Genomic DNA, 71,738 nt, shown 5'->3' with positions numbered 1-71,738 from the left:
TTCAGAATGGCACCCACAACCAGCGCAGTCCCCTTTAAAATTACCAGCGGAACCTTCCACTGGCCATTTTAAAGGGATCTGCGCTGGTCGCAGGTGTCATTCTGAAGGTCCCTGCAGCCTCTGGAAAGTCTCTGCATAGTGGATAACAAAAACAAAGGTGCAGATAATGAGAGAAGGTAGCAATTCTGTCCCTCTCAGATAAGTGAATTCACAGTTGGCCAATTTGCATATATAGAGAACTGACTGTACATTTTCCCAGTGCAGCCTTTTTCTCTCTGTGCTCTGTGGCTTTGGTTGGTGACAGTAAACTATTCAAATGCTAACATCTGAGGTGGCATGCCAAATGCTGCCGCCCTTACCTAATGATTTTCCAGCCTTTGCTCCTCCCACTCTCCAATGTTCTAGACCAGGGGTCTCCAAACCCTGGCCCAGGGACCAGATGCGGCCCGCGGCGAGCCTCTGTCCAGCCCATGGCCAATCTCTTGTCCCCTGAAAGCCTCTGGCCCACTTGACCAAACATGATTGGGGCTGTGCTCTGGTTGCCCATCTGAAGGGTGTTCCAAGGGCCAGAGTGGTTGAATGAATGGTTTACCAGTCAGCAGGGGAAGAAGATGCTTACCCATTCATTCATTTATTCACTCATCTAAGTTCCATCTCTAATTTATTTATATAAATTTTATATTTAAATTTTTTTTTTCTGGCCCTCTACACTGTGCCAGATATTTGTTGCGGCCCTCTGGCCAAAAAGTTTGGAGACCCCTGTTCTAGATCAGCAATCTCCCATCCCCACAGTTTCTCTTTCTCTCTGTTCTCTCTTCCTTTTCTTATCCAAGGTGTGGAAGGAAAAGGAGAAGTGAAGGCACATAGGTAGATAGAGAAGGGCACCACCCACCAAACTGCTGCATGAGACAACCACTTCAGCTGATCTCATGGATGGGCCGGAGCTATTTTGTCATTTATCCTGACAATGTAGGAGAGAGAGAGAGAGAGAGAGGATTGTGCAAGAGTGACCCTTCTCTTGCTGAACTGCTTTCCCAGCACATGCTTCATATGTATTTTCAGTGTTCTTCCTTAACCCTTCAGTCAGTAACACCAGTGACAAATTATCTTCTTAACCCCCTTAAATTCTTCACCATACCAAACAGAAACCACACCGGAAACAGTCAGATACGGGTTTATCTCGAAGCAGACAATTTTTGAGCCTCATCAACTTGTTCTTTCTGGCTGTTCGCATCTGAATAGAGAAAGAATTTGAAAAGAAACCTTTTCTGGCCTTGCACTGAGGTATGTTTCATGTGCAGCCTGACATACAGGTATTTAGCAAGGGAAGCATTTCCCTGAGCAAGGATGTGATGGGAGAAGGTCTACCTGCTAAATGTCAGTGTTTCAGAGTTCTTAATGGCACAGACCAGTAACATGGACAGCAACCCTAATATTGCCCTTAAATGAAATATTTTAAAATACCAAGTTGTCCTAGTTGTTACTAGCAATGCAATCCTAGGCATGTCTTGCTCAGAAGTAAACCCCATTGTATTTGCAGTATGTTTTAATGGACTCTTCTTTATGATGATTTCACAATTATTGCACTCTATATTGCATTCTTATCTTGCATTTTGCTTTTTTCTACTATATTGTATGCTGCCTTGAGCACACCCATTATTCAGAGGGAAAGGCAAGATATGAATAATTTAAACAAATACATGTTACAGCACAACCCTATGTTTGTGCATAGGAAGTTCCATTGCATTCTGTAAGGCTTACTCCTAGGAAAGTGTGTTTAAGATTGCAGTCCAAGATACCATGAAACAGCCTCCTTGAGAAACCAACTATAATATTGAAATGGTTGATGCTATAAATACAAAATCCACCCAAGGCCAAACAACATACTTTCTTTTTCTAAAACCCAGGAACTCTTGTACCCACTATTAGGCAATGCATGTAGGCAAATACAGTGAGATTAATATGAAGGATGCTTCCTGGTCTTACCGGTTGAAGTCCTGGCCACATCACACAGAATGAGAGCGCAAAAAATAGTCAGACCCCACCCAAAGAGCATGGTTGCTTGCTACCTTATTCAAAGCAGCAGAATGGGAGAGGTTGCTCCACTTGCTTCTGACACCCAACAGAGGAAGTGGGGCTTCTACCTCTTGCTCAGGAAGTCTCATTGGTCAGTAAGAGCACTAAAAAAAACCCAGTGATATATCATTTCTCCTGATCTGCTTATCTCTCCTTGCAAAATCTATACTCAGAAAACTCTGAACAAGGCTGGATGGGTGCACAGTATCACATAGGAAGCACCAAGAAACCAAAGTGTCTTTCTCATTGTGTACCCTTCACAAATATAAGTTGAGGCTCTTAAAGTGCTCTGTATCAAGACCAAATGAAAACTTTCTACAGTGGCTACATTTCTAGTTGAGATATTGACTTTTGGACTGCAGCTTTCCTCTCCTTAAGAGTATGCAGCATTCAAAATGCATTTGATTTTCTGATTGCTTGTTTGTTTAAAATATGTATTGTATCCTGCCTGTCCCCCTGCTTAATGCAGCTCGCCACACGTTAAACACAATAAAAATAAAATAAATAATTAACAAAAAAAACTCCAGCATATGAAATGAAACAATATACAGTGCCAGGAAAAAAAAATCCAAACAGCATAACTTGGATGAGATGGAACAGATCAGCACAAATGTAAAGCTAAGCTACATGGAACAGAAACATTTTCAACTGCCATCAAAACAGTGGTAGTGATGGAGCCAGAGTTACATCCAGGGAAAGGGAATTCCATCACCTAGTTGTCTCTTGTGTCACTCCTGCTTGTGTCACTGCCTGCTGCTTTTTATTGGAGGGGGGGGGCAGCACTTTTCATTGGAAGCAAATATGCACTGCATGTGCTTTGGTCCTAAGGCAGGAAGCTTGCTTAATCTGAACAACAGTTAATGTCAGTGGAGATCTAAGCCATTGCTAAAGCCAGCAAGGAATGAGAGAGAGTATGGCTGTGCTTGCATCAGTGTTCATGGTGACTCCTGCACCTGTCTTTGTGACTCTCTTCAAGAGTCACATGGAAAAGCGACAGCAATATGAACTGTGACTGCTGCATTAGAGAAGTATTCCTTGATCCCATTGACAGTGTGAGGCTTTGGTGTCATCAGTGAGGGGTAAAGGCATAATGTCTTTAGGAGAAAAATGGCAAAGGGCCTCAAAATATAGCCCCCCATACAGTGCTGCAAACCTACAGTCTGGTCCTGTACCCAAGTACCAGCAATCTGATATCCCAGTGTTCGGGATCTAATTTTGTCATAGGAGACAGTACTACCTCTTTGTGAGTAAATGGCAAGAATAGTTCCACTGTGTCTGCAATACCCTTATGTGCTCATGCCCTATTTTCTTGAAGGGTAAGAAGTTCCAGGCGTGCAGTGCTACCCAGATTCTGGAGGAGAGGGCACTGGATGCTTCCAGTGCCGTTGTGATGATACAAGGTAATAAAGGAATGCTTACCTGAAATGTATGTTTCTGATCAGTCTGTATGTGTAAGTTAGAGTAAAGAAGAAATGTCCAAGCAAGTTAGAGTAAAGGGAAAAAAACTGGTTTCGGTTTAAAGTCAAGCGGTTGGCTGAACTTAGCTGCATGCCGCAGATGGTCTTGGCACAGTAGATAAGAATGCATTTGAATGAACAGTTCTTTGTTCTCCGAAGGAAGGGAAAAAAATTGGTTTGTGTTTTGAAAATTTGGTTTGAAGGCTTTTTGAGAGCTACAGGTTGCACACACATGCTAGAAACAGTATTATGGCAATATTTATACCAAATCTCATATAGAAGAACACTAGTCAGCTTAGTTTTCTTATTCTTCTTATTCTTCATTTTAAAACCAGTTTTGGTGCCTCAACAAGTGTAACTAACATTAGCCTAAGTGAGTTATAGTGGTCTAACTGTATTGTAAGGGTCTATGAAGACATAATAACAAATTATAGTCATTTCCGGTTAACATTGCAAAGGTCAGGTTCCCAGAGAAAATGCATGATAGCAATTTTTTTTAGCTGTGCCCGCAAAACCCCATGGTAAGTAAGCTGCATTTCAAAGGCCATAAGTAAATCATGAGGATGGTTATGAGGTGAGGTCACTTTTGAGCAAAATTGAAGTGCAGTACCATTTACTGACTGTATGATGGATGTGTAATCTGAACAACTGGTGATTTGTAACCCACCAATGAATTGTCTCCAATGCGAAATGTATGTGTTTCAAGGAGGGAACCCACTTTGTAACAAAAGTGAGCGAAGGCAGATGCTCTGGGCTTCTCTGTTTCCCACTTCTGATGCTCACACATAGACTTCTCTCACTCTCACTTCTGACTCTCAACCTTTGTAACCTTTGGATTTACAATAAACGCTTGGATTTGATCACTACTGCCTACGGAGTTTTCTTTTGACCTGGGATTACCTTGCAACATCTGGGATTACCTTGCAACAGTGACATTTGCTTTATTTACGAACAGATGGCGGTAGATGCCATAGCATTCCTTACAAGCAATAGCAAATTGCAACAGTTTCCCAGAGAGCTGACCTTTCCATCCCAAGGTGCTTTTGGTCCTTGGTTTGCTCCCATTCAGCTCTCTATTCTTGTCTGGCTTGTTTCTCCCTCACATCAAATCTAGTTCTTACCCAGAAGCCATTAGCAACATTTTTTATTTGCCCTTTTCACTGAGCACCAGGGTCAGCCTATCAGTGAGCCCAACTGAATCATTCGCTTCAAGTGGAGAGTTGGGGAACCAGGAAACTGACGAGTGCCCGACACCCTAGGTCTTCTGGTTGCCCCCCTCCAGTTCACTATCCCCTGAGTTGCTTCCATTGGCTCTCCTATCCTTTCCCCACTCACTGAGAACGAACAGGAAGAGGACTAGGGAAGCCACAGCCTACCTCTTTCTCCAGCATTGCTGGAAGGGGAAGAAAAAAGAAAAACCTGCCTCTTTTCCTTCTTAGCCAGGCGGGAAAGGAAAGGCAGAGTATGGCAATCCAGAGCCTGTCCCCACCCCGTTACCTTCTGCTCTGGCACCACCTCCTCACTCTTATCTTGTACAGTTCTGTTTAACAGCCCAATCCTGAGCTGCCTGGCGCCCAGAGGAGCAGCAGCACCAAAATGGCCACCGCTGCATCCTGTGGACTTCAGGCAGCTGCTGGCTTCTCCAGAGACATTTGTCCCCTTCCCCAGAGGAAAGGCCCAAGCAGCCCTGCAATGGGGCTACTCAAGTCTGTGCTGGCTATTTATAAGTCTGTGCTGTGCTGACTGCCCTGCCCCAGAATGTCTCCCCCTACCCCCACTCACCTCTCTGCCACCCGGAGCTCGTCCCTTGCTCCAGACGACATGCAGTGGGCCTCCAGCTAGTGCCGGTTTAGTGCAGACTGGTGTTGAGCCATTGCCAGCGTTGACCCGGCACTGATTGCTGCAGGTGTGCCTTATGGCATGTTTGCGACACTCAATGCCAGCAGAGGGCCAGTATGGAGAGTTTAGGATCAGGCCCTAAATTAAACAGGATGAACAGAGCATGGTGCAATCACCCAGCATATTCTTGTCCATTTTAAACAGCGTTGTGTGGGGGCAAGCTCTGGATTACCATACTCCACCTTTCCTTTCCCACCAGGCAAGAGGACAAAGAGGAGGCAGCAGCGGGGCATGAATGTGCAAGACTTTAAAAAAAATGCATCTGGCAGGCAGTAAGGGTGCCATCCCCCTCCCAAAGTCCAGCAGAATCTCTGCTCAGACCACTTCTGTTGACCACTCAAATGGTGGGAGGGAAAGAGTGCTCTCAGTCACTGGCCCAAGACTTCCTGGTACCAGAGGCAGCATGCCAAATATTGCCCCCACTTACCTGGTGACATGCCACCTTCTGCCCCTCCAACATTCTAGCCCATTGCGCTCCTCTCCTCCACACTTCTGTTTTGTCCCCATCTTCCTTTTCCTGTCCAGGGAGTGGAGGGAGAAGGATCAGTGCAGGAGAGCAGGTGGATGGAAGTGGGAGAACCTGCCAGTCTGGTGCCTGAGGCAACCACCAGTTGGCCTCAAGGGTAGGCTAACTCTGAGTGGCCTTACACTCTTACTTCAGGTCTTCCCCTCAGGACCTATGTGACTTTTACCAGCTTTCCAACAGAGACATTCAATTGTTTTAGGGAAAATTCCTATCCAGAAAGCAAAGACTCTTAAAGTCTGTTAACAGCTCTCTGGTGGGCCCCAGTGATTTCCTGAGCTGCCCTCTGCAGCTGAGGAAGTACATGTTTAATCAGCTAATATTCATAATCATACCCCCAAATTCATTAGTGATATGCGCGGAACTTGGGCTCAGTTGACTGCTGTAAATTGGCCTGAGGGGATCGTCAGTCTGATTTTGTCTGAGGAGGACCAAATGGAAAACTGCTGCAGGAGAGAAGGCTGCAGTACCAGTGGAGGAAAGGTAGAGGCTGCTGTGTGTAGAGAAACTGAGGCCTATAAAAGGGGCTGCACTAGCAAAGAGTGGGAGCACCACCAGGGAAGGTCTGCAGAGAAGGAGCTAGAAGAGCAAGTTGGGGGACCACCACGGAAGCTTGGTAGAGAAGGAGCTGCAAGGAGCGAGCTGGGAGAGACCAAGCTACAGAAAGGAGCCCCTGCGAGAGCCTCTGAGAACCAGGGAACAACCACCCAGCCTTTGTCTCAAGTCCTGCTGCCTCCTGCCTGCCTAGTGCCTGCCTCATAAGAACAGCCCCACTGGATCAGGCCATAGGCCCATCTAGTCCAGCTTCCTGTATCTCACAGCGGCCCACCAAATGCCCCAGGGAGCACACCAGATAACAAGAGACCTGCAGCCTGGTGCCCTCCCTTGCATCTGGCCTTCTGACATAGCCCATTTCTAAAATCAGGAGGTTGCGGATACACATCATGGCTTGTACCCCGTAATGGATTTTTCCTCCAGAAACTTGTCCAATCCCCTTTTAAAGGCGTCCAGGCCAGATGCCGTCACCACATCCTGTGGCAAGGAGTTCCACAGACCAACCACACGCTGAGTAAAGAAATATTTTCTCTTGTCTGTTCTAACTCTCCCAACACTCAATTTTAGTGGATGTCCCCTGGTTCTGGTGTTATGTGAGAGTGTAAAGAGCATCTCCCTATCCACTCTGTCCATCCCCTGCATAATTTTGTATGTCTCAATCATGTCCCCCCTCAGGCGTCTCTTTTCTAGGTGTTTTCTAGGTGTTTTCTTTTCTAGGCCTCAGGTCCTAGCTTAATTGGGGGAATTTGGAACAAGGTTATTTTGTTTGGTTCAGGTTCCATTCCTTCTAATAAAAGCCTTAAATTCAGTTTGGTGTCAGTGGTCTCTTTCGATCCTGCATAAAGTTAGGTCCATAACAACATCATGCAATCCTAAGCACATGAAATCTCAGGATGAATAATGGAATGAAGCCATAGATTAATTGAAAGAGGGGGAAATGAGTCAACAGTTGTGTACCCCTCTTAAAAGTGCTCCTTTTGTGTAGCGCAAGATAGCAGGATCCTGTTAGCAGGCATAAGATTGCATTGGTAACTGCCTTTTGCAAAGTTTGCTATTTATGGATGTATTGCGTGAACAAAAGGCAGAAATCCTACAATTGGCAAATCAAGCCGAGTGGATGGATTGATGTTAAAGTTGGACAATTTTGTTTTAATACTCTGGTTTTTAATGAGGAAGATATGTAATATACTAGAGCGGGAGTCTCCAAATTATGGCCGGGGGGGCCACATAAGGCCTGCCATAAGATTTTATCTGACCAACAACAACTTGTTTTATTTTTTTGTCAGCACACTTGCTAACGTTTGACATTTTTACTCATTATATATAATTTCTCAGTTTAAGCACTGCATTGTTTATTTATGATTGCCTCATTTCTCTTTTGTTCTGAAACATATCATGTTGATTTTTTAAAAGATCCAAGTAAAACTTATTCATTTATATAAATTTCATTCATTCATTTATAAAACTGATTTTTTTTGACCTGCAAGATATGTAATATATAAGATGTGGCCCCTATACTGAAAGATTTGGAGACCCCTGTAAGAGGGGTCCTGCAAGGTTACTCCTAAGAGGTTACTCCCTGCAATACTGGATCATGTACTGAACAGAAGAAACTGATGATCTGATCTGTACTGTATTGCAGTCCCATCCCACCACATTCCAATAATGGCCAGAGCCTATAGTACTCCTCTTCTGCTCAATGGCAGAAGATTGAGCACATATGAGCTCAGATGGCTCCCACCACATTAGCCATAGAACTTGCCTCTTTCAGGACTTAAACCCAGTTTGGCCCTGACAACACTTTCTGCCTCTGGGCTTTCTGATTGGTGTCCTTGCCTCATGTCCTTTTGTACTCAGTCTCAGCCTGGAACCAACTATGCTGTCTACCTCTGGTCCTTTAGACCATTGTCTACCCCAGTGGTTCTCACACATCATCAAGCAGGAAAATTTTTTAACAATCCTAGGCAGCAATCCTATCCACACTTACCCAGGAGTAAGTCCCATTTACTATTTTTGTTAAAAGAATATACATAACAGTTAAAAGTACAGATTTGAAACATTTCCCCAAATGCAGTCACATACCACGGGAGTATCAAGTCTAATGTATTAAAAATAAAATATTGAAATGTATGGAGACCCACCCGAAATTGGCCCACGACCCACCTAGTGGGTCCCAACCCACAATTTGAGAAACACTGGTCTACCCACTCCAGACAGCACTTGACCCCAGCCTGCACTGATTCTGTCCGCTTCCTCTGGTCCCTTTGGCCTTTGTCTACCTGTCCTGCAAGCAGACCCTATGGCTTGCAGCCAAGCCAAGGCCAGGCACTTCCTCAACAGCAAAAAATGCTTAAAAAGCTTCAACAAGACAAGTGTGATTTCCACTCCATCCCAAGACCCCCAGTAACAGAACAGAAAGTCCTTGTGCGAACAGGTATGCTGTCACCCAAACTCTTCCAAGCAGGTCATCATGGTGCAATTTTACTGGTTTGTTTTAGTTTTTGAAATTGTTTAATTGCATACATGCTACAGGAAAATTTCTCAAAGGTTGGGAATAGAATATACAGGTTTTCATACACAGAGTAGTAACTATGACCACTACCACCCCCAAAAATTATGGACTGAGCAATCATTTTTATGGAGCCCAACAGAGGGCACTATGACCCTTCACAAAGTATCTTTCTGTCGGATCATCCTTGAATCAAGTTTTTAGGGACAGGGAGAAGCCCTTCAGCTGAAGAGTGTAAATAGCTGTAGCTAATCCTTGAGTGCCAGCTGGCCACACCATCCAGCCTGCTGCTGATTCTCTTTGCAACCCCACCTTCCTAATAATGCCTGCATGCCACTTCTTCAAAGAATGCTTTCTTATAGCCAGTACCCAGCCCACACCCAAATGCCTCTGTAGACTGTACATAACCTGATTTCAAATTCCAGTTTGGCAGCCACATTTCCACCATAACCCACTGGTGTTTTGCACCTCCTTAATGGTCTCCTCCACAGGAAGCCTTCCTGGTGGTGTAGAGCCATGAGGAAGGAGTGAGTAGTGTCTTTTGCAAACTGCTCTAAGTGGCAAGCTGCTTTTTTTCCTCCACTTTTTAAGGAAAATAAAGGTGAAAAAACTGTTGTGGTGTACAACCACTTCAAGTGCACCATAATCTGAAAGTAATTGCCAGTGACTCCATCATGTCACTGGCAATTACTTTTGGGTCAGGCACTTCCGGGGGTGTCCTGAGTCAAAGCCCTGGTGCCACACCATTGCCATAGCCTCGAGGGTTCAGTTAGTATAGGAAGCTGTGGTTTAACAGATTTCTTCATGCAGGAGGTGAGAGGAAGAGTTGTTGAGTGAAAATCCCCTTTTTCCTTTTGTGATTTTTATATCTGGTTATGTATTATGGACTAAAACATGCAGGCCAAACCTCAAAACACAGGACACACTTCCCCCAGCACACTTTTCCAAAAACCCTGGTCAAAACCACAAGCACATGGATTACACAACCCTCAAAACCACAAAGCCATAGGGGGAGGCAAGGGCTGAAAGAAAGTGGAAGAAAGGAAGAGGGGTGGAGGACTTATTAGAAGACCCTAGAAGGAGGCCCAAAGCAGGAGCACAGGTGTGGCAGCATAGGGGAGGGCAGTTGGCCCTGACTACTGTACCCACAGAAAGAGCCAAGGGTCAGGGAGTCAGATCCAATCTCCAAGACCTGGGGTCGGCAACCTGTGTTTTCAGAGCCGCATGCGGCTCTTTCAGTCCTCTGATGTGGCTCCCCAGTGGGGGCTGGAAGTGGGGCACCCTTCCCCTTGGCCTCCGCCCAGCCAGCGATGTGCTGCGGGTGGCTGCTGGTGAATGCGGGGCGCTGCTCCTCCCTGCAAAGCTGCAGCTCCTTCCCTGCAAAGCGCCCCCCCCCCCCCCGCGCACAGCAGCTCCTTCCTCGGCAGGCAGGCAGGGGCAGCTGCGCTCTCCTGGACCTGCTCTCCCCGCCCCACTGCGAGCAGGTGGGGGGGGGGCGGGCACCTCTTCCCTGCGCTCTTCCTTCCTTCACCCTGCAGCGGGCAGGGGGCTGAACGGAAGAGGCGAGGCTGGTCGGAGAAGCGCGGGAGACACAGTGCTGCTGAGGCAATGGGCAGGAAGGAGCAAGGTGAGCTGCATTCCTGTCCACACTTCCCTGGGAGAAAGCCCCGGTCCCTCTACTGGGGCTGACTTCTGAGTAGACAGGCAGAGGAGCCTGTCCACACTTCCCTGGGAGGAAGCCCCATTCACTCTACTGGGGCTGACTTCTGAGGAGACAGGCAGAGGATGTCCCCTGGTTCTGGTGTTATGTGAGAGTGTAAAGAGCATCTCCCTATCCACTCTGTCCATCCCCTGCATAATTTTGTATGTCTCAATCATGTCCCCCCTCAGGCGCCTCTTTTCTAGGCTGAAGAGGCCCAAATGCCGTAGTCTTTCCTCATAAGGAAGGTGCCCCAGCACCTACAAGGGAGCTACAAGAAGGGGTTACATTATAAAAATGGGACCTGTAAGAGGGGAGCGCATTATAAAAGTTGCATATACAAGAGGGGAGTGCCTTATAAATTGGGACATACAAGGGGGAGTAATAACTATAAATCTCTTTATTGTATTGAAAAATACTAGTCATTAGGTTTTGTATTTCATTGTACCTCTTTTACATTAGTGTGGAAAAGACACAAAGATGACTATTTACTGTTGGTCAGGATTTTCTGCTAGGGAGGGCACCAGCCCGTCTTGCCTATAGCATCAAATTGGCTAGGGCAGGCCCTGGGAAAATAAATTAGTATTTAATTTAAATGTATTTTATTTTAGCTCTTTCGTTTTTTATATGTAATTCTAAATTTAAGATTATGGTGATCTTGTAACATTAAAATATGTTACATATTGTTTTCTCTGTAGCAGTTCATTCATTTCAAAAATGCAACACACTATAGTTTTTTTATACATAGCATAAAGGTAAAAAAAAAAAAAACTATATATGCAGTGTTATCTTCATTTTAGATGTCAAGAGGGTTTTGTGGCTCCCGAGGTTTTCTTTTCTCCAGAAAACAGGTCCAAATGGCTCTTTGAATGTTTAAGGTTGCTGACCCCTGTCCAAGACACTCTAAGACAGGGTCTAAGACACCCTAAGACCCCTCTTGTATATGCAACTTTTATAATGTGCTCCCCTCTTACAGGTCCCATTTTTATAATGTAACCCCTTCTTGTAGCTCCCTTGTAGGTGCTGGGGCACCTTCCTTATGAGGAAAGAGTACGGCGTTTGGGCCTCTTCAGCCTAGAAAAGAGACGCTTGAGGGGGGACATGATTGAGACATACAAAATTATGCAGGGGATGGACAGGGTGGATAGGGAGATGCTCTTTACACTCTCACATAACACCAGAACCAGGGGACATCCTCTACCTGTCTCCTCAGAAGTCAGTCCCAGAAGAGTGAATGGGGCTTCCTCCCAGGGAAGTGTGGACAGGCTCCTCTCCCTGTCTACTCATAAGTCAGCCCCAGTAGAGGGACCGGGGCTTCCTCCCAGGGAAGTGTGGACAGGCTCCTCTCCCTGTCTACTCATAAGTCAGCCCCAGTAGAGGGACCGGGGCTTCCTCCCAGGGAAGTGTGGACAGGCTCCTCTGCCTGTCTACTCAGAAGTCAGCCCCAGTAGAGGGACCGGGGCTTCCTCCCAGGGAAGTGTGGACAGGCTCCTCTGCCTGTCTACTCAGAAGTCAGCCCCAGTAGAGGGACTGGGGCTTCCTCCCAGGGAGGTGTGGACAGGAATGCAGCTCACCTCGCTCCTTCCTGCCCATTGCCTCAGCAGCGCTGCGTCTCCCGCGCTTCTCCGACCAGCCTCGCCTCTTCCGTTCAGCCCCCGCTGCAGGGCGAAGGAAGGAAAAGCGCAGGGAAGAGGTGCCCGGCTGCCCCCCCCCCCGCACCTGCTCGCAGCGGGGCAGGGAGAGCAGGTCCAGGAGAGCGCAGCTGCCCCTGCCTGCCTGCCTGCCTGCCAAGGAAGGAGCTGCTGTGCGCGGGGGGGGGGGGGGCGCTTTGCAGGGAAGGAGCTGCAGCTTTGCAGGGAGGAGCGGCGCCCCACATTCACCAGCAGTCACCCGCAGCACATCGCTGGCTGGGCGGAGGCCAAGGGGAAGGGTGCCCCACTTCCAGCCCCCACTGGGGAGCCACATCAGAGGACTGAAAGAGCCGCATGCGGCTCTGAAAACACAGGTTGCCGACCCCAGCTCTAAGACATCCTGGTGGGGATACATTCGCCTATCCCTGTTATGTGATTAGGTCATTAAGTGAACATTCAGCCGAATCTATTGCCTTTGAGTAAACAGACACTCTCTGCCAGTCACTTGCTGGTTGAGCAGGCTCATGAAGATAAATTGCCTCTTCTTTGCATGAAGAGCCTCTTTGTTGTGTAAACAGACACTGTGCTGGAGACTTGACTGCCTCATTAAGAGCTTCTTTGTTGTGCTTTGTCTACCATCATGTTGGGCAGGAGGCCTGGTCTAGAGGGTAGAACCTCCATTTGCCTGAAGATACCATCCGAAGGTCACCAGTTTGAGGCCACCAGCACCGTGAATGGCGAGACCTTGAAGCAGCTGACAAGCCGAGCTGAGTTATGCCGAGTTATTCCACCTGCTCTTTGGCCGCTGTCAGCCTGTGTGGGAGGAAAATGGAGGCCAGAATGTGATACCAGATCATAAAAGAGCCATCTGAAATGTTGTGGTCCTTGAAAGACAGAACCTTCTTCAACTGTAAAAATCCCTATTGGGATTTAGTATAGCGTGCCCATGTAAACTGCCTTGAATTAAAGTCTGAGGAGAAATCTGATGACCAAAAAAGGCGGTATATAAATACCTGTATTATTATTTATCATATATGCGGTCTGTTATTAAGTGAATGGTTGTTAAGCGGCACATGCCTGTAGTGAACAAGTTTTAGAGTTATCCAGAACTCTTCTTTAGGCTGGATGTTAAGGAAGGTCAGAGAGGCCAAGTTGACCATGATGGAAACATCCCAAGGCCTGCCAAGAAAGCCTTTGGGTTTTCTAATCTGTCTTCCTGTCCCCACCCATTTCCCCCTTTAAACCCAGAAATAAGGTAGTAATTCTTAATCAGAAGTTCAGAGAGAGCAAACATAATCTCTGATTCCACTTAGAGCAGGTGGACCTAATTACTCTGATAGCCAATTAAGTTGTATTTGCCAAGGTCTGTTTCTCCTCTGGAGGCTATTTATGGCTAGTAAACTCCAGAGACATGAAATACTTTGGGCATATTTTTCCAGCTAGAGTTAAACTAAGTGAGCAGTAGCCAGCAGTCTCATAGTTTTGTTAGGTACTGTAGTTTAGTTTTTTCTTGTAAATCAGATAAATGGGAAGCCCTGAATCTATGATGGTTTACTTGGCCAGGACTCCTAATTATTAAAGGTCATTAACATGAATCAAAATGTCCTTGGCTTGTAGCAATGTACCCTGGTAAGTTTTGCAGAGGTATACTTCACAAACAATTTATGGGCCAGAACCTGAAAATAGTCCCATACCTTTTAGGTTCTCCCTGGAAGTCTACCAAGTACTGTATTCCCCATCACAGTGCTGTATAATGGGGAAATCTACTTCTGGAGAGAAAGGGCAATGTATTCTGCTTTTAAAGCACAGTAGCCCTTAAGGTTCAGTTTGCAACCCATACTTCCTCAAAACAACTGGAAAAATGTTCATGTAACTTTAGAGCTGTTCACAAATTCAACTGTCCCCAGGTACGTCTAATCTGTGCCTGGGGACAGTCTGAAATCTTATTCTACAGGAGTCATGAGAACTAGTAGTCTGAATGCTTTCTTACAAAGTTTGCATCACTGTGTTGTACAGTCACACAGCTTTGTTCCATGGAGCACCTCTTGGGCTGAGTAAGTTTACCAACCCAACTCCAAAGTTACAAAAGATAATTTCTTTGTGAAACTGAAGTACTTATGTACTTAGGCTTGAAGCACAGGACTTGAAAATCAGTATCACTTCCTTATACTAACTAAGGTGTGTTGCTGCTTGTATGCAGCAATTTCTTCCAGGCCTCTCCTTCTTTGATTTTTTTTGCATTTCTACACAGTCCTTTTTCTAAGGAGCTAAGGCAGGCAGCACCAGGCAGGGTGTACTGGGCTCCTTCTAGCTTCACAACAATCCTGTGAGGTAGGCTAGGCTGAGAGTGATTAGCCCAAGGTCACACAGTAAGCTTCACAAAGAGGGAATTGAACCCAGATTTTTCCAGATTATGCTCTAACCATTATATTGGCTCATATATGACTTTGACTATGTTTATTATTTTGCTTAAGTTTATTGCTGGAATTATATTTAACTGCTGTAAAAGTGACACCACTTTGGACACCATTTGCAGAGGAATTTGCACCCCAGAAAGGATCAGCACCAACCAGCCTTAGCAGCAATAAAAATCTGATTTGGCCCCCCCATGATTCACAATTCTCCAACATTTCATAGATGACACTCTAATGAACTTGTAACACTAGTTGTTCTTGCACCAAAGATAACTGAATGGGAGCTGCACACACACATTGCACATTACTAAAAGCTCTTCTGTCTATGTCCGCTGTACTCATTTACCCTGCAATAACCAACCCTTCCACTGGCTTTTGATGTAGCAGCATATGCTCTAATGGTCTCTACTTATCTGCCCCCATTCACAGATTTAATTTCTAGAGCCCCAGGGAAGGAGACTGAAACCTGAAGAACTCTATTGTACATGTGCATGCACCTACTGACAAAAATGTTAAATGGTATCCCCGAAAGGCAAATTAAGAACCCTGATATCTTTCCCCCAAATCGGAAAATGGGGCCTGGATTTAGATCTTAAACCAAGCAGCTTTCATGCAAATAATCCTCCTTCTGCTGTAGCTTCCTGGTTTCCACACACCTGCCAGTTGTGCCTGAGGGTTGGGAGACCCTTGGGAATGGTGTGGGATGCAATGTGAGGTGAAAATACCTGGAAACCAGACACAGGCACAGTTCTGAATGATATTCTTGTCCTCTACAGTTGTGGAAAAAGGACTTCAAAAGCCACAGTAAGGTAAAACATTTATTACAGCCATCTAACACAGAGGTGGCCAACCTGTGGCATGGGTGCCACTTAGGCCCAAATCCTAACCCATTTTCCAGCACTGGCATAGAGGTGCCAGTTGGGCATGTGCTGCATTTGCAGTTGAGGGGCAGTAACGGAAGCCTCCTCAAAGGAAGGGAATGTTTGTTTCCTTGCCTAGGAGCTGCGTTACCCTTATGTCAGTGCTGGAAAGTGGGTTAGGATTGCGCCCTTAGTGCCACGCGGAGGTGTGTGGAGTGGCACATGGGCTATCTGTGAACTGTAAAAAGCTTTGACCCTGAACTGTGCTATTGCACAATCTTTGAAAGTGCAGTGAGCCTGGGAGGATGTGCATCACTGTGTGCTGCTGCTTCTCTTTTAGAACGTGCCTGTCAGCTGTTTCACGGCCCCATTTTGGGCTGCCAATGGGCTGTTGCGGTGGGGCATTTTGACAGTGCTGTTGGCACTGCTGGATCATCTCGGGGCCCGCTGCTTCTCCCACCTCACCTAACTGCTGACAAGGACAAAAAGGAGACCCTCACCTAACTGCTGACAAGGACAAAAGAAAAAAGCCAGCAATTTTTATAAACTTTTTTAAGTGGGTGGCTGCCTCCTGCCACCCACTCCTCCAGTTGGAGGGCTAGGCTTGCATTGTGAAGGAATCCAGCACCAGGCAGCCTCCCCCCCCCCCCCCAGTCCAGGTGCAGCTGTAGAGCCCAAGTGTAGGCCATGAGTTGAGTTTGGGCATAAAGACATGGAGGCTGCAGGGCAGGCACAGTGACTTGTTTTGCAGTGGAAACAATCCAGCATGCCTGCCCTGCAACCTCATACCTTTGTGCCCAGTTCTGTGCACTGACTGAGTTGTGCTGTGCATGCAGCAGCTTTCACATCACCATAACAGGAGGCCCCAGAGTTCAGGGGACCAGCTGCCTGGTGCCCCTCTGCATTACAGTTTGAGCACACAAAGCATGAAGAAGCAAAGTGGAGGCTGCTGCACTACAGGCATGCCAGATTGTTTATTTGCATTTTTGCAAGCCCACTGACCCTGGTGAGCAAGTTTGGTGGCCCCTGCTGAGCTCAGCTGAGTCTCTGTCCTACACTATAAGGCAGGGTGCCCAAACCCCAGCCCTGGGGCCATATGCAGCCCTTGAAACCTCTCAATGTGGCCCTCGGGGAACCTCCAGTCTCCAATGAGCCTCTGGCCCTCCTGAGATTTGTTGGAGCCCACACTGGCCCGACGCAACTGCTCTCATCATGAGGGCGACTGTTTGACCTCTTGCATGAGCTGTGGGACGAGGGCTCCCTCCACTGCTTGCTGTTTCACGTCTGTGATGCAGTAGTGGCAGCAAAGGAAAGGCCAGCCTTGCTTTGTGCAAGGCCTTTTATAGGCCTTGAGCTATTACAACACCTTCATTCATTCATATAAGTTCATCTTTAATATATTCATTTATGTAAACTTATGTAAATTTATTCAAATTTTAAATGTAAATTAATTCTTTTTTTCCCTGGCCCCTGACAGTGTCAGAGAGATGATGCGGCCCTCCTGCCAAAAACTGTGGACTCCCCTGCTATAAGGCAAGCACAACTTCAGGGAGTGAGATGCAGTTCTGCGTAGTGGTGGTGCCTGCCTGGCTGCTTTGATTAGATTGGAAGTGAAAAACAGAGGCTGCAGGACAGGCACACTGGATTGAACCACATGAATCCACAAATATGGGGTACACTCCCCCCACTCTCTGGAGGTGAGGGGAGCTGTGCTCTGCTCTGCTCCCCTCACGTCGAGAGGGTCTTCTGAGCCCAGCAAAGGCCGCATGTGTCTGCCTGTGGCCTCTGCTGGGCTCAGAATGATTGTCAGAGGCAAAAAAAGTCACTTCCATTCTTTTGAAACCGGAAGTGACCTTTTTTGCTTCTGACAATCATTCTGAGCCTGGCAAAAGCTGTGGGCATATGTGCAATCTCTGCTGAGCTCAGAAGACCCTCTGTAAGCAGGGGGAGTGGAGCTCCCCTTACCTTCGGAGGGAACACACACAGGGTGCCCTGCAGATCCGATCTGCGGATAAGTGAAACCACGATTATGGGATCTGTGGATATGGGCTCCCCTGCACATGTAAGGAAAATTAAAATCTCAGTACTTTATTCTTGATCACTTTACATTACTTAATTCCTTCATCCTCAGCCAGCAAGAAGTACCAGCATGAGTTGACTGAACAGTGACTTTTGTAGGTTTATTGATAAGTTGGAAGTGCTGCACAGACTAAATACCAGTTCAGAGGACACCCTGCACCTCTTAGTGTTGTGTTTATGCAGTTGGGGGGGGGGGAGAAAGAGTGTGAGTGTTGCTCCCAATCTCCTCATTGCTTATAGTTTCCAGTCTGCCTCTATCAGCTGTTGGTTGGTCTGATAAAGCCCCTTTAAAGGGTCTTACAGATCACAAAATGCAATAAAGCACAGCGGTGAGGCAACTGGGAGCTACCCAGACACACTCTTTCCCCTGTTTGGGGAGTGTGTGTGATAACCATCAGTGTGCATGGAGCATTATAGTGTATAAGAGGAAAGATTCCTGTGCCAAGGAGCATACAATGCAAAATTGTAAGAGGAGGGGAAGCAGAATAAAATCCTATAATTGTATGGGAAATAACAGGTTCAGTTACAAGTTGTTTTATTTCCATATATTTCCTACAGGTAGACCACAGCTGCGATACAAGGACATCTGCAAGAGGGATCTGAAGGCCTTAGGAGTGGACCTCAACAAGTGGGAAACCCTGGCCTCTGAGCGGCCCACTTGGAGGCAGGCTGTGCAACATGGCCTTTCCCAGTTTGAAGAGACGCTTGGCCAACAGTCTGAGGCTAAGAGGCAAAGAAGGAAGGCCCATAGCCAGGGAGACAGGCCAGGGACAGACTGCACTTGCTCCAGTGTGGAAGGGATTGTCACTCCCGAATCGGCCTTTTCAGCCACACTAGACGCTGTTCCAGAACCACCTTTCAGAGCACGATACCATAGTCTTTCGAGACTGAAGGTTGCCAACTATTTTGTACTTGCTGTTAATGCATACAATGCATTTTGAAATTTACTTGGACTAGAGTCTTGTTTAAAATCTCTTTTTTGGAAATGTGCGTTACTGAGACTGAAATTCCACTGAACCATGTTGGTTCAGTAAGTAAGTAAGTAAACATGTTCAGGATTATGTGATTGTGTGGTGAGTCATATCCCTACTTGTAACTCAAACCAGCACTCTGCAGAACTGGGCGTTTTGGATCATTGCGCAACAGATCACACCAGTTCTGATTTACCAGCTCTGTGGTCAGCATTTATTATTTAAAATGCTTATACCTTGCTTTTCTGCTAAAATAAGTATCCAAAGTTACTTAGAACATGCAATTCAACTGAAGCAACAAAACTATGAAAAAAAAATTAGATAATAGAAGCAATAGCTGATAGTCTTCCATTGGAGAGGTGTAGTGGAGTGGTGCATTAATTTGCTATAACGAGTTTAAATAGATTTGAAACTGGTTTAAATGTGTAATGCCGTCCATGATGTGCCTTCACGATAACTGACTGGAAAGGAGACTTGAACATATAAATATATGGTTTAAAAAAAACAAAGATCAAATTACATGCTAAGATTCCCAGAAAAGAACTCAGCAGTTTGGAATGAGGAGACTCAACTAAAAGCTGTGCAAGGAGGGAGGTGGGGAAGGAACAAGGATGCACCCCACACCAATCTTTGGGCTGAAACAAGCTGCAGCTTTTATTATTTCATATAACACACTTCAGAGCATTCTGTTAGCAGCAGCACAAGGTTTAGCACCAGCAGATGTACCTAGCTAGCCTGAATTCTGGTGCTGAAGCATTAGAAATTTCCCCAGACTGATTACTGGGTACCACTCAGAAGGAGAACAAGAGATGAATGCAAATTAGAAAAGGCCTCTCCACCATCCTGAATATATAATAGTTTTATTCCCTGCCCAATCAATGGATTGATTTATGTACTTCGGGCCCAATCCTATCCAATTTTCCAGTGCTGGTGTAGTTGTGCCAGTGGGGTGTGCACTGTATCCTGTGGTGGAGGGGCAGTCACTGGGACCTTCTCAAGGTATGGGAACATGTGTTCCCTTACCATGAGGTTGCATTATGGCTACACTGGAATTGGAAAGTTGGATAGGATTGGGCCCTTAGTTGCTTCTTCGATTCTCTGGTGATGCACGCCATTTAGGGGACAATCCTAACCGATGTTCCAGCACTGACATAAGGGCGATGCAGCTCCTAGGTAAGGAAACAAACATTCCCTTGCTTTGAGGTGGCTTCCAGGAGAGTCCCCCAACTACAGGATGCAGCACACATACCACTGGCACAGCTATGCTGGTGCTGGAAAGTGGGTTAGGATTTGGGCCTGAGATGGACAAAGTGTTCCTTCCTGCTTTCTTGTAAAAATCTGCTTAATGCTGAAGTGCCACAGTTGCCAGGCATCATAGCTTGCCATCAAATCAACAGAATGCCCAAACATCCTGTTAGGTCATCCTTAATATCTGGCATCCACAGATCACTCGAAGGTGAAGCTTGTCATCCTGGTGCAGCTGTGGCTGATGGCTGATGATTAAATGAGCTGTGGCTGATGATTTTGTTGAGATTAAGCCCCAATCATAAAAGCTTGTAAGGTCTTGCCAAATTTCTTCCATGATCTGTTCACTTCCATGGATCCCTCACCACATTGCAAACATTCCTCTCCAACAGCTCAAACCATAGCAGCTTCCTTTCCCTGAAAAGGTGAGAAGCACTGCATAAATCCCAAGTCCTGGTCAATTACATGGATTCCTTTTTGCTCACCAGAGTTGTTTTCTTCTAGTTGCACCATTATGACATTTGGACAATGATGACCATTGCTTTCTTGATAACAGAGGGCAATGCTGCAACACTCCCAACCCAGTTCTTTATACTTCTCTGGCTCTCAGAGGTGTCCCTGCCCAAGAAACCATTTTTGATATGAGAGCTCTTCTGTGTGTAATGTGTGTGGGTCATAAATCAATTTAGAGTTGTGGGTAGAGGGTTCTTGGTAAGAGTTTTGTTAGAGTTGGAGGGTGAAGTGTGGTTTGTCCTATGTAGTTTGAAGGTAAAATACCCACCCCACACTTCCTCTAAATCCAGAAAGACTTGTCACTCAATTCTTGTGCAATGATCATACCTGACTACCTTCAAGGTTTCGTCCATCCTAGCAAATAGGGTGTGGTTGTTTTAAAAACCATGTTTACGTCACCATCTGTTCACATGAGCTCTGGGGACATCTTACCAGAAATAATGTAGTTTCTTGACCTTCAGTTGCATCATCATCATCTTGTCCTTTAAGAAAGCTGATCAAACAACTTCGGACACAATGCACAATGCATGTTGCTGTTCTCAAGGAACAACATGGTGCAGCAGCTGATCTGTATCTCCGTCATGAGCCCAGGAGGCATGGTGGTCACATAAATAACTTCAAACCATAGAACATAGATATTGGTTTGCCAGAAAGACTTCAGCCTGGTGTATGTGCACAGTCATTTATTATCCCTGTTATATAACTTGTAGATTTCCAGATTACTGCCGGTCCCAGCAGGGTTCTGTGGGGAGCTGCTGCTCATCTCCTCCACATTCTACTGCCTTGCCTGCTAGCCTTGGTGGATTTGTTGCCACTTCACTGCTACCTCTGTGCTGTTACAGATCTCCCCTCTTCTCACTGGGGCACTAGACACATGTCTTCAGATTGAGAACTAATGCTGCAAAAAAGAATAGAGCCAGACATACCAGTTTAAAAAGCTATTTTTTTTATTTTCCTCTTCCTCCCATGCCCCCTTCCCAAGAGAAGTCATTTGAGAGGGCCTTTTACGGGTGGGAGGGACGGCAGCAAAGAGTAGGGCCTTCTCCTCCATTGTGGCACCTACTTTATGGAATTCCCTCCCTCTCCGTTTAAGAATGTCTCCCTCCTTTGAGGCTTTCCAGCGGGGCCTAAAGACATTTCTTTTTATGCTCACCTTCTGTATTTCAGACTTTTAATATAGATTTTTAAGATTTTATGCCGATTAGTTTTATGGGATGCTTTCTTTTTATTGTTTGCTGATGGCTTTTAATGAGATTTTTAGGTTGTATGCTGCTTTTAGGTAATGTTACTGTTTATATTTTTATAATTGTTTGTATTGCTGTAAGCTACTTTGAATGCCCCCTTGGGAGATAAAGCAGGATATAAATTTGTAAACAAACAAAAGTCACATGGTCTATGACATGTTCCAAAAGTGACTGCAGCTTATGTTGGTGCCACATCTGTACCCAATTGGCATGGCATGGATAGTGGAACATCCTGCCATTTCATTTAAATGGCCTGCTTGGATAAATAAATGACACTTGCTAGAGGGCACTTCAAATTTGAGATCTACATTGCCATATACTTGGCTTTGTTCCAGTGGCTGCAACAACTAACTTACTAACAACTTACTTACTGCAACAACTAACAACAACTCACTGTGCCTCAAACATCCATCATCCCCTTCAATCTATATCCCTTGTCCCCCTCTCATCTAAGAATTTGGTAATCACGTAGAACAAATCAAGAATTTGGAAGGTTCTCAAAACAGGGAGCCTCAAATTCTATATCTTGAAAAGGTGCAGGGCCGGCTCATCCATGTGGCCAACTAAAGTGCTTGCATCAGGCAGCAGATTGGTGGTGGTGGTGGGGTTGCCCATCTCTATTTACTCTCTGCCTCCACTGTTCCTCATTCTCTTTCCTGAATTGGAAAAAAGAAGATGACAGAGAAGAGGAAGTGTGGAGGGGTTGAGAGTGCTGAGCTGAAATGTTGGACAGTGGGAGCAGCAGAAGTTGGCACCTCTTTAAGTAATGGAGGGCAGCATTTGGCATGCTGCCCCAGGCATCAGGAGGTCTTGGGCTGGCCCTGAAGGGGTGGACAAGACCCCCAGAGTCAATCAGCACTCACCCCCCTTTCAAAAAGCCTAAAGTTCACATGATTTGGGAGCCCCATTTGGAATTTTTGCTTCACTCTGGTTTCCCTTATGCTGTTTTGAGGTTGCTCCTGTGCTGCATTAAAGCTCCCCCATAACTCAGCCTGTTGCCTGAAGCTTGGACCATTCAAGGAAGGCAGAGACAGGCTGTGCCCTCCCATGCTTTGCATCTGCTAATTGACTGTATTTGGCTTGATCCTCCTGGGTTAGGTTACTCTGATATCTCTGCCCCAAGGCGCCCACTCTCTTTCTCAAAGGTCCTTGCCCACCATCCTTGGTGACATACCAATCAGCAGGCTCAAAGAAAGTTTTCCTCCTTAGTTATCCCTTTTCTCTTCCTTCTCAGATTTCTGGGCAGATCCATCAGTCTCCCCTCCTCTGCCTTTCACCTTTGCAGCCCTTGTCAAATGAAGAACAGAGCCTCTTTTGCTTCCACTTGAACATAGTGACCACAGTTTCTCCCACCCTCTCAAAAGAGAACAGCCCTCTGTTGCCTCAGCTGGGTCAATTGCAAATGTATAGAAAATTTCTATTAGAGATTTCTATTGTCTCTGCTTGATTCTATTGCTTTTCCTCTCTTCCCTGATACTGTAAATAACCTTTCAGTAAACCTGCATTGGTTCATTCTGACCACTACAGGGTGACCAGATGTCCTGCATCAAAGTGCCTTTTCCTTACTGTTATGACATCAAAGAAAAATGTAGGACATGACAAAATAACAGCTAAAAACACTCATATTGATTTAATGTGGTTAATTTAAATACTATTACTTTTTGTTAAATTTTAAACTATAGTACATATAATTTATTAATTACAAGAAGACTATGCACTGCCTACAGGGGCCCGGTCACACGAAAAAGGAGGACATTTAATTTCTTTTCCAGGACATGAGGCTAAAAAAGAGGACATGTCCTGGGAAAAGAGGATATCTGGTCACCCTGGGCCACTAGCTCTTCTGTTAACCCCTTAAGTGCCAGTGTATATTGTTGGCATCCTTCAGTCTCGGAAGACCATGGTGTCACGCTCTGAACGGTGGCTCTGGAACAGAATGTCCTCTCCAGTGCGCGAAGCCTGGGTAAAATAGGTATGGAGGATAGGCTGTTACCCATGCAGCAAATCCCCCCTCTCCATGTCGCTGAAATGGTCCAATGGAAAGGCAGAGGCCAATACGGTTGGTATTGTGCACCGTATACGGTTGGTATACGGTAACAGTGTGCACCTCCTTGGTATTGGCAAATGCAGGTAGAGTGCAGGTGGCACAGTTGGGTACTCCTTCATTAGAGTGCCAAGCCTGATGACATAAAGCATTCTGGCTTTATAGGAAGTGGGGAGTGCAGCTACAGCATCACTACACCACTGATGACTTGCAGCTCTACCTGTAGTTTCTGGTTAATCTAATTCCATGGAGATGTTTGACCTCCTGAACTGATCAGGCAGTTCTGATTTGGATGTGGGTGGCTTTCATTCCCTTACATAAATCACATGCAAATATGCATGTGTGATCTCTAGCCCCTAAAGGGAAGGTGTGTGTATGGATGCATGCAAAATCACAGCCATCATACCAAACTGCCACCCCACCCAAAATAATTTATCAAGGGAACCAAGATTTAAACCAAGATTTTAAAAGAGCACGTTTATTGATTTATTTAAAATATATACTCCGTCTTTCCACTCCTAACAGGGAGGCTCTAGAGTGGTTCACATCTTAAAAACAAATTACAACCTACATGAGACATAAAACTAAAACAACAAAGCAATGAATATGCAATCATAAAATCAAAACAGAGAACAAATAATCATCATTGATTACAGCAGGAAACTGAACTAACAGCCCCTCCCCCAAAGTAAAAATAAATAATTGTGTTCCATGTCTGGAATACAAGCAGAGAGGGATCCAAAGTGATATCAAACGGCAAGGAGTTCCACAGAGAAAGCCCTCTCTCATGATGGGGACAAAGGAGCGAATAAGCAGCCCATCTTGGGGCATTCCGTGTATAAATGCTTTTATGCGAATGCCCGAAGTCTACGAGCAAAGGTGGGAGAACTGGAATGTCTGGTGACAAGGGAAAATATTGATATAGTGGGCATAACGGAAACCTGGTGGAATGCGGAGAATCAGTGGGATACCGCAATCCCGGGCTATAAACTCTACAGGAGGGACAGGCAGGGGTGTGTTGGAGGTGGGGTGGCCCTTTATGTTAAGGAAGGGATAGAATCCAGCAAAGTAGAGATTGAAGGTGGGTCCGACTCCACCGTAGAATCTCTGTGGGTTAAATTACCAGGCTTGTGCAGCGATGTAATACTGGGGGCGTGCTATCGTCCTCCAGACCAGAAATCGGATGGGGACCTTGAAATGAGGAAACAGATCAGGGAGGTGACAAGGAGGGACAGGGTTGTAATCATGGGGGACTTCAATTATCCTCATATTGACTGGGTCAATTTGTGTTCTGGTCACGATAAGGAAACCGGATTTCTTGACGTGCTAAATGACTGTGGCTTAGATCAGCTAGTCACAGAGCCCACCAGAGGACCGGTGACTCTGGATTTAATTTTGTGCGGTGCGCAGGACCTGGTTAGAGATGTAAACGTTACTGAGCCATTGGGGAACAGTGATCATGCTGCGATCCGTTTTGACGTGCACGCTGGGGGAAGAATACCAGGCAAATCTCTAACAAAAACCCTTGACTTCCGACGGGCGGACTTCCCTCAAATGAGGAGGCTGGTTAGAAGGAGGTTGAAAGGGAGGGTAAAAAGAGTCCAATCTCTCCAGAGTGCATGGAGGCTGCTTAAAACAACAGTAATAGAGGCCCAGCAGAGGTGTATACCGCAAAGAAAGAAGGGTTCCACTAAATCCAGGAGGGTGCCCGCATGGCTAACCAGCCAAGTTAGAGAGGCTGTGAAGGGCAAGGAAGCTTCCTTCCGTAAATGGAAGTCTTGCCCTAATGAGGAGAATAAAAAGGAACATAAACTGTGGCAAAAGAAATGTAAGGTGATATGGGAGGCCAAGCGAGACTATGAGGAACGCATGGCCAGCAACATTAAGGGGAATAATAAAAGCTTCTTCAAATATGTTAGAAGCAGGAAACCCGCCAGAGAAGCGGTTGGCCCTCTGGATGGTGAGGGAGGGAAAGGGGAGATAAAAGGAGACTTAGAGATGGCAGAGAAATTAAATGAGTTATTTGCATCTGTCTTCACGGCAGAAGACCTCGGGCAGATACCGCTGCCCGAACGGCCCCTCCTAACCGAGGAGTTAAGTCAGATAGAGGTTAAAAGAGAAGATGTTTCAGACCTCATTGATAAATTAAAGATCAATAAGTCACCAGGCCCTGATGGCATACACCCAAGGGTTATTAAGGAATTGAAGAATGAAGTTGCAGATCTCTTGACTAAGGTATGCAACTTGTCCCTCAAAACGGCCACGGTGCCAGAAGATTGGAGGATAGCAAATGTCACGCCTATTTTTAAAAAGGGAAAGAGGGGGGACCCGGGAAACTATAGGCCGGTCAGCCTAACATCCATACCGGGTAAGATGGTGGAATGCCTCATCAAAGATAGGATCTCAAAACACATAGACGAACAGGCCTTGCTGAGGGAGAGTCAGCATGGCTTCTGTAAGGGTAAGTCTTGCCTCACGAACCTTATAGAATTCTTTGAAAAGGTCAACAGGCATGTGGATGCGGGAGAACCCGTGGACATTATATATCTGGACTTTCAGAAGGCGTTTGACACGGTCCCTCACCAAAGGCTACTGAAAAAACTCCACAGTCAGGGAATTAGAGGACAGGTCCTCTCCTGGATTGAGAACTGGTTGGAGGCCAGGAAGCAGAGAGTGGGTGTCAATGGGCAATTTTCACAATGGAGAGAGGTGAAAAGCGGTGTGCCCCAAGGATCTGTCCTGGGACCGGTGCTTTTCAACCTCTTCATAAATGACCTGGAGACAGGGTTGAGCAGTGAAGTGGCTAAGTTTGCAGACGACACCAAACTTTTCTGAGTGGTAAAGACCAGAAGTGATTGTGAGGAGCTCCAGAAGGATCTCTCCAGACTGGCAGAATGGGCAGCAAAATGGCAGATGCGCTTCAATGTCAGTAAGTGTAAAGTCATGCACATTGGGGCAAAAAATCAAAACTTTAGATATAGGCTGATGGATTCTGAGCTGTCTGTGACAGATCAGGAGAGAGATCTTGGGGTGGTGGTGGACAGGTCGATGAAAGTGTCGACCCAATGTGCGGCGGCAGTGAAGAAGGCCAATTCTATGCTTGGGATCATTAGGAAGGGTATTGAGAACAAAACGGCTAGTATTATAATGCCGTTGTACAAATCGATGGTAAGGCCACACCTGGAGTATTGTGTCCAGTTCTGGTCGCCGCATCTCAAAAAAGACATAGTGGAAATGGAAAAGGTGCAAAAGAGAGCGACTAAGATGATTACGGGGCTGGGGCACCTTCCTTATGAGGAAAGGCTACGGCGTTTGGGCCTCTTCAGCCTAGAAATGAGACGCTTGAGGGGGGACATGATTGAGACATACAGAATTATGCAGGGGATGGACAGAGTGGATAGGGAGATGCTCTTTACACTCTCACATAATACCAGAACCAGGGGACATCCACTAAAATTGAGTGTTGGGAGAGTTAGGACAGACAAAAGAAAATATTTCTTTACTCAGCACGTGGTCGGTCTGTGGAACTCCTTGCCACAGGATGTGGTGCTGGCATCTAGCCTAGACGCCTTTAAAAGGGGATTGGACGAGTTTCTGGAGGAAAAATCCATTATGGGGTACAAGCCATGATGTGTATGCGCAACCTCCTGATTTTAGGAATGGGTTATGTCAGAATGCCAGATGTAGGGGAGGGCACCAGGATGAGGTCTCTTGTTATCTGGTGTGCTCCCTGGGGCATTTGGTGGGCCGCTGTGAGATACAGGAAGCTGGACTAGATGGACCTATGGCCTGATCCAGTGGGGCTGTTCTTATGTTCTTATGTTCTTATGATGCCATCAAACAAGCATCTAGCTGCCTTGGGCATTTGCTTCTGCAGTCAAGCATAAGGCCTGCAGGCCAGATGTGACCCATAGAAGCTCTTTATCCTGTCCTCGGGCTCTCCCAGCACCACCACCAGCTGCTCTTAGCTGCTGATTTGAGCTTAGGTGTCACTGCTGAAAGGGCAGCCCACATGATAATTATCTTGAAAATATGATCAAGATTTGCGTATTTTCTGTCATTTGCAGCTAACAAGGTCCTAAGTGCTAACAAAGTGCTTCTTTCTGGCCATGATCTGCTCAGTGACATCACTTTGTGTTTAATGACATCACTTCCAGCCTTCAGCAGGCATCATGAATACTCTTAGGCCACTATATGAAATGAGTTTGACACCCCTGATTCTAGTGGTTCTGAAATATGCAGGAGGGCCCTCCTGCTGACCTCAGGGGACAGGCCACTTCATAAGGGGCTTCAATTAAATTTAGTTAAAGTGGCTTTAATCACCATTTGCTTGCAATCGTTCAGCCCATCACTGATCCCAAGCAGGGGCTCAGGACTCATAGCTTCCCTAGAACCAGGCAGAATGAAGCTGTAGAGCGGCCTGTCATTCACATACTGCAGACAAAGAGACACACACAGAAACATTACCCAATTCCCCAGAAGCATAGATGCTGAGTAACATGGTGCGCTTCTCTCTAGGACAGTGCTTCCCAAACCGTGGGTCAGGACTTATTCATGGGTCATGACCTGATTTTTGGTGGGTCTCCAAAAGGTGATGGAAAGATCAGATAACTAATTGCCTCAAGCACTGAGGCTGTTCAAAAATCAGCTACTATAGCTCCTAATGCTCCTGCAAAGAGCTCAGGCTGCAATCCTATGCACATTTTCCTGAGAGTAAGCTCCACTGAAGACAATGGAGCTTACTTCTGAGTAGACAAACCTAGGCTTGTGCTGTCAGCTCCTGGAGTTTGCAAGCCAGAGGGAGATGAATGTTTGAGGGTCTTTTTCTGGCTATTACTGCTTACAAATAAATATTTCTAGAGCTCCTTTTAGGCCTGGCCAGCCTAGGTGGGTCCGGATAGAGTGTGGTTTTAAAAAAGTGGGTCCCGGTGCTCCAGAGTTTGGGAACCACTGCTGCTCCAGGAGCAGGAGAAAGGGTTGTGCGGATGCAGCCGGGTCAGAGCCCAATCCTAGGCAGGTCTAGTCGGAAGTAAGTCCCGTTAAGGTCAATGGGGCTCGCTCTCAGGAAAGCGTGACTAGGACTGCAGCCTCCGCCGTGCTGTCTGCGGGAGGAGGAGCCGGGCGGGAGGCAGATGCAGCGGGGAAAGGAGGAGTCCCCTCCTGACATCACAATTCCCCTCCCCTCCCACCCCACCCCCGCTGGGCTCGGCGGCAGGCAGGCAGGGAGTGAGCGCCGGTGCGCGGTGCTCGGGGTCCCGCGCAGTGCTCGCCCAGCGATGCTGCGCCCTCCGGTGCCCGGCTCGGCGTAGTGGGTCCCGCGCGCAGGATGAAGGAGCTGCCTGGCGCGTCGCTGCAGAAGGCTTGCCGCCTCCTCGTGCTCTTCTGCTTCCTCCACCTCTCCGTGGTCTTCCTCTACTACTTCGCCGGCAACAGGTTCAACTTGCAGTGGAACCCCGAGCCGGCGGCGGCGGCACCTCCGAGGGGCCCCGCGCCTCCCCACCGGGAGCCGCTGGGGCTGAAGAGCGGCAACCTCTCCAAGCCGGACGCGGATTGCCCCGACCCCTCCCCGCTGCTGGGTAAGCAAGAGCCCCGCGGCACGAGCCTGGGCGGGTCTCCTCGGAAGTAAGCCCCATGGGCGGCAAGGGGACTTACTCCCGGGAGAGTGTGCTGAGGATCGCAGCCTCCCTCGCCCGTCCAGTGTGCACACCCTCGTTCCTGCCTCTTCCCACCACCCCGCATGTGCCGCCTTCACCCTCGCTGCTCTCCCATAGCTGCACCCCAGTCTCTCGCCTCTCACTTTCTCCAGCCCCATTTCCCCATCGCCCTTACTGGCTGCATCATCCCCGGTTCCACTTTCTTTCTCCCTCCACCCTTTCCTCTTCCTGTCCCCGTGGGGGCCCTGCCCTGCCTTCCCTCGACGGCCACCTACCCTACCAGCAGAATCCCCCACACTCCTTAGAGTCCAATCATATGCCTGTCTACTCAGAAGTAGGTCCCAGAAAAGTCAGTGGGACTTACTTCCAGGTAAGACTGGATTGCAACCTCAGGGCCCAGTCCGATCCAACTTTCCAGCACTGGCACAGGCCCAAGGTAAGGGAACAAATGTTCCCATACCTTGAGGAGGCCTCTGTGACTGCCCCACCACCACATGATGCCACACATGGCCCCTTGGCATGACTGTACTGGCACTGGAAAGTTGGAGAGGGTTGGGCCCTCAATCAGTCACATCCTTTCTCTCCCCTGCTTTCCCACTCCTTTGTACTAAAGGTAGTGGGACTTTTTTTTCTAACAGTAGTGAACAATAGTGAACCCAGTAGGAGTGCCTTTGGTTTCCTCTTCCAACTGGTTTCAGCTGTGTTCAGAGGCACCTCAGAAATAGATCCAGTTGTTTTTGTGAACCTTTGTGGTAGAGAAAGGAAAAGTGGACACGCTCTGTTTTGTAAGCGAGGCTGCTATCCCATTGCCTGCTGACTTGAGAGTAAGTCTTAGTGAACAAAGCAGGACTTCCTTGGAGTCAGCATGCCCAGGTCTGAGTCATTCTGTGCACTCTTGCTTGCCAGTAAGGCTCATTGACTTCAGTGGGCTTTATTTCTGAGGAAACATGTATAGAATGGTGCTGCTTGTAACTGCTTCCATTTTTGTTAAAGCCACCCACTTCCTCACTTAAAAAAGTTTCTCCTTCCGGAGTTGGGGTTGGTTGTTTTTTTTTTTATAGCTATAGATCTGTCTGACTGAAGCACTCTGCAAATCCTATAGTTCAGCATATAATAATTCAGCCTGTAAAGGGGAATGTATGTGAATGAATCACATGTACCACATCAGGGCCTCTGAGAGGGGGGTGTAGGGGGTATACCGTACCTGGCCTTGGATCAAAAAGGGGACCCAGGAGCCAAATTCATATTTGAAGGGAGAAGGGGCCCAAAGCAAACTTTGTACCACCTGGTAAAATTTCTCTCAGTGGTTCTGTGTCATGTTGCTGAAGAGGCTTCTGGGAGAAATTGGCTCTCAAGCACAGAGTTACATTTTCTGTTGGTTGGAGGAGGTGAGTTGCTGGTTTTCTTTTGGTGTTTGGCAGAAGGACAGGTTTCTTGGTCTTCCCTTCCTGGAGCAATGTCAACAATTGCCATGGGGGATTATAAATTTGTTTGGAAATGAACTCTATAGTCTGAGCTGATGTTCTTGGCAACTGTCCCCTGCAGTGGTCCAACATATGGGGCATTGCCACGTAACTGCATACCCCCTCCCACTGCACTGTGGTTGCTGAATAATCCTTGGCATCTCCAGCTGAATCACAGAGTAGCAGGGCTGGGAAAGGCCCCTCTTCTAGACTTTGATGTCGGTGCTGGACAAGATGGTTTGACTCAGCGCAAGGCAACTTCATATAAACTGATAAAAATAACCCCAAACTGAATATAGAAAGACATGATGCAATAATCTTTTCCAAGCTTTGTTAAATAATTTTGCACATTGGATTTCCTATATCCTTGACTTTTTAAAGTTCCCAAATCGTCAAAAAATGGGCACCATCCAGAATAAAACACCACTGCTACCACCAGTTTATCCATGACTATAATTCAGTTTTCATTTGATTTCTTTGAAATTTTGGATAACTTGCAGCTGTCACCAAAAGGTGCCCTAGACAAGGTATTGTACTCGTATCAACAAATTCTCTTGATTTTTATAATCAACAGAATTTGTGTGGTTTTACATGAATGCCTCAAATATAGAGCTGCTCTTGCAGCTCTGTAATTGAGCTTACAGAAGTCCCATTTTGCTCGGTAATTTTTTTCTTAAATCAAGCTGTTTATTTTATCCTTGTTTCTATGGAATCCGCATTTGCTGACGAAGATAATTCAGCAGCTATATCAAGCTATGATCAGGACAGAGGAGAACTCTGCACTGCGCTCTTCCACAGTTGTGCTGTGTTTGAGAAACACAAGGCTAATGTCATTTGTTACAGTGTATTAAATTTTTTTTATTCACTTTAGTAAAGTTCAGTTTTCCATTAAAATGTGGCTGAACTAGATTCAACATCAAAAGATGCAAAAATACCCGTTTCCACAGTTTGCAATACAAAAGTGACTCACTGCCATTCTAGTGGTTATGATTTTATAAACGGGAATCTAGAAAACTGTAAGGGTAATAGAATATCTATGTCTAATTTCTTTTATTTTTCTACTGTCCCTTCTTTCCCCCCTTTCTTGTTTTTGATGTGACAGTTTCATTCATAAATGTATATTTCAATTGTTACTGTGATGGCTTATTATCAAATAGATTCATTTCGATAAAACTACCATAGTTCATAAGCTCGGGTAATTTACCTAGTACCGCATTATGGTTAATGTCGCATCTAAAGTATCTCAGTGTAATGGAATACTGGCAGCTGGTTTTTGTATAGGTAACCAATAAAATGCCCATGGTCATGACAAACAGGGTGTTTGTGGAGGTAGCTATTATGCTTACCTTGGCAGAATGCTTGTCAATGGGTGCTGGGCTATGTTGAGGGGGATAAAAGGCAGTTTTTTTCCCTTTGTAAAAGTTTCCAAGTCTAGCAGTTTTCTTCATAGAAGTGACAACAGCCACTCACATATATAGAAGAAACTAAAGGATGTGATTAGATGCTGGGATAGAACTGCTCCTTGTGCCTTCTGATTGCAGCCAGTGGAAACCTAGCCACTTGCTACTGATTAGCTTTGTCCTAGATTCCTTTTCCGGGTCATACTATGGTGTAGTGGAACGTGAGCAGCTGGCTATCTATATAACTTGTTCTTCTAATTGTGACATTTTCAGCTTTTTAGGTGTGCCACTTTCGCTTTATTCCGTTTTTTAAATTATTTTTGTTATTAATGATATGTTTCTGAAAGCATCCATGAAAAGCTGCCACTGTGAAATCTTGCGATTAATTGTGAGTGTGCAGGAGCTGTGCATGGTGGATTGCTCCATTTATTGTCCATTATGCCCCATCCCTTCATCTGCATAGCCTGTTTCTTAGTCATGCTATAGCGTGAATATTGGGAAATAGATGCAAACAGATAGGTATGCAAAGTGTAGTGTTTTAACTTCATGCAGTGGGATCCAGGGAATCCTTACTCAGTTGACCTATTTTTCTTGCATTTTACTTGCAGACATGCAATTTGGCTAAGGCTGAAGGTGTGTGTGGGCACTTGGCCTAGGAAAAAAGGTGTAACCATAACCAAGTTTGCTATGTCTATTCCATGTGAAAACTAGCACCTTTACTTTTGCCTCTTTTTTGAGATGGGGAGGGTGATGAATGGATTGTGAGAAAGTCTTTACTTTCTCCCTGTCTCCTTTTGTAGATTCCATTCTATTGTACATTTTCTTTTAACTGTATGCCTCAGACATGTTCAGTTTCTTTTCTATCACTTCCTCTTACTTTGATCTTCCAGTTTCTACTTCTGATCATCTGACATTACAGCCATAAAAACCCTTTATGAATTATTAGACCAGGGTGTCAAATATAAGGCCAGCGGGCCAAAGAGTGCAAAGTGTGAGAACAAAGTGGTTTATTTTTGGTCCTTATCTGCTTAATGATGTCACTTTCTACCTAATGATGTCACTTCCAAGCCTCAGCGGGCCCCATGAATGCTGTCCGTCCCACTGTACAAAATGAGTTTGACACTCCTGTGTTGAATCAACACCAGCATTCTTTTTCTAGCCAGATGAAGAGCTGAAGCAGAGCATGGATATTATTGCTGTCCCTTATAGTTTGTCACTAGCAACTGATGTTCCAAGTATACTACCTCTGTATATGGAAGTTCAGTTTTGCTGTCAGTGCTGGTGCTAATAACTGTTAAGTTCCATCCTCCAGGAATAGATTTTTTTAAGGCAATTTAACCAACTTCTGCCCAGCCCACAGGTGTACTAATTTGATCCCTGCTGCATAAATGCAAAGTTGGGCAGAAATGGCTTAAGCCAGTGTTTCTCAAACTGTGGGTCGGGACCCACTAGGTGGGCCACAAGCCAATTTCAGGTGGGTCCCCATTCACTTCAGTATTTTATTTTTTAATATGTTAGACTTGATGCTACCATGCTATGCAACTGCATTTGGGGAAATGTTACAGACCTGTACTTTTAACAGGCTACTGTGTATATTCTTTTAACAATGAGATTCAATGGGACTTACTCCTGGGTATGTGTGGGTAGGATTACAGCCTAGGATTGTTAAAAATTTTCCTGCTTGATGATGTCACTTCCGGTCATGACATAACTTCTGGTGGGTCCTGACAGATTCTCATTCTAAAAAGTGGGCCCCGGTGCTAAATGTGTGAGAACCACTGGCTTAAGCTAAAGTTCTTTCAGCACATCTTAGTAAAGATTTGTCCACAGCTATTCAATAAAGCCTGCAATTTTGATTTCAGAGACCATGCAACTCCAAGTTTCAGTGCTATGCTTGAAGATGTGTTAAGCACCAAATCTTTTCAAGTTATGAAGAAATACCTGCTTTTACTCTTCTAGTAAACACTCATCCACAGTGGTTGTGAAGTTCCTTGTCTCACTGCAGGGGTGATGAGTGGGGACTCACCATGTTTTGTTGTATCAAACCTGTTTGTTTTAAAGGAACTTAATTCAGCTGTTCGGATGGCATGCTTTTTTGAGGCAGTGTACCTTTCGGGTGTCTTTTAGGTGACCTTGGATTGCTTGCAGTTTGTTGAGTTTCTGCTGGCTGATACGGATACTATCATAATAGAAATATAGACCCGGAACTTGTTTTGACCTCGTGTTTGTTAAGGAGACTAAATATTTCCACTGACCAATAAGTACAAACAATACGGAAATGAGACAGAGACTGGGTTGGACCCAGGCAACTTGTGACTGACCAAGCAGAATGCAGCTCAGCAGCCATATCCTGTGACCTGCCAATGCTTGACACACTCGCCCAACATGTGTTTTTGCAGTACAAGACTTGCAGAACAAAAAAATTAGCAAGCCCCTGCTGGGCTTCATATGTGCTTGGTGGGCTGCATTTGGCTTGACAGTGTATTGTGTAGCTAATAGGGTGGGGGCTATTTTGTAGTGAAGGATTTCCTCAGATACTTTGGAGGTGCTCTGATGGCTTTCAGGTTGCATTGCCTGCTTGATAGCTGCTCCTCTCAGCTTGAATGTACAGCTTGAATCTTTGGTTTTGAGCTGCTGTAGAGTAGTGGCTAAGTGAGCTGTAAATTAAGATGTCCCTGGTTCAGATCTCTCCTCTGCCATGGATTCACTAGGTGTGGCCTAGTGCAATATGAGGATGATAGCACTCGCTTACTTTTGTTTACATGGTGGTTGTAAGGCCATCGGGATTATTCATGTGAAGTGTTTTGCACATTTAGAAAACTGTATAAATGCTGCACATTATTATTATGGCTTTTCACATGAACAAGAACTTTGTGGTAAGCCAGTAAACTGAGAACTACACAGGAAGGCTGGTTGGCATAGATGAGATGTTTTTGTGGCTTCTGCTTATTGTGTTTGTTTCAGTGAGTTTCCTTTGCTTCTTAATTTCAAATTTAGTTTTATGCTTGAGGCTGTGGGATAGTTCTTTGCATTCAAAGTCAACTTCTGCTCACCAGCCTGTATTTACTTATGACACTCACTTGTGATATGTCTGTATCCTGAAAGAGAAAAAGAATCAATTCTCTTCCATTTTACAAAAGTTTTCTGAAGTCGTTGCATGCAGGCAACTCCCACTTGTCCCAGCATTATTTCATAGTTTAGGGACAGAAGAAGAGCCTTGCTGGGTCAGTCCAGAACTGATCTAATCAGCATTCTGCCTCCCTCAGTGGCCAACCAGGTGCTTCCTGGAAAGCCTTGAGCTATGGTTTGAAAGCCAACATCTTTCCCTTGCCATTATACAGTATTCTGTCCCCCCCCCCCCCCAGCAACTGGCATTCAGGATGTGTTCCCTATGAGACTGAAAGTTCAGGCCACTTCCTGTGGTTCAAAGCCATTGATGGGCATGTCTTCCATGAACTGGTCTCTCTTTTAAAGCCACCTAAGCTCATGACCACGCTACACATCATGTAGCGGTGAATTTCATAAATGTATTCTATGTTCTGCAAAGGAATTCCTTTTTGCCCTGATTCTACTGCTGATCAACTTCATCAGGTGGCTCTGAATTTTCTATGGGAGAAGGAGACAAATATTTCTGTCCCTTTCTCCACACCATGGATCTCCAAACTATGGCAGGCCAAATCCAGCCCACGGGCATTCCCCATCTGGCCTGCAGGGATTCTCTAGCCCTCTGGGAACCTCCAGCCTGCAGAGAAGCCTATCCTTGTAAAGGTGAGTTTGCAGAGCTTTTGGAAGACCTGTGGTGACCTGTGGAGCTCTGCAGGAACCATGTGGGGAAGCACTGCCTCCAGGGGTTTAGAGAAGGCGGTGCATGAAGTGACCAGCAGGCTGCTGGAAAGGAGGAAGGGCTGGGCTTCATGTGGAATTGGCATCTATCCTGGAACTACTACTCTGTAACCTGCGAGGTATTGCAGTCAGACTGGAGGAGGGAGGTGAGTGGAGAGCCGTGTGTGCCTGAGTTTGTTTGCCCCTCCCCCCCGTTTGGAAGGAATTTGGATTCCCTGGTTGGTTGGCAACCTTCAGTCTCGAAAGACTATGGTATAAGCCTACAGCACCCAGTATTCCCAGGCGGTCTCCCATCCAAGTACTAACCAGGCCTGACCCTGCTTAGCTTCCAAGATCAGATGAGATTACACTGTCCATTTTTACCCCTCATTTATTTTGCCTCTGTAGTTCTGGTCACTGGAGGAAGGAGGTGAGTGGAGAGCTATGTGTGCCTGGGTTTGTTTGCCTTTTTTCTTGATTTTAGAAACAAGTTGGGATTACTTGCTCCGTCCGTTTTTTCTCCTCAAAGTTATTTGTCTGTAATATATTTATTTACATTCTAAACTTATATTTATTTTTCTGGCCCTTGACATCATGCCAGATATATGATGCGGCCCTTGTGCTGAAAAGTTGGCCCATGACATTTTGCTTCCTTGAAGCAGAGCACAAAACAGTGCAACTTCCCCTCTTCTCTATTAAAAATCACTCCCTGTTTCTTTCTCATCTGGTCCTGTTTCCTTTTCTATGAGGAAAGGAGGAGGAAAAGCAGTGTGGTGCCATTTTGCCTTCCTTCTTCTGCAGTATATCCCAGGCGATGGTGGAAGGCTGCTGTGTTTCCCCATCGACAGGCTCACAATCTGTTCCCTGAAGCGGTCTAGTCGCCTTGCCTCGTGGTAGGGCTGGCCCTGTCTAAAATCGCCTTCCGTTTTCTGTTGATTGCCCAAGAAGCTGTTAGTGAACTTGGTATGCAGGAAGTATTTGATGCCCAGCAGCACTTTCTTCCTTCCTTGAGCAGGGGTGGGCAAACATTTTGTCAGGAGGGCCACATCATCTCTCTGACACTGTGTCCCAGTGTCAGGCTGGGGAAAAAAGAATTCATTTACACCTCAAATTGAATAAATTTACATAAATCAATATATTAGATGCAGAACTAATATGAATGAATGAATTTTACTGAGCTTATTTATAATACAGGCATGTAGAACCTCATGAGAACTATGGACTGTCATGCACAGTGAAAACATATGGACCAAGCCAGAAACACATGGAGACATAAGCTGTTCAGTTGTTGGCAATGGGCAGGGGAGGGGGGGTTAAATAATGTCCAGGGAAAAGCAGAAAACGCATGGAGATCATAAAAGGCTTTGCTCTAACTCGGCCCATAGCTTGTGCCTGGCTGTCGCAACCGGCAGTCATAGGCCAGCATGGCCTCCAACAGTCTCTGATGGCCATAGGTTCATTGGAGACTGTGGCTCCCTGTGGGCCGGATTGCTGGTCCCTGAGGGCGGCAAATGGCCCGTGGGCTGGGGTTTGTCCACCCCTGTGCTAGAGCAATGGTACTATTTCTATGAAAAATCATTGAGACTGTTGACCATTGTCCTGTTCCAGAGACCAGGAGACCTCTGACATTCAACAAAACATGCTTTTTTTTGCTTTTCCTGTTCTTTTAGTTCTCAACTTTTTTGGGTCTTGGTGCATTCTAAGCTGACTCTGATTAGTAGATTATTAATTTTATTGCGTAAGAGCAGCTATGCTGGCCCCAAGTGTCTTCCTTGTTTTCTGCAAGCAACTGTGCCAGGGTGCTCCATCTGGATACCAGGAAGGCAAGTGTGAACGAACTTTCCCTGCTAAGAAGGGATGTCCCATTCCTTGGGCAGTGAGGGGTGTCATTCAAAATTATTTGATCCTATGGTGCATTTAATTGCAGCATACTCTGAACAACTTTCCACATAGTTGCTATGGTGGCTCTAGTCCAAATCCAGCTTTGAAAACTAGATAACTAGACAGATGCAGTGAAGGAAAGTGGGGGCTCTGCTTTGCAAAGGGTGTAGTGACGGAGCTTCAATGAAGAGTCAAGTTGGTCTGTCTTTTAAAAAAAAAAAGTATGACAATGCAATCTTATGTATGTCTACTCAAAAGTCACCCCCACGGTATCTAGTGTGGCTACTTCTAAGTAAGTGTGTAGAGGATTGCAGCCTTGGGCTTACTTGGGGGGGGGGAGTCCCATTGAATACATTGGGACTTGCTTTATTAGATAATAAGCATTATTATTATTGGTGGTGATGTAATAGAGCAGACCCATCTGAACACAGTGCCATCCTAGTGGCCCTGCCAATCTGCCTCATGGCTGCTGTTGGACTCACATCAACCTAAAAATCCAATTAAAAAATCTAGGGTGCTGCAAACCCTGTGGCAGCCAATAGGGTTCTCTCCTGTGGAGTCTTGGGGACAACCTCTATAGAAATGACTAGTTGCATTGGCCAACAGTTAACATGCAAGTCGAACCCCCAACACCACTCATTTTTGAAATGGTGCTGTGGAGGTATTGGGATTGTCTCTAATTATTTCAAAACCAGTAAAAGTTTGAGTTCCACCTGCGGTTTGATCCAGCACAGACATTCTAGAAAAAGTTAGGTAGGGGCCTGTTTGCATGTGCAGTGGCTCGGCAGTTGTATCACTTGGTTGCTCTGAACACAAAGCCAACAGTTCTGGCTGTGCTTAATAGATAACTGTTTGCTTGCTTGTTCCGAGTATATTGGGAGAAAGAGACTAACGGTGCAATCCAATGCGTTTCTGCTCAGGAATAAGTCCTGTTCAATTCACTGGGGCTTTCTCCCATTTAAGTGTGTTCAGAACTGTAATCGTAGTGCTTAATGCTCGACGAGTTTTAGATTGAATTCTGATCCTGAAAATAAGGGCCAGAACTCAAATTCATTTTAATGAGGACTCCATCCCACTTTTGCCACAGCTTTTCTGTCCCTTGATGTGTGATGTACTTTATAGGCAGTCTCACTTCATGACTCTGAATTGTTCTGGAAATGGAAGAAGTTCCATTAAAACATTTTGCTGATTTAAGTTGGGCTGTAACACCTAGAATCACTGTGTGTACTAAATTGTGGGCCAGCTTTTAAATAAAACCCATTAGGCTCTCGTTTCCCCCCCCTTCCCTACTCCCTTATGCATCACGGTCAGTTTATGGCTTGTCTATTTGCACAGAGCATCATAAAACTATGAAGCACTATAACACTTTTGCTGGAATTACCATAGCAACTTACTGTGCTGTGTAGGATTCTCATATCAGACTGCAGCTAAACTATTGCTGGAAAATTCAACAGTCATTCCAAGCATGTGAGGGAAACAGCAGGCAAGAGAAGAGATGTGTGTGATTCTGATCCTCTTGGCAAGAAATACTGTAACTGAGGATAGCCCATTTTAAATCCACCATCTTTGTGCTCTATGATGCAGCCCTAAGAAATATGAAGCAACCACAGTATAGGGGAAGCAGCATTGGAATCCCTTCTAAAGAGGGGGCGTGAGCAGTATGGGAGATGGGATATTTTTATCTGTCAATCTATCTGGAGCTCTATATTCTGTTTTTCTGCCTCTGAGGAGGTCCATTTAACTCACAGGTACAATAATAAAATTCAGCCCCTTGAATTAATTTGAGCCTGGGAGCAGTTGAACCCATGCTCAGGCCCCACCCAGGACCCATGTAGCAGGATTTTGCACCAGGTGAAGCTTCTGGGCTGTCTTCAAGGAGTGCCCCATTCAAAGTGAATTTAAATAGTTCAACCCAGCTGTCACTAAGGCATATGTGACTCTGCCTTTCTTGGGAAGGGGTGCAGTTGAACAGGTAATTACTGACTGATTGGCAACTTTGAATGAGACTGAGATCAGAGTCTGAGCAGCCTCTATAAATCAACAAGGATTTTCTGCGAAGAAATATTACCTGATGCAGTACAGAACACTCATTGATTGCATTATGAATCATGGGAGTAGATGGTGAGGCAAGCAGGAAGTACATTAAAAGGCTTTAATTTGCAATGTCAAGAACTTGGCATTTGCAAAATGCCAGCAATAAAGAATTCTTGTGTGAATATCCTTCCTTTATACATGTGACTCATGTTCATTGCTGGAGATGAGCAGCTGGCAATGAAACCCTCCACAGTTATTTAATTAGAATTGTTAGCTCAGCCTATACCCGAGAGTCTTGGGCACATTATAGCATCTCTCTCGCTATCTCTCACAAACCCTCTAACATGCATCGCCCACAAGGCAACAGTATGCCCCAGTAGAATTCAAATGGAAGTCCAGACTTCCCACACTACATCTTTTTTTGCCTGTTACAACCAACTGAAGGATGCAGCTCTCAAAAGAGCCTCTTTCAAGTCCTCCCATAAGCCGCCCAGGCTCTGAATTTGTTATATTGGTGGCTGTGTCTCTCCACTTCATGGCTGAAGCCTCTTGTCTCAATGTTGTCCAGTTGTGATTTTATGCTTTCACTGTATGTTTATATGATTAGTCACTTTTCTAAAAATATTATTTAAAGAAAAAAGCCAGCTAACCTTCATGAGGCAGTTGTTGGACAGCCACTGAGAACTCCTTTAACGCCTGGTGCATCTGTAACATTCCCAATCCATTAATTTAGAAGGTTGGATTCCCTCCTCCAGCCTTTCCTCATGCAAATCCCCCACTCCCTTCTGTTGCTGGCTTTAGGCATGGTAGACTGTTGTCCGAATCAGTGCCATCTGGGAGCCCATATTATAATGTCACCCTTGCTAAAGAATCATTTGTCATGCTGCACATCAAGAACACAAAGAGAGTCTGGTCCAACAAGAAGCTGACGGAACATACCAAGATCCAGGTCTACAGAGCTTGCGTCCTGAGTACACTTCTGTACTGCAGTGAGTCATGGACTCTTCGCTCACAACAGGAGAGGAAACTGAACGCTTTCCACATGCACTGCCTCCGACGCATTCTCGGCATCACCTGGCAGGACAAAGTTCCAAACAACACCGTCCTGGAACGTGCTGGAATCCCTAGCATGTATGCACTGCTGAAACAGAGACGCCTGCGTTGGCTCGGTCATGTCGTTAGAATGGATGATGCCGGAGCCCAAAGGATCTCTTCTATGGAGAACTCGTGCAAGGAAAGTGCCCTACAGGTAGACCACAGCTGCGATACAAGGACATCTGCAAGAGGGATCTGAAGGCCTTAGGGATGGACCTCAACAAGTGGGAAACCCTGGCCTCTGAGCGGCCCGCTTGGAGGCAGGCTGTGCAGCATGGCCTTTCCCAGTTTGAAGAGACACTTGGCCAACAGTCTGAGGCAAAGAGGCAAAGAAGGAAGGCCCATAGCCAGGGAGACAGACCAGGGACAGACTGCACTTGCTCCCAGTGTGGAAGGGATTGTCACTCCCAAATTGGCCTTTTCAGCCACACTAGATGCTGTTCCAGAACCACCTTTCAGAGCACAATACCATAGTCTTTCGAGACTGAAGGTTGCCAACAACAACAGACCATCAAGAACATCTAGTTCTAGTTGAAAGGTCACTGTAAAGAAATATATTTGAAGCTAGGGGTGGCACAAAGGAGACATTTAAGCAAACCTAATGGAGGCAATAGGGGAAAAGGCAAATACATTTTTTAAAATTAGCATCTTCACAGATTTACCCTGAATAGTTAACTGAATGAATAACAACAACATTCTTCTGGTAATGTAAATGTGAAATATTATTCTCTGTCCTTTCCACTTCAAATGTAATTTATTGCAAAATATTTTATCAGCTGAACCCTCTTGTTCCTTCAAGAGCCTCAGCTCTGCATTTGTTGAAATCATGGGGAAAATGAGGGCAGAGGGGTGAGGGGACATGTGCAGAGTGGTTCAGTAGAAGGGAGGATGTTGAACCTTTCCTCCTCCTGCTGATTCTGCTCTACCAATGGCTCGCCCAGCAACTTCCCCTGTGCTGAGATCACTGCTCAGTGCTCTTTGTGGAGTAGGCTTACAAGGAGATAACAGACATTCTCATAGCCATGTTGGACATTATGGAAGAAAAATCTAAGCACAGAGTTGCACAACCACATTTTTCTCTGCTATTGACACATATCTGTATTCTGTGTAAGTGGACAGAGCTGAGGAATAACCCTAAAATTGTTCACTGGCAGGTGATTCTGAGGAGGAAGTTTTAAAGTCCCATTGCACTGGTGTTCCTGGAGGGGAGGGCAAAACGCTAAGTTTTTTAGGTGCCTGAACACCTGTGTAAAGCAGCCCCTCCCCTTCAGAGCCATTTGCAGCTGTGAAAGCAAAGTGGAGCGTTTTGCCCCCCCTCCAGGAAGGCCAGTGTCCCATTAAAATCAATGGGAGGCCAAACTATATCTGCTCAATTTTGAACAGGTGGTCCCCAGTACTACAGCATGTGAGCAAATGAGGCTTCCTCACTGCCAGCTATGAAAACTGGACTTTCAAAACTCCAGTTGCCATAACCAGCACCAGAAGCGTCCATGCATGTTTGAGGAGTGCTGGTCTCAGTCATTATTACATGAAAGTAAATAGTCCAGTTGAAATCACTAGATGTTCCATGTGGTTTGTTAAATATTTCAGTAGTTTGTTTATATCTTCAGGATCAGGTAGGTACTGTATTGTTTTCTGGAGTAAATTGAGCATGCTCCACATATCAGCAAGACATATAAAATTGTAATGGAGGTGACTTTGCAGCTTACTCAGAGCAAAGCAAAACTTCATAGAAAAACTGGTTTGAACATGATCCCAACACAAGTTTTATTACTATTGCACCTTGGATTTGGTGGTTCAACCTGTTCTGGATAGGGCAGTATACCCTTTGAGAGATCAGGTTTGCAATTGGGGGGGATTCCTTATTCGTGAATGGTCAAGTGGCAACTGTGCCAGCAGGACTTTTGCAAAGCTTCCTGTGCCACACCAAAAGTGCACCTTTCTGGCGAAGGCAAATCTGACCAGTGTCACATGCCTTTCATTCATAGATAAGTTGGACAGTTGCAAAACACATTTTCATGGGGCTACCCTTAAAGAGTACCTGGAAGCTTCAGCTGGTCCAGTATGTTGCTGCATGGGTTCTTGTTGGAACCCATGCATGGGAATATAACATTGCATTAATCACTGGTGTACTTTTGGGCTCAATTCAGTGTATTGGTTATAACCTTTAAAGCCCTTAATTACCTCGGACCAGGCTATTACTGTCTCTCCCCATGTGAATCTGCCCACTCACTTTGCTCAGCATTGAGGCCCCTGTTGTGTGCTTTCTCCTTCAATTGGAAAGGGCTCCTGACAGGGCCTTTTGGGGCATGGCCCCCACACTTTGGAACTCCCTCCTCCTGAAGACTTTTTTTGGCCCTGTCAGTGTATTTTTTTTAATTACCTGGTGAATACCTTTTTACTTAAGCAGCAATTTGTTAATTTTATATTCCTATTTGTATATTCCTATTTGCTATTAACTTTTTGGGTTTTTTTTTAAAGGTGGGTATGTGTTGAATAGTAATATTTAATTGGTTTTATTTTAATAATTGCAATTTATTGTTTTGTAATTTCTGCAGTTTTATATAGGGTTGTACATCACTTTGAGCATTTAATGGAGGTGTGAGAAGGAGCAGAGATCTAAACCCTCCGTCTGCTGCAACTTACCTTCCTGCAACTCCTTTCTTTAATTCCTTTCTCCAAGTACTTTTTTTCCAGTATTGTAGTTTGAGAAAAGAGCCTGAAGAGATAAATGGCACAGAAATAAGATGTGGGCAGGGGGAGTGTTTTGGAGTCATTTGTATACCTTGTTCACTTAAAAAAAAATGGACTCCTTTCCCTGTGTTTCTATGTGCTTGGGGCAAAGTCACATTTAAACACATGGATCTACCACTCTCATGTGTCTCAATATCTTCAAAGAAGGATCATCGTACCTCATTTGTAGGCTTTCTGGTGCCCCCTGCTATATGTTCTAGATTAGAACCCTGAGTTTCTAATGCTTTTCAAGCAATTTTCAAAAGACTACTGGATTGTGTGTGTGCGCGTGTGTGTGTGTGAGAGAGAGAGAGAGAGAGATTGTGTGAAAACTATGTACATACGTTTGTCAGCTGTTATATAGGTGTCCATTTTGCTTTAGAATTCTAATAGAGAAGTATTATAAGGTGTGTTTCAGTGGCTGAGCCGAACCTCAAGCGGTTTTGTTTTGCATGTGGTTAGCTTGTAAAAACTATACAAAAAAACATTAAAAAAAACCCCAAACCCAGAAAATGGCAATTTCCAAATTAGTTTAAGGTATTTCTACCCAACTTTGCATATACGCAACAGGGACCAAATGTGTACACTTGTGGGTTAAGAATAACTGTCTAAATTCCCACTTTGTATTTTAAAATGTCTGGTTATTAGATTGGCAGCCCGGTCTTAACTAAATCCCCATGCAGTGATGCAGGGGCACCAATGTGGGCTGTGCTGCATCCCATGGGGAGTTTTTGGCAGCTAGACATTTGTCCACTTGCCCTGGGATAAGCCACAGCAGTTGCAACAGGTCAACTCAGATCTGCACCAGCATTATAGTTGGAACACATCTGTGTTGATCCATGCACTTGTTTCACATAATTGTATTTTAATGTCCTGTCTTGTGGTGTTTCTCTCCCACCAACCCCCACCCCAGTTGGCCCACTGCGTGTGGAGTTCTCACATACTGTGAATTTGAAGGATGTGGAGGCAGAAAACCCAGAAGTCAGGGGAGGAGGACGCTACACCCCACAGGACTGCAGAGCACTTCAGAAAGTAGCCATTATCATCCCCTTCAGAAATCGAGATGAACACTTGAAATACTGGTTGTATTATCTCCATCCAATTCTGCAAAGGCAACAGCTTGATTATGGAGTGTATGTAATTAACCAGGTAAGTGCCAGACTCTGAACTGCTTGTTGCATGTGTAATAGAGGAGCACTTGTACTGTTGCTTTCTTTCAGATGCGTTTTTAATTTTTTTGCTGAGTAAATAAATAAGCACATATTGTACTGAGTAACAGTGGAAAGAGAGGTTTTTGTCTGTTTAAAAGAAGCTTTGCTTTGTAAGATGCTAACAAAACCACTAACAATTGACTTTAGTAGCTTATTATTTTTATTCATCTCTAAAATGCATACTCTGTATTACTTGCTCACGGGGTTCGTAGAGTGGCTAACAATTCTTTTAAAGTTGTGACTGCTACAGTATAACCTTTTCAATGTCAAACAATAAACAACCAGCAAAGGTTCATAAAAATCTTAACTACAGGTACTACAATATAACCATTACCATGTCAAACAGTAAGCAGAGATCCATAAAATGTCAAACAGCAGAGATCCATAAATCCATCCTGGCATCACCTTTCAGCAACGCAGATACCTTTTTAAAGCTGTTACCAATTCTCTAAAAGTCAGTGTTTAGCTTACCAGTTGAGCTGTTCCTGGCTGGGAGTTCTAGATGTGGTTGTCATCATCTTAACTACTTGTAACAGGAACACCCAAAGCATTTGCACATGGGAAGAAATGCTCCTTCTTCATTCCAGTTCTCGTTTTTTATAGAAATGCTACATCTGATGTGTTGGCTATGTCGCTGATCAAGTTAAGCATCCAAATTGAAATGATGTGCTTTTATTAATCCAGGAACTTGATAAACGATCCCTTCCCTACTTATATAGAACTGGAATGGGGCTTTCTTGGCCCTTCCTTGGTCAGTCTTGCAACCCACAGCACTCGAGAGACCTTTACAAATAGCATGATATGTGGGAGCTGCCAGTGGGGGGTATCTGTAACAATTACACCCCTTTGCTTGAGCAGAAGTGCAGTTCTAGATTCTCAAGATCCAACCCATTGAATTTTGAGACTGTAAAAAGTTCAGGAAATGCAAGCTGCTGAAGCAAGATTATAAAGTGTTCAGGTGCCTGCAAAGAGTATTGTTGAACAGGAAGGACTCCTTCATATATTATGTTTACAACATTTCTGCTTGATTGTGCTTTTGGTTCCCAGAATATGTTTCCTTGAATTTGGTTGTTAAATCAGCGCATGTATTCAGATTCAGCAGACTACTAGATCATCTTCTTGCCATTATTTTTAACATCACAGTGGTAATAGCTTCTCAATGAGTGGAATATATTTATTCCTTCCTTTTAGGGCATTATTCAGGGCTGTGTGGGAGAAAGACTTAATAGGCTGAAGGGTAGCCAAGCACCTTGAGGAGTCAGGTGGGCAGGCTGAAGGTCTTGTGGTGCAGAGGGAACATGGGGCCTCCTACAGCAACAATTTGCCCAGACTAAGAAGAGATTGTACATCTGGTGGCTTTTATGTTCCCATCTAATATCACCTAATTTTCCAGACCAAACAGATTGTGGCCAAAGTGTTGTGCAAATGTTTCAGCTGGAACTGTCTGCAGTTTCCTTCTCTGACCCACAATCCTGGTTGTGCAGGGAGCTGCTGCCTGATCTGCAGGGCTCCTGGTTAAATCATTTGCTGCCCAACTCTCATTTTTGTATGCCTTGGAGGATTCCTTTGCACTGACTGAGTAGCTAGCACACTGCTGCAACTTTTAAGAAATGAATGAAGCTTCAACTTGCTTACGACCATCTTTCTGGTGCATTTATATCACAATTTTGAAACATTTTCTTGTGGAGCCACTGTGAACTTCCCGACTTTGTCTGCCTGTACACACTTCTCTGTTAATGTCTTCCTGAACCTTGTGGAGGGTGATGCCCCTTGCATAATTAGGGACAACAAGAAGCAGAATGAATCTGTGCTCTAAGCTTTCATGAGATGTGCTTCTCGTATGCCAATTTTGTGCGTTGTGTACACCTGCATAACTGTCAAACTAGTACAGATTTACTGTTTCCTAGAGGAAACAGAAGTACCACATTCCGTGCATAAACAGTCTTTTTTTAGGTGATTAGCCAGCTTTGGTTAGAAAGGGATTTTACTAAAGAAGTTTTGAAATTACTCTGCTTACAGCAGCATTTCCCAAACATTTGATACTGTTTTTCAGTATTTCAGTTCTGTTTTTCAGTTTTGGATTCTGACTGAAGGAACATCTAGCCTTCCTCTTTAAAAAAAAAAATCTATCTCTTTTCAGTGTGTGTATTAAGATCCACTTTTCCATCCCAAAAGTGTTCTTGCTCTCTTCCTCAGAATGATGTTACTGTTTGTATGTTGACAGAAAGACAGAGGGCTCAAATGCTTCACTGGGCTTTTCTGCTCCAAGGGGAGTAGAATGGTGAATGCATTCGGCTGGCGACTGTTGCACTTTAGAGGTCCTACATGTTCTAGGGTACTCTGGATCTGCTCCCTGCAGACAACTCAGACTGCAAGGGGAGGGGGTTTTGGATTCATGAATCCTTCTCCTCCATGGGAACTTCACAGGCTGGCCTTCAACCAGAAGCCAAGCCATCCAGAACCAAGTCTGTGATTCCTTCGTCTTGATATTGGCTCCAGTCTGCCTCAAATGAAGCACAACAAGCCACGCACCTTCTGAAGAATTCAGCCTCTTGCAATACCTTGCCTTGAGAGTTGCTGGAAAGTCTGCTACCCTGGCAACAGTCTCATTGGGTGCAGAGCCCTCACTTCCCAGAAGGACTGCCTCCAGGTTCTCACCTTGCTCTTCTGCCTCCTTCTGGCCAGCTGCCCCCTTGAGACAGCTAGTATCCAGGGCAGAGCCCATTGCTGTGGTGCAAGTTACTCCAAACATTAGTTTAACTTTTCAAGGCAGATTTCTGCCCCTCTTGCATTCCCGTTATTTTGCCTTGGCCCATAGTTTGGGGATAACAGGATTATAAATTTTGCCTCCAATCTGTAGTGTTGCTGCTTGCCATTCTGATATTTCTTGAGAGGACTTTGAAAATGTCACTTCTGAGCAGGTTCTGCTAATTCCTGCTAATACTCTTTACTTTTTTTTTTTTTTTTACTTTACTCTGTATTCTTACAGGAAAGAAAATTCTTCAGTATGCCTGTTGATTTTAAGCCTGTATTGTTCTTCTGAATCCTTGTTCTTGCAGCAGTATATTGTGGGATCTATATGTAACAGGGTTCTTCTATGGCTGAATATAGGTTTCTAGGTGTTTTTGTTTTTTTTTGCTATAGTGTCATTCATGTACATGTAAAATTTCATAGAAATAATGGAACTCGGGTTGAAAGTATGCTTGATTGGAAATGTTCCAGTCTTTTTAGCAATGCTTGTGTTACTGTTTTGGGCAGCACCCTAGGGATTTGGTTAAAAATAAGTCTGCACAGTTTTTAAAAAAGGATGGAGGATTGATTATTATGAGGCGAATACAAAATGTAATTGTGCGCTTCTTTCTCTCATTATGGCTCATGGGTCGTGCACGTACAGCTAATCCCGTGTCATGACCTAATTTGTCAATGAAGCATTCAACTTGGTTAACTTTGTTGTGACAGGATGTTTATTGTGTTCTGTACACCTCTGGCCAGATACATACACCACAAGCAACTCTGGCAATGGCCCTAAACTGTCCAGATGTTATTTTTCTGGGAAGGATTTATGTGGGAGCTTTTAAAACCTGCTACAAAAATGTTCTTATTTCTTTGCTCTCTTGACAATTGCTTTTCTCTTTTTTTTCCTTGTCTGTCCTTCCTTTGCATCCATCCTTTCTCTTCTTTTTTTCCCTTCCTTCTAGTGGGGAACTCTTACCTTTTACTTGTTAAACCTGTCCTATAGCAAAGCAATCGCTGAAGCCAGGCGAATTTCTATGTGAGGGCTTCTTACTCCATCTGCGTTGCTTCTGTACTCTGCATCTCATAGACGGGGAGGAATGCTGACCAACCTACTGCTTCAATGGTAACGTCCAACCTCTTAATTTTCAGTGCAATGCAAACTCAAACAGGAATCCATTGCATTTTTGCCACTGACTTTCAGAATGCTGGAAATGCATTAAATTGAACGTTGTGCTGAAATGGGATTGAGGGGAGAGCAAGAATATGTAAAATGTTGGGGGTTGGACGACTGGAGCAAGTGGAGGAATCTTGATGCAAATTACCATCTACTGTAGCGTCACTTTTAGCTCACTCATGTAAGCCATCTGCAACTACTTACTCTGCAGCCAGAGCATCTGCTTTCGTAGCACACTGGATTCTAGGTTGGGGTGGCCAAACTTGCTTAATGTAAGAGCTACATACGATAAACTTCAGATGCTTGACAGCCACAAGAGAGATGTTTGACAGCTGCAATATTTAAGAAGCATTTAAATTCTTAAGTACGGACATGCACCGCTTAGCAACCGTTCAGTTAATGACGGACCACATATATGATCATAGCACAATAAAGAGGCTCTTAATGAGGCATCAGGTCTCCCATAGCCTGCAGCAGAATGCCTGTTTATGCAAGAAAGAGGCTTTCTCCAATAGCCTGTGCAGCCAGCTAGTGTGTGGCAGGGAGTATCTTAAACAAAGGCACTAGAATGGGCTGAATGTTCCCTTAATGACCAAATTGCATAACCACAGGGATTGGAAAATGTATCCTTGTCATTAAGTGACGCACACCTGTATGTTTACTCATCATTTACTCACCTTGTACAGTAAACTTATGTATTAATCCAGTGGACTCTCAGTTTATTCTTGGTAAATAATTGTAAAGCTTGAATGTTTCTTATTTACCTTTTATATCAGTTGTGATGCACAAAAGAGCTTGGCCAACATATTTCTGAGAGCTGCATTCTGAGAGCTGCATTCTGCATTCTGAGAGCTCCTGAGCCAAGGTTTGACCACCTGGTTCTAGGCTGTGAGTTGCTCTGTGAGCAGCTGATAAATCATGGGCCTGCTATGGAGAAGAGTGACACATGATGTTTTAACCTCAGGTTACACCAGAGGTTGCTGCTATAGGGGAGCAGTTGGTTGTGAGAGAGACGGTTGTTGTTAAGGGTCACCTGTACAAGAAAATCTACAAAATATGTTTCAGTAATGTTAATAATAAAAAACGGACCTGAGTGCCACGTAATCCTTGTATATCTGCCAAGAAACTCCTGAGTATTGCAGAGTTTTTGGAGAACACACTCAGTTCACACAGGACAGTGGTTTGAGCTCACCATGGCCCTGCATGAACTGAGCATGTGCTGTCTAGAACAGATGCAACTTTTTATTTACTTATTTAGACAGCTTTTTGAGGGATCAAAGCATTATACAGGAAGTAGACAAGGATATCTGTCATAAATGTAAGTTAAATAGCTATTAACTCTGTACCAGTATTAAAATCAATAGAACTAGCACAACTTAACCCTTTTCTGCCCAGCCCACAGGTGTACACATTTGATCCCTTTTACGTATATACAATGTTGGGCAGAAATGCCTTAACCCAAAAGAAAAAAAAGTTAACAGACTTGGGGAGGCTTTGCTGAAATTAAAAATATTTTAAACGTCTTCCTAGAAGCCAGAAATCTGGGAACTGTATATGCATCTGTGGGACGCTCATACAATACCCGTCAGCTGGCATTGTCAGTGGTTGCCCAAGATCAGAGAAATCTGATGCAGATTTCAGGGGCCAGGCAGGTTCATATGTGACAATGTAGTTCTTCAGGTAACTTGGTCCTAGATCATTGAGGGCAAGATCAGCACATTGAATTGGGTCCAGAAAAAGGTGGGTCTCCAGGAATTGTTTGCCAGCGGCTGCTCTTTTTCCAGGTTCTGAGGCATACTCACCAGAAAATTAGTCCCTTGCTCTCTATCCAGGTGGATAATGGCAGTTCTCCCCTGATCTCTCAATAGCCTGACCCTTGGGTTGAGCTGCAGTTCATTTAGTATTCCCCTGTGGCTAGGTTTATCCACAATTATTGATTTTTCTCATTGGCTGCATTCAGGATGTCACGTTCTTGCATTCTCCAAACCATGGTTAGAGGAGCAGGAATAAACTTTGTGTGCATGTGCTTTCTCCTCTGCTTTCTCTCTTCACAGGCTTAGATTTATAGAAGCCCAGGAAAGACAAGTGGAGCACAAAATGGGCGCAATACCTAGCAGTTAGTGACAGCCCTCCTGTCCTTTCCCTTTACCATTGATTGATCTGGGAGTGTTTGAGGACTTGGTAGGTATCTGCTGCCACAAACAAAGTAGAGAAAAGCCAGACAAAGGCCACCTTAGAAATCTTCCTCCCTGATCTTAAAAAGGGGGCTTCCAAAATCTGGGAATTTCCCAGTTAGGCAAAACCATAGCAACCATTTTCAAGGGCACAGTAGTCTGCGAAAGTATGGCAACTCAGTTTGAGGAACTGGTTCTAGGCAGGTAATATAGAACAAAAAGGAGCCTATTGAAAGTCTATCCAATCTTAAATAGATGGAGGGGATGTAAGTCATGAAAACACAAGACACAGTTCAAAAGAAAGCAGAACTGTCTCAAAACAGAGTTTGGCAAAACTGACACAAAGCTTATAAGGCTAGCAGAAAATAAAATAAAATCCATGACCGCAACTCGCTAGATATTTTCTTATCTTTAGCTGTTTGCGCTATCCAGGTGTTAAGTCCCTGCACCCTAACAAGAGGAAGGCAAACATTTCATTAATGTATGGTGTTCATCACATCAACAACAAACTATAGGCAATGAACAAGAGCAATTCTGTACTTGCCCTTAAAATAAAATAAAAAACTAGGTTTGCTAATGTCACAGGATCAGCCAGTTGGAGGAGTGAGGGTCAGCTGGGGTCTACCATCCCTTTACCTAGCCAAGTGGACTTGGCTGCCTGATCAGCGGGCACATACCAATCTCAGCAGGTGGGTCAGCCAGCATCCTTTGTCTCTAGGGAAGCCCAGGCATGGACAGCAAATTGGGACAAATTTTTGATTTGCTGTCAGCAAATCAGCAAGTAGTACAATACTGTACTTACCTTGCGTGCCATGTGGCTCTTCTATAATGGTGCTAAGTTAAAAAAAAAAAAAAAAAGGAAATGCAACAGGAAGATGTCTGAACTGCTTTTCTGAAGTTGAGACATTACCAAGACTTCTGGAGAATTAGAAAGGTCCAAAAAATAGGGACAACTATATAGAAAGTAGGGGGAAGTGCAGGAATTATTTACTATTCAATTTTTACCCAACTTTTCTTCCTGAAGGGCACCTAAAGTGGCTGACAACCAATTAAAATACAGAAAAGATGAAATACATAGAATGATAGACCTAAAACTATAAACTATAAAATGCACATTAAAAGCCATCAGTAACGTATTATTATTTTATCCCAGAAGACTTCCTAGTCTGTCAAACAGCAGTTTTAACTGTGATATCTGAACCTACCTTGTTTGGACAGATCACTCAGCTGGTTCAGACATCATGGGAAACTGATTTCATGAATGAGGAACTTTCCTGTTAAGACAACTGCTCAAGGGTAGAAGTGAGCACATGGGTATGCTGCTCACTTCTAAGTTGTCAAACCATGGTATGTGGAGAACTGGAGAATGTGACATCTGAACACAGCTAATAATCCTTGATAAGAACCCCAGAACAATCCTGAAGAACCCCAGAATTTCTCAGAGCACAGTTTGAACACTACTAAGCTGCATATATGGAGATATAAAATAGCTATTTGCAGTGATCTCATTATTCTTGTTTACACTACATGTGCTGTTTAGCCTCCCTAATCTGATAACATCTGAAGGATTTAATGAACAGCAGCAAACTCTCCTGCAAAAACAGCAGGGGTGGGGGAAAGACTCTAATCTGTGAGCTTTGCCAGCTTCAAGAAAGTAACAATGTCCAAGTCTGATTTGAACTCATTTGGCTTGCAAAACCAATCTTAATGCTCCTCATTTCTTTTAGATAATATTTGTGCCAGATAATTAATGAGCACCAGCTGTTTGACATGTAAGACTGGAGCAGAGAGCTCTGTGTGGGATTGGCTGGTTCAACGGTTGTTTCTGCCCAGACTTGACAAAAACCTACAGCTGCTGCTTGAGGCAGAAGTCCAGCTGGCTGTCTGAACCACCTAGTAATTGAGGTCACATTTTGGAGGGACACAGCAGGAAGGTGCTTGGGTTGTCCTCAGATTTGTTTATTACAGTTATTCTTGAACCTCTTACTGTTTAATCATGACCAGAAAAGCTTCACTGTATTAAAGTATAGAACTGCAACAACTGTAATAGGAATCTAGCCTTGGAATAAGCATCTTTGGGTGCAATCCTAACCAAATTTCCAACACTGAAATAAGGGCAATGCAGCTCTGAGGTCAGGGAACAAACAGTCCCTTACCTTGAAGAGGCCTCTGTGACTGCCACCCAACTAGGATTCAGCACAAGTCCCATTCACACAGCTATGTCAGTGCGGGAAAGTTGGTTAGGATTTGGGGCTTAGTGGGTTAGGTCTTGAGTAGCGATGGGCAGTTTTTGGGAATATTTGGAGTTGTTAGGTGGGAAGAGAAGAAATGGAGATGGGGGAAAATTGGGGAGAAAATTTGAAATGTAGACATAGCAAACCTAAACTTGTTAACCGTTTTATGAATGTGAAATTGATGTTAATGTGAAATTTCACTTAGTTGAAAGTGAACATAAAACACTAATTTGATATATATTTATGAAGTAAAACACTCCTAGAGGCTTTTATTCAAAGTGAATTGTAAATAAGGCCAGTATTTGAGAGCTACAAGCTGCTACAACTTTAAGGTGACCAAGCTTATATTTTTATCAGTTAGCAAATAGGAAGGACCACAGAAATTGTCAGTGTTGTGGCAAGCAACAAGGAAGGTTATTTTGAACTTGAAATAATGTGTACACCTCAATAGGAAAACAAAGAAACGGAAGAATAAACATGTTAGAGAGAGAGCACGCTCAAAAGTGACTTATTCGAGAGAGAGAGAGAGCTCAGAAATGAGTTTCTCAATTTCATGCATCATTCTTGAAGAAAAAATATTTTTTAAGAGTGCTGTCTCCCCATTTGATTTTTTTCCACTTCATACCAAGACTGAGATGGGAGAGGAAAAATATTCTGATCCCCCCCCCCCGTCCTTCACATCTCTTGTTCAGTGCCAGTGGGTTACCTAGTGGATATCACTGAAGTAGGCCGTTGTCCAAAACCCTGGAGCAGGGTCTTCTCTAGCATCAAGAATGGCTGCTGCTCAGCAGGCAAGCATGTGCTTTGCATGCAGAACATCCCAGGTTCGATCCCTGACATCTCTGGATAAGGCTGGAAAAGACTCTGCCTGAAAGAGAGCTGCTGGCAGTCAATGCAACCCTATAGGGACTACAGGTGTGACTCACAATATAAAGCAGCTTCCTAGGTTATCCTGTTATCCCTGTTTATTTTTATTTTTATATTTGCCAGTGTCATAAACAAATGGGGGTTTGGGTGCTTAGGGTTCTTGGTTTTCGAACCCTAAAGCCCTTAAGGCCCTTTGCTCAGTAGTACTGCCACCACCCTGTATGTGCCAGTGCCTTAGTCCAGGGACACTGAGACCCTCTAGGCTTAATTCTATCCCTTGCAGGCACTGAGCTCTTTCTCCAATTAAAGCCTCAGTCCTCAAGTTACTAGACCTCAATGAGCACTTGGTAGCTTGCTGAACGGCTAGGCAGGATTCTGAACCTTTGTCCCTAACAGACAATGAAACAGCTTGGTAAAAGAGATTTTAGTTTATTAAGTACATAAGGTTACATAAGGCAGCAAATGCTAGAGGCATAAACATCTAGGAAACATATCAGCAATAAAATAATAAAGCTAGCTGGCTAGCTCTATTAATACCCATCTCTCACCTGGGTCAGTTAGTCTTGTAGATCTCTTAGCTCCAGGGCTACCTATGGGGCCAGGTGCCCATGATGGACAATGGCGCTCACATGCGTGCAGGATGTTGCACCCAAAAACTCTGTCCAAGAAGGAACACGTGCACACGCACACACCCCCACACCCCCAGGCGCTCATTATTATACTTCTTATACTAATAGTACTGAGGTGACTTCATACTTATTAGCTGTCCGATCAGAACCCTTGAGGAACAGAACCTTCTCAAAGTTGGCCTGGTTGCTAACCCCTCATAGTTCTTTACCCCTCCCAACTGGAGATCCACAGCTGCACTCCATCACGCTTGATAAGGCCTCTCTGTCTGCTAAGGTGCTAAACATTCCAATGGGTTGTAATTCTTGTTATCTGTCCTATCTGGCCAGCAAAGGAGAGACAACAATCGTTTATTTACTCACATTCTTGCAGCTGGGAACTGCTAGCAACTTCTCCGTTACACTGTCTTAGTTTGGTTCAGGCTTCACATGCTAACCTAGGCCTAACATGTACTTATTCATGACAGCCAGTCCTTGTTAGACTGCAATCTCTGCACATTGATTTCAAATGAACCATTCTTTCCCAATACCTGAAGTTCAAGGTGACAAATTCCACCATATTCTTCAACTGAGGGACCAGCTATGCATTCAGCGGTGGTCTGGGTACCTGGGTTTCTACCAAATACCTAAAAAGCAGCAAGATGAGCAGTTTTGAAGGGAAGAAATGGTGATTAGGCTGGGTTGCTTAATCTTCCCTCTATCCACTAGTTTTCCTTTGTGCTCCTTTTCCCAAGCTACTTTCCTTCCAGCTGGGGTTCCAGACAGGTTTGCTGTGACTAGCAGAGAAGTAGTGTCAGGAGTGCCACGCAAGGCAGACATGATGAATAGAGGAAGGCTTAAATGCCCCCCTGCCCCATTATACAAATAGTCAGGTGACCCTGTTGCCTTTGTATGTATTAATCACAAAGTTAGCATAAACTTAAACTTGGCTAAGGTTTTTAAGCCCAATCCTGTGCATGTCTACTCAGAAGTAAATTCCATTATAGTCAGTGGGACTTACTCCCAGGAAAGTGTGTTTAGGATTGCAGCCTTTTTCTTGTAAAGTGCAAGAAACACTCTTAACACTATCTCAAAGCAAATGTTCAGGGAAAAGTTTGCTTTTGTTTGTTAAATCTCTCTCCTTTATGCTTGATCTCTCTCTCTTTTTCTCTCTCATGTTTCTGGCTACAAGACTTTTTAAATCCCTACAGACCTTCATTTCTAGTTGACCTTTCTGCTTCCTAATTTTGTTTTCTATATTTATCATGAGTGAAACTGGAAGGGGAGGGGGCACCACTGCAAGCTCAAACCAGGCACAGTCACGCAGACAGACAAGCAAGTTTGTTCTCAGACACTCTATGCCAAGGTTGTATGTACTCCACAGTAAAAAAACAAACAAAAAACTGTTTCTAGGAAATTCAGATTCTGTGCCAAGAAAAACTGCAAGCCATATAAATTGAGTAGATGTGCATGATTTCTTTACTTCAGTTTGCCATGCTATAGGACACTATGTCCTCCCACGCATTCACCAAATGAGCAGGTCTGGCTCTGCCTGGACATGATCTCTACCCCTGAGATCCATGCATTCAGTTCAGCATCTGAAAGAGGACTGGAAGTGAACTAGAAAAGACCCTTTGTTGCTGTTGCTGCTAGAGCTGCTTTCAAGACTGACCTGGTGTTATACTTCTTTGTCCAACATCTGTACTCGCTATACTTGTTGTTCGAAGGTTCTTCCACTCCTCTGGTGGAAAGGGGGCACTCATCAAGTTTCAGTAAGAGCCAGCATGTATCACTGAGGCACAGTCACTTGCCTTTTGCCCACTCTATTCCAGCGAGTGTTGCTGAGATTGTTGAGAATCCAGGTCTGTCCTAAGAAATGAGGGCCATCATACAATGTACCGTATATATCTATTGGCAGAATGATTTGATTTATTAATGCTTTGATGAGCATTATTTGCATTGATGCTTTAATTTGTTTCTACATAAACGTCATGTCACAGATTCTCTCATTCAAGCATAACCAAGAGACTGAGCTGGTTTTCAGTGGCCCCCATGGAGCTTGTTGCTCATAATTTGGGATACATAAAAGAATTGTGGGAGGAGTGGAGAACCTGCCCCAACTGATGGGAGACTGAAGAGAATATGATAATGATCCAGGGGACAGAGGTGAAGTAAGCTTGGGACAAAGCCAGCTGGGTTAGCCACATTTCTATGTACGTGTCAACTGCTTCATAGACATCCCAGCTTAATAATTCTCTAAAATGTCTTTAGGCCTGGCACCTACTCAAGCTGTTTCTTCTGAGAGAGTTTTGACATTATTACTTTGTCACTTGGGCTTGGGCAGATAACAGACTTGATAGTTTTAAGATTGCCTCCTAACTGAGGAGTGAAAGAGGGTGAACATTAATGCTTATTATCCTTGGTTAGATTATTTCTTCATAAATATGTGTGTAAAAAAGTGGGAGGGTTCCCATCAAAGGTTTTTATTTCCTCCTCCTAGCAGTTTTTCCTTCAGTTATTTATTCCCGTAATAGAGGGAAGTTGAAACTAGCTGAAATATGCTTAAAGACTGAGAGAAGATGAAGGCACCAGGAAACCCTGTAGATAACCTTGGCTTGATGGCTTCACATTTTCTAAAATAATTTACTGAGGCTCAACCAGTAATAATAATTAGCATTTTAAATACTTCTAGTGCACTGAATGTTTCAAGTACATAAGAACATAAGAACAGCCCCACTGGATCAGGCCATAGGCCCATCTAGTCCAGCTTCCTGTATCTCACAGCGGCCCACCAAATGCCCCAGGGAGCACACCAGATAACAAGAGACCTCATCCTGGTGCCCTCCCTTGCATCTGGCATTCTGACATAGCCCATTTCTAAAATCAGGAGGTTGCGCATACACATCATGGCTTGTACCCCATAATGGATTTTTCCTCCAGAAACTTGTCCAATCCCCTTTTAAAGGCGTCCAAGCTAGACGCCATCACCACATCCTGTGGCAAGGAGTTCCACAGACCGACCACACGCTGAGTAAAGAAATATTTTCTTTTGTCTGTCCTAACCCGCCCAACACTCAATTTTAGTGGATGTCCCCTGGTTCTGGTATTATGTGAGAGTGTAAAGAGCATCTCCCTATCCACTCTGTCCATCCCCTGCATAATTTTGTATGTCTCAATCATGTCCCCCCTCAGGCGTCTCTTTTCTAGGCTGAAGAGGCCCAAACGCCGTAGCCTTTCCTCATAAGGAAGGTGCCCCAGCCCCGTAATCATCTTAGTCGCTCTCTTTTGCACCTTTTCCATTTCCACTATGTCTTTTTTGAGATGCGGCTACCAGAAGTACAGTGTGGCAGCACTGATAGGCACCCACGACAGAGTGACTTCTCTAAACCTACCAAGTAATATTTGAACTGGGGACTTCCCAGCCCACAATCACTTTGCTATACGGTTACGAGGCAGTTAGAGGACCGGATGTTGCTTAATTCAGGATAACTGCCTTAGGATAGTCGTCCAACTGCTTTAGGACAGTTAGTGTGTGATCAGTGCAAGAGCTGTGGTTCATAGTCTGCCCCTTTAACGGATATTGTGTGCTGTGGATGTGCAGGCCCATTCCATGGCTAGCCATAGTCTGCATCTTTTGTGGATATTGCATTTTCATTGCATTCTGCCTACAAAATTTATACTTAGGAAAACGCATTACTTCCTCCAGGCGGAGCAGTTCATTTGAGTTGCAGTTGCTGCTTAGAATATGATTGCACAACTTTCAGGTGCAGTTGTTGGTTGTTAATGATGTAGTTAGTGTCAAGCAATATATCATCCCCCTGCATCTTTGGTGCAGAACTAACTGGTAAGAGGGATGCGTAGTTGCTGTCAAAAGCAGCAACTTCCTGTATTTTCTTTCTTCTCCTTCCAGGACTGTGTATCTGTAGCTTTATGTAACGTGTGCTATGCTGAGTTTCACTGACCTCACTCCATTCCAATGACTGTGGTTTACAAGAATAGGAATGTCTGCGTACAGTGACCTGGCATCACCGGTTTTATTGTGCTACACATTACTGAGTGAAGCAACCACATGTACTCTGTATTGTCTAGTTCCACCATCCTGTGCATCCTTTTGTGAACCTTTTTGTTTTAGCTGTTTTATCTTTTTAAGCTCTCTCTGCAGTCCAGCATTGTGCAGTGTTTAGGGTGGAAAGTCCTCCAGCATATTTTATTAAAGCCATAAACAACAGGGCTAGCCTTCTACTAAATAGCCTCTCAATTTCTGAACAGTTTGCTTAGTTGTATCTTAAAAATACGCCACCACTAAACTTATCTCTTGCTGGAATGCACGTCTACAGAGGTTCAAAATAGTGGGGGAAACTAGCAGCATGGCTATAACCCTGCCTGCCTGACGTGCAAAGATATTTTTTCCCCCAGATTTAAATTACCTCTTGTCTAAAGACCCCATGGTGGATATCTGGCTGTTATCACTGAAAACAGGTGTACAGGGTTATCATGCAGAGGCTATTAACATGAGAGAGATCCAGGTCTTTACAAAATATCAGGAAGACAACTTCTCTCTCTAAAACTGAAAACATATACATAATATAGGAAAATAAGTAGCGTGTTTGCCAATTGTTTTTAACATCTCTGCATTGCAATGCTGCTCTGCTTTTGCTTGAAGGTGATCATAACCTTGGCAAGAATTTTGCTATCTTTAAGTCAACAAGGCAACAAGGTGTCCTTGTCAAATAGGACAAAGACACAACTGCACAATTGCAGGCAAAGCCAATTGGGGTCAACCATGCAAAAACAGTTCACAATTATTATAGACTTTGACTGGTTCTGAAGAGTGATGGTCTGGTCTCAGTTATCCATGCATTGGTTACGTACAGGTTAGGCTACCAGTAACACACTGAACTGAACCAAGTAAATTATGAAACTCCCAACACGGCACCATCTTAGTGCTCTAATCTGAAAAAAGGCTTTTCCTTATTTCTCTTTATCAGTCCTTCAGGACTAGCCTGCCTCCTCATTCCTTGGCCCCATGATAGTACCCAGAGTGACACTGGCAACTTGCATGTCCCTCCCCTGCTTTGCCTGGTGCAAATAAACATGAGATCTCCCAATCATTTTCTATTAAACTAAGAGATCTTGTCAGGATTCCAGTACATAACAGATTCTGAACCCAGAACCCAGAACTTGCTTCATATCAAGGATTTGACCTGTGTGCCACTGTGTTGTGCTGGATTTCAAACTAATGAAATCCAGTAATCAATAGAATCTCTGCTAAGTCCAGCTATCTTTATTGTGCTTCACAAGTACCAAAATACAAGTAGAGGAACTGCCCTCCAGCCAGGAGGAGAAAGTTGAACCATTTTAGAATGAGCATATAGTAGTGAGAGATTCTTTACACAGAGATGAAGTTGATATCTGTGCTTTTGGTCTATCCAAGGTTTCACCCCAAGTCTGTGGGGAAAGCCAAATCTCCAAGGTTTTTGCTACAAAACCATGCTTTTTTCTGGTTAAACTAGCTAATAATAATTTTAAGCTAAACAGGTCAGAAAAAAATGGGGAATGGCAGCTTGAGTGAGCTTTCCCACTGGTACATTTGTGTTTCTGCTTGTGCAGACTCAGTGCTGCAGCATGCAGGAAACGTTAGCTGGCCTTGGCTTAAGATACTTAAAACCTCTTTTTCTTGTATTAGGCTGGAGAAGAAACATTTAATCGTGCAAAACTTCTGAACATAGGCTTCACAGAAGCTTTGAAAGAATATGATTATGACTGCTTTGTGTTTAGCGACGTTGACCTGATCCCTATGGATGACAGAAATACTTACAAGTGTTACAGCCAGCCCAGGCACCTCTCTGTGTCTATGGATAAGTTTGGATTTCGGTAAGAGCTCAGTTGCTAACGCGTATCTGAAGGTAGTATCTAAGCATGCGATAATGTAGGCCTGTTCAGACATACAGTAACTGTGGACACTGAAAAGTCAGTGGTGTCACTGGGGGGGACGGGCCTCACCGGGTGACATGCACAGGGGGGTGGTGACACCATTACTGCCCAAAATCTTGGTGCTTTTGAATAATACCATCTTATTATATATCATTTGATATGTAATTTCACACAGAATGCAATGAAACAAACCGTGTTGAAATATCTCTATTCTAGCAAAAGTTATAGCCAAAAAACCATCGGGGGGGGGACAGGACAATGGTGCATCACCACGCCCACTGCTTGGGGTGTTGCCCCACCCACTGCATGGGAGGAGGACCATCATGGGAGTAATGTGCTGGCCTCCCATATTGGGTGATGCAAACCCTAGAGATGCCATTGTGAAAAGGCAAACGTTCTCCACTGGGAGAGTGGAAGGCAAGGCTACAAGTGAATCAGCAGTGGGGATGAGACTTGCCAGTGCACTGTTGTTCATTCAAGTGCCCATGTTTACAGTACATTTGAACAGGGCTTATGTCTGTTTCGTAACAGAGGCCTGTGCTCAGAGGGGGTCCCTAGAGTGCACTTTGTTCCAAGGATGGCCAGCTTCCCTCTTCTCAGTGGGGTCACTCTGTTCTCCAGATAGATTTGCCACTACTCACTCATCATCACCCCTTCTTTAAAGTTCATGATTTCTAGCTGTAAGGTCTTCATAGTTTTAGAAGCATATGTACTCAGGCATGAGTGGGGAAAATTACTACTTCGTACAAAATCCAGAAGGAGCTGTAACATTAAAGTGTAGAGTTGCTCTCTCCTACAGCACTTCTGAAAATGATTGTCTTATGAGTAAAACCATGAGGCAACATTTTTTCACATGCCAGGAAGAGCCACCAGGGGCTGAAAAACATTACTTTTGGGGCTCATATCTGGTTCAAGGGCAACCATTGGCCATCCTTGCCTTATTTAATGGCATCTGAGGGCCCAATCCTATCCAACTTTCCAGCACCGGTGTAGCCGCAATGCAGTCCCAAGGTAAGGAAACAAATGTTCCCTTACCTTGAGGAGGCCTCTGTGATTGCCTCTCCATCACAGGAATGCAGCACACGCCCCATTGGCCCATCAGCACCAGCACTGGAAAATTGGGTTGGATTTGGCCCTCAGTGAGTTGTTATTTTTTTACAGGGGATAGTAAACACTTTTGTCTGACATGCAGTCAATAGATAGCATGATTCTATGCATGCTTACGAGTAAATGATAGCATTTCTTTCCTTGTAAGTATTTTTAGGATTGCAGCCTATTTTTTGTAGTTTAAACCATATATAGTTGGAATAATCAATTTATGTTGGTGGGTATTAGAATGCTCCAGGCAGCCATAATTAATCTGCTGTTAATGTGTTCTTGGTTAGTATACCTAGTAGGATGTGAAAATGGTAACTAGTTGGGCAACCTCACTAAGAACCAGTTTGAATAAGCAAATTGGTGGTTGCTCTTTGGATAGAAAATTCTTGTCTGCCATATTATCTGTCATATTCATGATGACCTTCCTTTCTTTCTTCCAGCTTACCTTACAATCAGTATTTTGGAGGCGTGTCCGCATTAAACAAAGAGCAATTTCAAAAAATAAATGGGTTTCCCAATAACTACTGGGGATGGGGAGGTGAAGATGATGACATTTATAACAGGTAAGGCCCCCTGTCTCTGTTTAATGTAGATTTATTTCACTGTTAAGAGAACCTCAGTGGTCTTATAAGTAGAAGCCTATAGTATTGTTTGTCTTGTGTGCTCTGGTGGTTGATATGTGGTTTTCTCCTGCATTGTCTGTGCTGAACTTTTATATCTTTATGGCTGCAGCTATGCAAATAAGGAATTCACCTTGTTTGAGATGCTGCAAATGGCACACAGCATTTCTGTAGCCAAAGATAGGTCCACCCACTCGAGGCCTGTTTTCCTGCTACTGTGGCAGTCAAGCAAAGCCACTTGGCAGAATAGGGAAGGTTAAGAGGCTGAACAAAAGTGACATGGCCAAAGCTACACCATTTCAGCATAAGTCTGTGACACAGTTGGGGCTTGAACCCAGGTCTTTCAAAAGGAATACCCTTCCAGTAGAAGTGGGTGCTTTCACATACGGTAAAATGCTTTTTAAAAAGGAGCCTCTCCTGTTTTTCAGTTTGCAAACATTCCAAGCCAATCTTGGAGTACAAAGGAGTTGATTCATCTAAGTCCAGCCTAGGCCACTCAGTCTAAACTGTGAACCAGAGCCTTGAGATTCGAGTCCCTGGAGTTTGGGGGAGCTCAGGGCTTGCAAGGGCTGGGGAGTTAGCCTGTTGGACTTCAGTTTCCCCTTGGATGGAGGACTGGCTGTTAGAAAGGGTGGTGGCACTTACCAGAGGGCAGCTTGCCCTGAAAAATGTATACCCACCTGTTTGGTGTGTTGGGCTAGTCAGGTGAATATGTGCAGGAATTTGTACTCAAAGCTTGGCTTATTTGCTTGGCAACCATGCCTAGCTCTCTCATGGAGTGTTAGTAGTATACACAAGAACAAATTTAGAGCATGCATTCTGACTCACTGGTTGTGTATGTGACCAGGTGTGTGTAAGATCAGTCAGAAGAGCCTGGACTGTGACAGCCACCATTATGGTGAAGGCAGACTGAATGGAGACTGTGTTGTCACTGCTGGTATGTGTGGAAAAGCTTATGCTGAAATGAATTAATTATGGTCCAATTCCATCCTCCTCCCCACCTCTGGAACTAGCAGTCCAGTGATGGGAACCAGTTTATAGCCATTGCAAATGGCCTGATGGCAGTATGCAGACCAGTGCACTGCTAGCCTGCTGGCAGTGAGGCTGGAGTGGCCACATGCGCAGCAACGGACTGCCAACAGACTGCTGACAGAGGTAAGTCAGCAGGGGAGGTGGGACAAGGAGGGGAAGGCAGAACAAAGCGATGACAGGGTAGGGGGAGAGCGGAACAGAGTGGCAGTGTGGGCATGGGAGGGCAAGTTGAGTTCAGGGACGGGTTCAGTGGGGGCAGCAGCAGCAACCAAGTCCAACCCCCCCTCCTGGACCCGCTCCCATGGCCAAGGTCCATGTGGATCTGTGCCAGTGATTCTGCTGGTGCAGGTCCAAGCAGAACTTTCTGCCCTGCAGATGCTTACCTTACTTATCAGAGGAGACCTCTGGGACTCGTCCCCCCTGAGAATGCAGCACAAGCCATTTTGGTGCTCCTGCATTGGCAGGGGGAATAGGATTGGCTGTTTAAGGTGCTACAGGTTTCTTTGTTGTGAAAAAGAGGAACTTGCAAGCTAGACATTGCTGATGAGTGCCTAGCCACATGGAAAAAGAATTAAAAAGAAATCTACAAGATGGCCACCTATGCAGCTGTACGACTGGCACGACTCTCAAGTATCATTTCTGCGGGGTTGTGTTTTAATTAAGGCTCCCCTTCCCATTCTGCAGCCAGCTTACACAGGCAAGTCTCATAAAGTTATAGTTCTTGTGTGATCTTGTCAGACTGCATTGTGCTGGTGCAATTCCCAGCTATCGGGCAGCGATCTAGCACTCTGGTTTGACCAGTGAAGAGGGCAGGATTGATTGGGGGAAGGGAAGGAAAGCACTGTGACAGTTCAGCACAGTACTATAAACGCTTTCACTCTAATGAACATCCTGCATGTGCACTGTTGCTCTGTTAAATCAGTGGATGTCCCAGGTGCATGGTTGCCATGGAATGGGAGCGGAATGGGTGTGTCAGGCATATTCTGCACTGGGTAGAACATCCCAAATCCTTGTTTATCAAAGTGAGCAGTGTCATCTTTGTCATTTCTGGAAACATGCTGCCCTCAGCATTTTGGAGGGGGGAAAAAAGCAGAAGTGTTCAGTTGGAACCCTTTCTTTCCATTGTTCTAGGGAAAGGCTGCTTTCTGCCAACTACTTCTATTTAAGGCCTGTTTTCTGCAGTTACATGCAGAGGGGCTGAGTCATAATGTTTGTTACTGGGGCAACCAATTTTCTACCTCTGACATAAGATTCTGTCTTCATCAACACCAGGATCGCCTTGCAAATAAGCCCACGGAAATTACAGACCTACAAAATGTAGATTGTCCTGTCTGCCCACATCTACTTAAACCAGCAATTTATGATCTAAAAAGAAGCAAAGGACAAAGTTTTGCAAAGCTTTCTTGGCCTGATGGTTTGGAGACAGCTCTTACTTGCTGCAGCAGACCAGGCTATCTGTTGACAAGCCTATGCTGGGAAGAAGTAAAAAGTATCCTCCTCCTTCCCATTTTGCACATAAATCACAGCCAGGCCATCACACTTGCTATTTGTTCATTATTGCTTTTCCTACTCATTTGTGAAGAATTTACCTGGCTTGCGTTTCTGCCACCAGCCAAACAGCAGGCTTCAGCCTTCAATGGCTTGTACCCCAAGATGGCCACAGAATGTTGCTTGTGTATTGTTTTCCTTTTTTTGTTGCCTTGCAGTTGAACCAATCTGGCAGAAAACAGAAGATTGCAGGACAGAGCCTGACACTTTGTATTGCACAAGGGTCAGTGCTTTCCTTGACTCGTCATTCTCCTCTCTGAGTTGAGAGCAAACGAGAGTTCAGCTTCCCACTGTCTGAGTCAAGCCTTTGGCAACAGGGTGCTTCCATTCCTGCTGTCTGTTTACTCGGCCCTTACTGCTAGGGAAGCTTGCATCTAGCGAAAGCCAGGCGATTTGGCATAATAACGCCAAGACCTTTGTATCTCTGAAACAGCAGTGAAAAGTAAGCAGGTATGGAGTACTGTACAAGCGTCAGATTTAGCATTGGCCTGGGTCTGCCACCGTAAGTGTTAAATACTTCAAAAAGATTTCTGGATAGTGTTCTTGGAATATTGTCAGAGGAAATGAATGATTAAACAGTGTTTAATCTCAAATAAGCAAGATAACAGGGTTCTGGCCGTTATGGGAGCCCTTTCATATACTTTGGAAGGAGGATCTGTGTCTTAATTCTAGATACATTGAGGAAAAGATACTCTTGCTTAGTGGTGAGGGAAAGAAACTCTGTACATGCTGAGATGTGCTCCTATTACATAATTAAAAAAAAAGAAAAGGATCATGTCCACAGATGGCAGCGCATGATACTAAATGGGCCAGGTTAGAGGAGGAGGGTTAGAACTAAAAATATTACAACATTTGTTTATTTTCAAAATGTATGCCCTGCCTGCCCTATTGGTTGTCCCTTTCAGGACAGCTAATAACAACCATTACAACAGTATAAAAGCAAAGTAAAACCAACAAACAGCAGCATAAAAGCAACAGGGTTAAGATAGCAAAATTAAAATTAAACCACAGAACAAAGCAAAGTCAACTTCCATTTTAAAAGTCCTGAGAAAATACAAAGTTTGGAGTTTTTTTACTGTACTCCATGGATAAAAGAGTAGGTGCCAGGTGAGACTCCCCGGGCATTCCACAGATGAAGCACCTTCACAAAGAAGGCCACTCCCATTGGTCACCAACTGCCTGCTTGATTTCTCAAGGTGAGATAACCTGGAAAAGGGCCTCCAAAGGCCAACATATGTGGCCAGCGTATATGGGACCTACAGTTACTGCAAGTGATTCTCCTCTCCACTCCTCTAATACCTGCTTCCCAGCTCTTGCCTTTTATTTAAACAGTTCCGTGCAAAAGGTCAAGGCAGCTTCCACAACTGTCACACACACTAAAAATGCAATACAAAAGCAAGAGATAAGGTTGTGATGGATTACTGTGTTAAGGTAGGAAACTTGGTATGTCCTGTCTGTAGAGCAGGGTGCATAAAAATCAGCAGACACAGCAGAGTCTTTGAATTAGCTGTTGTATATTTGGGCAAGGAGTCACACATAGAGTAGTCAAAGCAGTCCAGGTCATACACATTGAATATAGCAGTCCCGAGTTACCTTATCCAAGTCAGTATCCACAAATCACAGTCAGTCCGTCAGTCCAAGGTCATATACAGCATATACATAAACAGTAATTCGTTTGTTAAAGTCCCCGGCAGCAGTTTTACAGTTTAACACCTACTGCACTGGTGGAGTTGCAGACTGTGGCTTAAGTGGGCAGAGCAGCCACTCTGGGCCTCCACATCTATTTAGGGTGTGGCAGGCACAGATGCTGTGTCATTCAGCTGACTCGGTTGCTTCCAACTTTCCTTGAACCAACTTGTTTGCTATGCCTCTGGCTATGCCTGAGCAGAGAGCTAACATACTGTTCCACCAGAGAAGCCAGCAAAGTTTAAGGATTCACAAAACAAATGCATCCTGCAAACCCTCCAGGAAGTCAACAAGAAGAGAGAGAACTGTGCACCTTGGACTTGGAAATGACGACAAAAGAAGAGAGAGAACTGTGCACCTTGGACTTGGAAATGACAAAAGAAGAGAGAGAACTGTGCACCTTGGACTTGGAAATGACAAATCTGTCATTTCACATATTTGGAGCAGCTGACATAACACTCCTACTTAACAGCTATGATAGTTGGCACCTCATGCAGAGGAGGAACACAAAGCAGGGCCTGACTAGTTGACCACAGTTGATATGGGGGGCTGCTATAAGAAAAAAAAGACAGTCTTGAAGATATATGGGGTTTGGCTGTGAAGAATGTTGAGGCCCTGAAAGGCATTGTGTTATGGAGCAGGGGACTGACAGAGAGCAATTTTACTGAAGAATTTTTCTGAAAGCATTACAAATGTCTTGGCACTTAAGTCCAGTGTTCCTGAATGAGGTCCCATGCTATGGCTGCCAAAGATCACTCAGACTGATGCTTGCAACTGCAAAAGTAGAAAGACAGCAAAATCTATGCTTAAATCCATTTTTCATCTCGGGGCGATCACCAGTTCTTTTCAGTGAGGTTTTCATCTTTGAATTCACAGAGACAAAAATAGCATTCATGCAGAATAAAACTACTCTTAATTAGCAGCTGAGAGTGTGAACTGAGAAGTCCCCATTTCAAATCTCACCTCCACCCCTACAAATTAGTGGGCAGCCAATCCTAATGGGTCTACCTGGCCATGGTACAGCAGTGCTGAAACTGCTGCCACTATATCCCAAGGAGGCAACTGGAGGTCTCCTTGAGCCCCAGCTTGCCAAATGGAGCTATTTGGACCTAGACCAGTGAAATCACTGGGGCAGAATCAAGTAGCACTGTACAGGGCTTTCAGGCCAGGAAGATGGGGTTAGGATCTGGCAGAGGCTTCCTTTGCTGTTCACACCCCCCCTCCCATGCCTGAACAGTCTTCCTCCCTGCCCTCCCCTCGCCCAGTGTTGCCCTCTCCCTGCCTTCCCCTGCTCCAGAATGCTCCTGAGTAACTTGACTGCAGGCTTACCACCAACAATTCCTGGGGTTCCTTCAACCAGTATGGATGTCCAGCATACACTCATGTGCTGGCCTACACTCCAGTGCTTCCCTCCTTCTGGCCACCACAAGTGCCTTATAGCACTTTTGCAAGAGCCATCTCTCAAGCAGCTCATGCATGGTTGGCACTGCCCCCCCCCCATGTTAGATCAGGCCATACATCTCCTTAGGCAAGCTAATGACTCTCAGCCTCAGCCCCCAATCTGTAAAACAGAAATAGCAGAACTGCCACAGGGTTATTGTACAGATTACCCAGATAATGTACATGAAGTGCTTTGAACACATGAAATATGCTATGTACATGTTAAGCTGTAGTATTTCACTCTCCCAAGTATCCATTTGCTAGGTTATATGCAAATTGATTGTTGTTTTTTGGCCTCTTTAAAAAATGTGATGTTATACTATACTGAGACTATGCTTTTCATTGCCAGAAGTTGTGTAGTTTTTTTTTAAAAAGTTGATTTTATCTCCACCACACTGGAAATTCATCATGTTTCAAGCAGCAAGTGACTTGAGCTCTGCATCATAGCTACCCAGTCTCTCCTCTTCTTTGCCTTTGTAGGTTGCTTTTTAAAGGCATGGGGATCTCCCGCCCAGATGGTGCAATTGGAAAATGTCGGATGATTCGCCACTCAAGGGACCAGAAAAATGAGCCCAACCCACAGAGGTTAGTTTCTCTGGTTGCCAGATGTGCCCATGGTTTCAAACAGCTAGATTCTCTATTTTCCTTCTTTTTCCTCAATGTAAACATCTGCAATGGTTCCCAAACTGTGGGTCTAGGACCCACCAGTGGGTCATGACCCAATTTTTGGTGATTTGCGAAACTGAAAGGGCACATTAGGCAATGCGCATCAAGGGTTAAACAAGCTACTACTTGGGGGGGGAGCACTACTACCCAATCACCATTATAGCCATACCCCTTGGCATTTATAAATCTGGCAGCAGCCTCTAGGGCAGAGGTGTCAAACATAAGTTCTGCAGGCTGGATGCGGCCCCCCGGAAGCAATTTATCCAGCCCTGTTATAATTGGGCTCTCCCAGTGTGATCATTGGACTCTCTCACTTCTTGAAATTATTAAAAAGATTTGCACATTTTCTCTTCTGTCATTTGCAACTAACGAGTTTCTGTGTGAGAACCAAGTGCACATTTCTGGACATCATCTGCTAAGTGATGTCACTTCCTGCTTAATGATGTCACTTCCAGCCCTCAGCAGGCACCATGAATACTAACTTTGGTCCTCTGAGTGAAATGAATTTGACACCCCTGCTCTAGGATTTCTAAAAAGTTTGGGAACTACTGCACTAGAGACAAAACTTAAAAAAAAAAGTTCCAGTAAAGAATTGCCTCCTCTTCCCAAGGGGGGAACTCTACCTCTAGGCGTTTTTGGAATGCCTGTGGCAGTTTTAGGAAAGCAAATGAGAACTACACAAAAGGAAAGGGTTGACTCTTCCCTCTCTGGGTTTGTCACCCTTTCTCTTCCCACCCCCCCTTTGTACCAAGTACCCAATTGGTGGATTAAGTGGAAGCCCTCTAGAGTCTGAGACAGGGCTTATATCAGTATCTAAGATCCCACACAACCTGCTGGTTCACTATAGTCCTGGTCCCATCCAGGGATAGGCTTTAGTTTCTTTGGATCCTGCTCCTGTCTGCCCCATTCATGTTTAAAATGGAGGGGAGAACCACTGTTTCCAGCAAATGGGGTTTGCAGATGAAAGGAGCTGAACCATTCCTTATCTCCCCACATTTCATAATTTCAAACACATTACTTCCCAGTCCATCTGATACTAGAAATGAGTATTTGAAGTGAAAGGAAAGCACAGCAGGGGAGATTCATCTGGACATATCTTTTGCTGTAAACAGGGAAACACCACCACCTCTCTTTTGGATGTGAATGAGGAAGACTCAAGAGCAACACATAGCTGACTAGACATGATGTCTAACTTGGCTGTTAAACTATAATAAACATATAAGAGCATATTTATGTTCTTTTAAGCTGCAAGTATGAATTTTTTTTTCCTATTGAAAGATGTCTCTGAAATTCAGGGGCTTGTACCCCACCTTTAAACTATTGGCTGGTTCAATGAAAGATCCATCTCATAGGCTCAGAGTCTCCCTTTCTGTGATGCCAGCAATGTCTGCAACCTTTTGTGTCCATTTTGACGGTCTGACCATAAACACACTTGTTTTAGTCTTATGAAAAAGAATTAGCTGCAGGAGGAAAATGATGCCGATTGTAAATTGATATTTCCCAACTGCAAATCTCTTTTGTGTTCATAGGTTTAACAAAATTGCTCACACAAAGGAGACAATGAACTCTGATGGCTTAAACAGTCTGTCATACAAGGTTGTACGAACTGATAAACTTCCATTGTATACAAAAATCACAGTGGATATTGGATCACCAAAAAGCTAGTGTTGGAGAGGTGCAAAAGAAGACTCGGAGAACCTCACCAGGGACTACTAATCCTCTGAGAATTTTATACCTGCTGTTTTTATTACCGTCAACATGAGAAACAAAGCCTTATATTGCAGTTCTGAGGCCTTTCAGTTGGCTGGACACATAAGAATGTTAATCTCAAACTTTGTTGTATAAAACTCTCTCTCTCCCTCTCTTGTATTTGTAGATTTAGAAACTACATAGATGTTTGTAAATGCGTCCATGTTTCAGGGAATTGGTGGAAGCTCAATCCCCCAAGGAATAGGCTCAATCCACCAAGGAGGTTCTCCTGTGCAAACACCACTGAAAAGAATGAAAGCTATCCAAAAGTATTAGCTTTTATGCGACTCCCATTTCTTTTAATAGGGCTTGCACAAGAAGGTTTCTGGATGGATTTTGCCCTACTTGTTTACTTCAGTGCTCTCCACTTTAAGTAACCATTGCACACAACTTGAAAATGATACTGCTATACAAGTCATTCTGTATCATGCAATTATAGGTCATTCCCCTTCACCCTCCCCCTATTAAAAATTTAAAATTAGATAACTTATTTTAATTTTAAGCATGTATAGCAAAAATGTTAAATTCTGTTCTGCTGGCAGGGGGAGATTTTAATAATTCAGAACCCTTTGCTGCAAAACCAGTTTGCATAATAAAAATACTTAGACTCTGAACTTAATTAGTTAAAATTAAATGCAAGTTGCTGTTTACTTGGTATGTAAACCAGGGAGAATTTTCCCCTTACCATGTGAATAATGTGGGCAAACTGGGGTGTACCATGTTTGCGTGAGTACAGTTCAGTCTCTTATTAACCTACTGTTTCTTGGGGCAGATTAGGTCAGCAGTTCCCAGCAGCTGTAAGTCTTTGCAGGGGAGGGGGGAATGCAGTGACATTATTGGAATGATCATGTCGCTGCCAGGGCTTTCAGGAGCATTTTTACACTTACCTGAGCTGGCCTCTGAGGGGTGTGGGAAACTCCACTGACATTCACGCAGGGCTCCACAAGCCTTGTAAAATTTAAAAATAAAGATCGTGACCCACTTCCAGTTTCATGATCAGAAACCAGAAGTGGGTCTCAATCTTTATTTTTAGATTTTACAAGGCTTGGGGAGCCCTGAAAGGGTGTCCGTGGGGCTCCTCACACCCTCCAGATGCCAGCACAAGCTAAATAAGTGTTAAAATGCCACTGAAAGCCTTGGCAGTGGTGCGATCGCCCAAGCAG

General features: G+C 44.6%; 2 protein-coding genes across 2 annotated transcripts in view; one reads left to right on the top strand and one right to left on the bottom strand.

The window, feature by feature from the left end:
- The window catches only part of CST7 (cystatin F), a 10,807-nt gene extending 8,751 nt beyond the window's left edge, over positions 1 to 2,056 (bottom strand). Inside the window, exon 1 of the mRNA XM_066612632.1 lies at positions 1,987 to 2,056. Within this exon, the coding sequence (XP_066468729.1) occupies positions 1,987 to 2,056 (70 nt within the window). The remainder of the gene's footprint in view (positions 1 to 1,986) is intronic.
- Positions 2,057 to 28,926: 26,870 nt separating this feature from the next.
- Positions 28,927 to 71,504, top strand: B4GALT1 (beta-1,4-galactosyltransferase 1). The gene is made up of 6 exons (XM_066614223.1): positions 28,927 to 29,295; positions 44,715 to 44,950; positions 60,489 to 60,676; positions 62,275 to 62,397; positions 68,641 to 68,745; positions 70,356 to 71,504. The coding sequence occupies exons 1-6, from the start codon at positions 29,046 to 29,048 to the stop codon at positions 70,489 to 70,491; spliced, it is 1,038 nt and encodes a 345-aa protein (XP_066470320.1). The 5' UTR covers positions 28,927 to 29,045; the 3' UTR covers positions 70,492 to 71,504.
- Positions 71,505 to 71,738: the final 234 nt, after the last annotated feature.

This window comes from Tiliqua scincoides, chromosome 2 (assembly GCF_035046505.1).
Source record: "Tiliqua scincoides isolate rTilSci1 chromosome 2, rTilSci1.hap2, whole genome shotgun sequence".
Classification (NCBI taxonomy): domain Eukaryota; kingdom Metazoa; phylum Chordata; class Lepidosauria; order Squamata; family Scincidae; genus Tiliqua; species Tiliqua scincoides.
Note: the sequence above shows the minus strand (reverse complement) of the source record. Positions and strands in the feature narration are given on the sequence as shown.

Excerpts from the sequence above, each read along its gene's own strand:
- B4GALT1 (XM_066614223.1), top strand. The coding sequence starts at position 29,046 with ATGAAGGAGCTGCCTGGCGCGTCGCTGCAGAAGGCTTGCCGCCTCCTC. Across the intron at positions 29,296-44,714 it reads CGACCCCTCCCCGCTGCTGG|TTGGCCCACTGCGTGTGGAG; the intron begins GTAAGCAAGAGC and ends CCCCCACCCCAG. Across the intron at positions 68,746-70,355 it reads AATGAGCCCAACCCACAGAG|GTTTAACAAAATTGCTCACA; the intron begins GTTAGTTTCTCT and ends TTGTGTTCATAG.